Genomic DNA, 72,089 nt, shown 5'->3' with positions numbered 1-72,089 from the left:
AATTTGTCTCCCTTGGAAGGCCACATGCTTTTGCTATTGACCTAGCTTCTTGGAGGACCTTTTGGGGCATCTTTGACCACTGTTGACTTTCTGGTTAGGGCTGCATTGATTGGTGATTTGGCAAGACTGTTTTGGGCATGAAATTCTAATATTTGTTCTCTCCCTCTCTCTACTGAACTATTGAAGAATAATAAGAAGATTTGATCAAAGGGTTCCCAACATTGGGGTTTGTCCTTGGCATCCACCACAGCTTGTGTTCTCTTGTCTTGGCTTGTCTTTTGCACATGTTTTTATGTTCTATCTACATTTACTATTAATGTGTTAAGTTAATGTGATTGCTACTAGGTATAATTGGAAATTTCCATTGGGATGATAAGGAACATTGAAGTAAATTGTACTAAAGCATAGATCATACCATTTTTATCTTAAATTAACATGGTATTAGATTTTAGGTGAAGACAAATCCAAAGCAAGAGTGAAGCAAAGCAATCACTAAGGGAGGTTGTTGGACAAGGACTTGGAACTACTCCCAATTACGACTACATTTTTCTTCAAATTTGAGGACAAGCTCATGGAAAAATCTGACTATCATAAATGGAAGATGACTCTAGATTTGACATTGGAATAAAATGATGCCATGGACTATGTTAAAGGATGAATAGTAGAGCCTCCTTCAAATGCATTCGTTGCTGCACAAACCAAGTACAAGAAAGGTGAGGTTAAAACTAAGAATATTATAGTTGATTCTATTCATAAGCCTTTGGTTGCCTATATTTCTGATTTGGAAACATCTAAGGGTATGTATGACAAGCTAGTTGGGATGTTTAAATTAAATAATAAAAATCAAGTTCTATTTCACAAGAACAAGTTTAAAGACATAAAGATGGATAGAGGAGAATCCATCCAATCCTACTTCATGAGGATTATCGAGATCAAGAATGATCTTCTATCTATTGGAGAAGTCATTGGTGACATGGAGCTTACTCTTATTTCTCTTGGTGGCCTTATAAGAGAATGGGATGTGTTTAACACTACCATCCTCAACAGTGACAAGATTCAGGGATTTGATGAACTATTGGCCAGATGCACTCAAGAAGAAATAATGATGATGGAAAGAGACAAGCCCTCAAATGGAAATGATCCTACCACCTTCTCCACTCATTCTGAGAGAAGGAACAATGTTGGTCCAAGGAATCAAGGAAAATGGTTCAAGATGAGATTCAAAGAAGGAAGAAAAGGAAGATGCTTCAATTGTAACAGGTTTGGCCACTTTGCTAGAGATTATCCTCACAAGAAGTGTACTCCAAGAGATGCTGACAACAATAACAATAACTTGAAGGGCAATGGAAATCAAAGGAACAACAAGCTCAATAAAAAAGGAAAGAGGAATTCTCCCGATGCTCGAAATTGAAACGGTCATCCTCCCAAGAAGTAGAGAAATTCCAGGTATGAATAAGTTAATGTTGCAAAGCAAGAATAATTCTATCTTATTTTTTCCCTCTCCACGACCTCTCCACTGGATACATTGGACCATTGGTTGATTGATAGTGGTGCCTCAAGGCACTTTACATGATACAAGGAGGCCCTCTCAAAATTGATCTAAAATAAGAAATATGGAGATTATAGTTGGGGATAATGCCACTTATCTCGTGAAAGGAATTGTGTTAAGATTAGGTATGTTCTATGCTAGAGCAATTTATTTAAAATTTCATAGTTAGCAATCACATCAGCATTATGATAAACTGCAGATAGAACATAAATATAAAACGCAGAAGACAAGCCAAGATAAGAGGACACAAGATATGGCGCGAGCCAGGGACAAACCCCACAATGTGTGGGGAAACCCTTTGGTCAAATCTTCTTTTATCTTCAAAGTTCAGCAGAGAAGGAGAGAGAGAGAGAGTACATTTACAACAGAAGTCAATACTTTGACTTTGAATATCAGCAGAGATCAATTGAAGACATATTGCTTCAACTGATTCTCTAAGGTGACTCCTTCACCTATCATAGTGCTGCATCTCGTCCATTTGTTGCATCTTACCGTGAGGTACCATCATGCTGCATCATGCATCATCACTATGCTGCCCATAGATCATGCTGCCCCATTCTCGTATCATCATGCTAGCCTTGCTAATGTGCCCATCATGCAGTTGTCCTTCTATTGCTTCATCATGCTGCAACATAGTCCTTCTATTGTTTCATTATACAACCATATGCATATCAGCCTTAGCTGCTTGCTATGGCTTGCAGCCTAGCAAAGCAGCTAGGCTATAGTTCCAGAATCTATAGAATCCTTCTTTAGTCATGTTGTCACCTACAACAATTCCAATTCATACATTGTCTAGGGTATCTCCTCAATGTTGTCTTGAGACAAAGAGATTTGCTTACTAGAATGGATTGCTCGAACAACCTGAAGATGACATTGATTTTCTCTTCAAGGTATTCTTCTGCCTTGCTTGCTGGGAGCTATCCAATGATTGAGTTCATTAGGCCTAGAACCAGCCCTATTTCAGATCTGCACCTTAGGACTCTTCTAGCCCTCATAAACCCTCGATACAATGGTTAACCTTCTTCACATGAGTATGCCTTTTAACGAAAACCAAGACTAGGCATTTTCTATGATAAAGAGGACAGACAAAGTGATGCCCTGACATAATGTAGATCTGCTTCTTATACTAGCGGATCCCTGCACCCATCTGAGTTATGTTCCTTGTGTAAGCCTATACATGTTTCCATTGAATAGCGTAATGAACAGCGTATCTATATATTCATTGACCAGCGTATTAATATTACAGCGGCCGAGGTTTCAATACAATATAACATTGCTTGAAACCCTCGTCACTGCTTCTTGTACCCAGACTTCTAGTAATTCATTAATCTGAGTTCTCCTCACTGTGACTGCGTTCAAACCCTTTACTGCGGCATGCGGAGATGACTGCAGCTCCTTCATGACAGCGGTTCTCTGCGGCTAACTGTGGTGCGTATAAGAGTCTTCATTAGCTACGTATAGACTGCATTTAGATGTCTACATGGAAAGTGTCTTCATGACAGTGTACAAGGCCATGCTGTGTGTATATATTGTTGCATATTCCACGAATGTATTGAGTCTTCATGACTGCGTATAAACTACATTTAGATGTCTTCATGACTGCATGGAAAGTGTACAAGGTCTCCATGTTATGCGTATATATTGCTGTGTATTCCATCAACGTATTGAGTCTTCATGACTGCGTACTGCGTTTAGATGTATTCATTACAACGTAAGAATTCCTTCCCTTACTGCAGTTAGGTGTCTTCATTACAGCATATAAGCTAAGGCATCATACACTTGGCCCAACGTATCTTCTTGTGTGTCTCTCCTTCACCAAAAACCCAAGACTTGGAGAAGAGGAGATCACATGAAGAGTGTGTTGTACTAATGACTCCAAATCCTCATCTATTTATACCACAACGAGCATGATGAATAGACACGTCGGTTGGGCTTCTAGAGCCTACATAAGAGCTGGTCGGCTTGATAATGATTACATAAACAAAATAAATTCATATTTCCATAAATACTTTTCAAAATCGGATGATATTTGGATCAATCCTACACCTCTCGACGAGAGGGATCCAATAAAAATAGCAGCTGCCAAAAATAAGCTAACCCACATGGAGTTTGGCCCTAGTTGCCAATTTAACACTCCCTCTCAACTAGGGAGAACTCCATCCGTTGATCCATATGAACGACTGTACTATCTCTACCATTAGTGCCTTGCACTACTCTGCCTAGCTCTACTGGCTCTACTCAGCTCTTCTGGCTTTGCTCTGCTCTGCTCAGCTCTGCTGGCTCGGCTCTGCTCTGCTCAGCGCTGCTGGCTCTGCTCTTCTCTGCTCATCTCCGCTAAACTATGAAGAAGAAGAATTGATGGAGAATGAGTCATATCATTCTCCACTGACCTGAAGTCAGTCTCAGAGTGCATACCACTAGTCTCAGACCAGTCTCAACTAACCCGAAGTCAGCTTCATAGTAAGTACCACTCCTACCACTGGTCCCAGACCAGTATCGCAGTCTCAAAGAGTGTACCACTGGTCCCAGACCAGTCTCAACCGACCCGAAGTTAGCGTCATAGTATGTACCACTCTCACTGGTCCCAGACCAGTACTGCACTGACACGTAGTCAGTCTCGGAGTATGTACCACTGGTCCCAGACCAGGCTCAGCCGACCCGAAGTCAGCGTCATAGCATGTACAACTCCTACCACTAGTCCCAGACCAGTATCATTGATCCCAGATCAATGGAGGTCATCCTAGCGTAGGGAGTAGGGTAGATACAACGATGCGTCCATTGGTACTACTATGGTCCCTAACTTCATTTCCCTGCTCATTGATCAGATGAGAGGTACTTCCCATGAGTCCCAGACTGCATGGGTAGGATGCCTCGACAGGAGAACTTAATCAATCCTGTCCTCACAGGAGAACACATCAATCCTGCTACAATCTCCATGGAGAACACATCAATCCAGGCCTCACAGGAGAACACATCAATCCTGCTACAATCACCATGGAGAACACATCAATCCAGGCCTCACAGGAGAACACATCAATCCTGCTACAATCGCCATGGAGAACACATCAATCCAGGCCTCACAGGAGAACACATCAATCATGCTACAATCGCCATGGAGAACAAATCAATCCAGGCCTCAAAGGAGAACTAATCATCCTGCTACACAAGAGAGCGAATCATCTTGTCCCACAAGAGAGCGAATCATCTTGTTTCATTGCACACCACCAGGGGAGGGTGAGTCACCATGTGGTCGTATGTTGCTCAAATAGAACTGCAAGTCCCCCAAAGCTCCTAGAGCTCAATGTATGTAGTATGCAGGACCCTTTTACAAAGGTCTCTCAACGACTCCGAGTCGTTCGGGAAAATCACAAATTTGATCTTTCCTCAGGGCTCTGTCCTGTACATCATCTCAGTGTGATGGAGCCTCCTTGATCATCGACTTACCATATCCCAGATAAGGCAGTAATTGATGTCTATCTACTGGAGCAATTGTCAAATACGGGATTTTTCAATAATCGAATCCCATCTCTGGTTGTCACAGAGATTCACAGTGGTATTCATCATGTGTACAAACAGCTCACTGAAGAGCTTCAGCAACCAGACTGCCTCACAGAAGGCCATACTATCAGCAATGTATGCTGCCTTGGTGGTGCTCAGAGTCACCGACTTCTGCTTCCTGCTCATCCAAACAGCACTGAGAAGTGCTCTAGTGATCCTCCATACTTCCTGCCCACTCATCATTCGAATAATCATGTGGTTTCATATTTCCGGCAGTGTATCTCAGTTCATGAGAGATTTTGCCTTGAAGATATCTTAGAAGATTATTGGCACCAATCTAGTGAGGCTCAACCAAATATGATCTCACCATGCTAACTGAAACACAGATGTCCGGACGGAGGTTCTCCAAGAACATCAACGTGAATGAGTTTATGAAACTCAGAGGCATTTCCCAAATCTGGTCCGATATCATTACCATATAATTTCTGAAAGTTAAGATCCTCGAGGCAGTCACAAGCTTTCATCTTATCTTCCCACATTCAGAATCCAACTCCCTCTGTCTCCTATCAATGAGAGGGTCTGCACCTGTCAGACATAGGTGCCGGTACGAGAGGTTTATCATCCACAACCTTCGAGTAATGGTTTGGATCGGTTTCACTCCTAGTGAATCTCAACTGCATTACCTCTCATATTATGCCTGAGGTGTTTTTCTTCAAGCCATTGAGGGCTTTCTTCCACCTGTATACATGAGATTCCTTGATCATGATTCTCAAACTCCTCGGGTTGTTCCAAACCTGTGAACGTGCTGCATGAGAGGAATGGTACCCTTATAATATTTTCTTTTGGTACATTTCAGACATGTACCTTCATGATTCCTTTTGAATTCAGGCATCCTAGTCACCATTTGACTCACAGACCTCTAGAGCTAAGTCAATGGACATGGTCCCCAGTGGACTTCCTGCAACTTGATACAATCCTGAACTCAAAAACATCTTTAAAAGATCTGTTTTCAAACACGTACCTTTCTATTGATAAGTTCCACCCTGCAACCTTTGACTTCCATTTCCGAGATGGACAATAGGTTCGATCAGGTACATAAAAGAGATTTGGGGTTCCTTGCTTTCGTGGAAGAGTCGACCATTTCCTTACTAGTCATTCTTTTGATCATGAGGATGCCCCAGGAATGATTCTTATCTTCATCAAGAGATGTGTCTCTGCCATTCGGACACTCCTTCGCATGACGGCCGAACTTATTTCAACAAGGCATCCGCCTTTCCTTCCACCCTTAGATCCGAACTTCCCAATGAAGTGATCTTAAGATGGACCATCAAAATCTTCCACTGCGCCATTCTGATAACATTCTTTGCTTTGAATTCACCCTCGGTGAATTATGAGGAACCCATTGATCCTTCTGTCTTGTCCCAACTGTCTTCGGTGATTGCTATTTCACTCTTGCTTGGGCATTGTCTTCACCTCAGCTCTGATACCATGTTAAGATTAGGTATGTTCTATGCTAGAGCAATTTATTTAAATTTTCACAGTTAGCAAATACATCAGCATTATGATAAACTGCAGATAGAACATAAATATAAAACGCAGAAGACAAGCCAAGACAAGAGGACATAAGATATGGCGCGAGCCAGGGACAAACCCCACAATGTGTGGGGAAACCCTTTGGTCAAATCTTCTTTAATCTTCAAAGTTCAGCAGAGAAGGAGAGAGAGAGAGAGAGTACATTTACAACAGAAGTCAATACTTTGACTTTGAATATCAGCAAAGATCAATTGCTTCAACTGATTCTCTAAGGTGACTCTTTCACCTATCATAGTGCTGCATCTCGTCCATTTGTTGCATCTTACCGTGAGGTACCATCATGTTGCATCATGCATCATCACTATGCTGCCCATAGATCATGCTGCCCCATTATCGTATCATCATGCTAGCCTTGCTAATGTGCCCATCATGCAGCTGTCCTTCTATTGCTTCATCATGCTGCAACATAGTCCTTCTATTGTTTCATTATACAACCATATGCATATCAACCTTAGCTGCTTGCTATGGCTTGCAGCCTAGCAAAGCAGCTAGGCTATAGTTCCAAAATCTATAGAATCCTTCTTTAGTCATGTTGTCACCTACAACAATCCCAATTCATACATTCTCTAGGGTATCTCCTCAACGCTGTCTTGAGACAAATAGATTTGCTTACTAGAATGGACTTCTCGGACAACCTGAAGATGACATTGATTTTCTCTTCAAGGTATTCTTCTGCCTTGCTTGCTGGGAGCTATCCAATGATTGAGTTCCTTAGGCCTAGAAACAACCCTATTTCAGATCTGCACCTTAGGACTCTTCTAGCCCTCATAAACCCTCGATACAATGGTTAACCTTCTTCACATGAGTATGCCTTTTAACGAAAACCAAGACCAGGCATTTTCTATGATAAAGAGGACAGACAAAGTGATGCCCTGACATAATGTAGATCTGCTTCTTATACTAGCGGATCCCTGCACCCATCTTATTTATGTTCCTTGTGTAAGCGTATACATGTTTCCATTGAATAGCGTAATGAACAGCGTATCTATATATTCATTGACCAGCGTATTAATATTACAGCAACCAAGGTTTCAATACAATATAACATTGCTTGAAACCCTCATCACTGCTTCTTGTACCCAGACTTCTAGTAATTCATTAATCTGAGTTCTCCTCACTGTGACTACGTTCAAACCCTTTACTGCGGCATGCAGAGATGACTGCAGCTCATTCATGACAGCGGTTCTCTGCGGCTAACTGTGGTGCGTATAAGAGTCTTCATTAGCTGCATATAGACTGCGTTTAGATGTCTACATGGAAAGTGTCTTCATGACAGTGTACAAGGCCATGTTGTGTGTATATATTGCTGCATATTCCACGAATGTATTGAGTCTTCATGACATCGTATAAACTACATTTAGATGTCTTCATGACTGCGTGGAAAGTGTACAAGGTCTCCATGCTATGCGTATATATTGTTGTGTATTCCATCAACGTATTGAGTCTTCATGACTGCGTACTGCGTTTAGATGTCTTCATTACAACGTAAGAATTCCTTCCCTTACTGCGGTTAGGTGTCTTCATTATAGCATATAAGCTAGGGCATCATACACTTGGCCCAACACATCTTCTTGTGTGTCTCTCCTTCACCAAAAACCCAAGACGTGGAGAAGAGGAGATCACATGAAGAGTGTGTTGTACTAATGACTCCAAATCCTCATCTATTTATACCACAATGAGCATGATGAATAGACACATCGGTTGGACTTCTAGAGCCTACATAAGAGCTGGTCGGCTTGATAATAATTACATAAACAAAATAGATTCATATCTCCATAAATACTTATCGGAATCGGATGATCTTTGGATCAATCCTACACCTCTCGATGAGAGGGATCCAATAAAAATATCAACTGCCAGAAATAAGCTAACCCACATTGAGTTTGGCCCTAGTTGCCAATTTAACAAATTGGGACTATTACTTTTCACTTAAGTCAAGGTGAAACCATCCACTTACAAGAAATGCTATGTGTGCCTAATTTGAAAAAGAACTTGTTTTCTATTTCTGCTATGTAAGATAAAGGTTTCAAGGTGAAATTCATTGATGGGAAGGTTCGTGTTTGGAAAAGGAACCCAAGAGATGAATTCACTCTTGGATTCATGGTTGAAGGCCTCTATCAGGTCAGAGGAAGTTCATTGGTAGCAATGACTTGTGATACTCCTCTTCAATCTGAATTATGGCACTAGAGATTTGTTCACCTTCATTTTAATTTCTTACCTGATGTAAGGAAGATGGTCACATGGATGCTCGAATTAAAATTGAACCAATAAAGTGTTTGTTAGGGATGTGAAGCTAGAAAACATACAAGGGGACCATTCCCATCAAGTGAGACCCAAACCACTGATATTCTTCAATTGGTCCATTCTGAGTTATAAGGTATGTTTCCTGTGACATCTTTGGGTGGATATTTATACTATGTTATTTTTTTGGATGACTTCTCTCGCAAAAAATGGATCTATTTCTTAAAGAATAAGGATGGAGTATTCAAGTGGTTCCGCTCTTTCAAAGCCTTGGTTGAAATCAAATAGGGAAGAAGATCAAAATATTGAGGATCAATAATGGGACCAAATATGAATCAAATGAGTTCAAAGAATATTGTAGAGAAGTTGGCATTAAGAGGGAGACGACCACTACATATACTCCTGAAAAAAATGGTGTTTCTAAAAGGAAGAATCGTAATATCATAGAAGCCACTTGTTCCATGCTATATGATTAAGGTCTTTAGAACTTCCTACGGGGAGAAGATACCAACACCGTTGTGTATGTCCAAACCCAATGCCCACATCAAGCTTTGGACTTCAAGGCACTCTAAGAATTTTTCACCAGTAAGAAACCTGATGTTTCTCATTTTAGAATTTTTTGTTGTCCCATATGTTTTCATGTTTCGAAAGAGAAAAGAAACAAACTAGATGCATATGGGAAGAAAGGAATGTTTGTGGGCTATAACGAAACTTTGAAGGCATATTTAATCTATGTTCCTGGTCAAAGGGAAGTGAAATTAAGTCACGATGTCACTTTCAATGAAGATTCTTCTCTTAGAAAGATCTGAGATCTTCCTATTCCTAGGAAGGACAATGATGATGATGATGCCGAATGTTGAAAGTCTGATGGATCCCATTGATCCACCTCTTAGTGAGCCCTCTTCTTCAAGAAAAAGGCCTTTGTGGCTCAAAGATACTCTTGAAGATGCTGAGAAACATATTGCATCAAGGGGGACATTTTCTGAAAGTAAGAAGCCAAATAGGTACCAAGGGTACTTAGCTCCCATAAGTACCATTGTACAATATGAGCCTTGCACATTCAAATAATCCATGAAGTAACAAGTTTGAAAGGATCCGATGAATGAGGAGTATGAGTCAATCATGAATAATGATGTCTAGGAAGTGGTTCCTAGACTCAAGGACAAGTCAGTGGTCACTTCGAAATGGCTTTACAATATCAAACATGGAGCTCATGGGAGTGCCGAGAAATTCAATGCAAGATTTGTATCTCGAGGCTTCTCGCAAAAGGAGGGAGTAGCCTATGATGATATATTTGCACCGGTCTCCTGATATATCACAATTTGTTCGATCATATCCCTTGTTGCCTCACAAGGATGGAGCCTACACCAGATAGATGTCAAAACTACCTTCTTGCATGGTTCACTTAAATAGGAAGTCTATGTGGAATAACCTGAGGAGTTCTAGGTTCAAGACCATGAGACACATGATACAAGTTGAAGAAATCCCTCTATGGGTTGAAGAAAGCCTCTAGGGCTTGGTATGAGAGGATCGATAGCTGTTATAGACATTTTTGTGCCCTACAACTCCAAGCATAAAATGTCCATAAACCAAGGGCTCCTAAGTCCCTAAAAGTGTTGTTCTAACCCCTAAAGGAACAAGGTCAATAGATTACAGCTTCTCCCAGAAGTTCTCCACCAGAAACTGCTCAGAATTGGTCAAAACAGGATCATTGCAGCTGCTCCATTGGCTAAGTGCATTGCATCTCACCTAAATACACTGTGAGGGTGCGTTGCATTTCAAAAGTCCCTTCTGTGGGGTGCGATGGGCGAGAAATGACAAATGGCAGTGTCATTCTGCGAGGTGGAGAGGCAATGGAAGCTTCCAGAATCTTCTCCTGTGACACTTGCCTCACTGAATTCGACCAAGGATGAGTAAGAGACCCTCGGTCTCCAAGTGGAAGCAAGAACTGACAGAGAGAAGACACTAATCAAATCACAAGCTGACTCATCCCCCTTACAGATATCTATATATGGATCCCTCATCCCAGAGATCTGGAGGCTGGAATTTTGCATATTGTAAGGAATTGTTGTTGGTTTCTAGAGACAAACATCAGATTGTTCAGTGATTTATGCTTTGTTTGAGGTGAAGAGGGGCTTCTTTGCTGGGAGGTTGATGCTGGGTCGGAACCACTGGTTGTAACTCCTCCTGGATCTTTTCTTGTTTATCAATAAAAACTATTGGAGTTCTCCTCCATGCTTTTGTATCATTGATGCTTGTTACATTTGTATGGTTAACTTAAATCTAATCCTAAGTTGTTTATGAATATAGATCCATGTCTTTGTATAGTGTTCCTCTTCTGTGATCTTACAGGTACTTTGTGAAGCTGGGCATGCAAGGGAGCAGGTAGCTGGAGACTATCAAAGAAGAGAGAGATTGGATCAAAGGATTAGCGTAAGACACGGGTTGGTTCTTTCTATTCCTCTCTATCTATAATTCATAAAGGAAATACAAAACTAGTTTTTCTCTGTTTTTTTCTAAGGCAGCTGTCACACCTTAGTGGGATAGAGCAGTTCTAAATAGACACTTTTCCCTGTAACAAAATGGCGACTCCGCTGGGGCTGTCTAATTAGTTTGTTTGTGTATCATTCTTTATTGTTTGTTTCATAAACTTATAAGTAGCTTTCGAACTGCATTTGCCATAACAAATGCAAAGTAGATAACTGCTGCTTCAATCCATTCACTGGATCTATTTATGATTTAAACAGCTGATTCACAAACTATCTGATTGCCCTTGTGATAGCTATTAGATCCTCCTTAGATCTACCCCTGATTGTTGCATTACTGATTGCTTTTTACTCGGAAAAAAACCAAGGACTGAACTGCAAACTGTGACCCAGAACCCAAAAAAAGTCTCGTTTTTGGCCCAGCGCAGGTACTGTTCAGAGACCCTGAATTTCAGCGCACTTCCCGAAGGGGCAACCTGCGCTGCATTTCAGATTCTCTGTGTTACAGGTGCGCTGATCAGACTAGCTTTGTGCAGCTGTGGTTCCTGTGCTTCATTCTTTCCAGTTCTATCCCTGAATTTTGCTGCCTGTGATCAGTATATGTCTGTTTGAAACTCCTTTTCCTTGCTATTATTCTGCCTCCTTTGTACAAAAGGACTATAGATGTTTTTGTGTGTTTGTTGAGTTGTTTACAGTTTTCCTTTGCAAAAGTAGCATAGTCGTACTGTCGTCCTTTGATTTGAATCTGTCGCAAGTGTCGATTTTGATCATAGGAGAAAGTTTGATTGCTGTTGATGGTCGATTATCCTATTACTATTGCCTTTGGTCTGAATTTGTAATTTTTTAGTGTCAAGAACGTGTTCATTTCAAAATCGTAAGGTGTCGCAATCATCTTTGTTTTTGATTTCGAAAAAGAGCTTGTTTATATTTGTCGCTTGAAAAGAAATTCAGATTTGTACATCAACTTTCTTTTTAGCATCAATACTAAGAAAGTCGAAAACAAATACATGCATGTGCATTTGCATATAGGCAGTCTGTTTGGCTTGATTTAGGAAGGTGCATTTACAGTGTGCTCTTTGCTCTTTGTGAAAATATTCTGTCTTTCTTTTCCCCTAGTAGCTAGGATTTTCATTGCACAAAAGAGATAAAAGTTTGTTTATCATCTTTAGATTGCATTTTAGGAATTACATCTACATCTCGTGGTGAACCCGAAAGGAAAACTTCATAAACAAGATCAACTTAAAATAAATTCAATGAATCTAACAACGCTTTGGAACTTAACGCACAACATTTAGAGGTCTAGGCTAGAGACGTATTCCAGCGTCGTAAAGCCTGGTAACTGTTGTCCTCACTGATGGTTGGGTGATTCCTCCACTTTGAGACGATAAGTGCCAGTACGGACTTGTGCTCCCACGTACCGTCGAGTATATTTTGGGAGACCCCTATAGGCTTAAATCCTTTATCCATAGGAAGTTGCTTCTGCCGCCCTATCAATCGCAATGCACTGAACACAGCATTCAGGAAGATTGACTGCCGTACCATAAAAATTATTCTGCAGTTTTGCGATTGGTTTGGTACTCCCTCTACCTAGATCTCCAGAGTAGTCCCTTTCATTCCTTTTCAGACTCCTTAACGGAAAAGGTCCATCTGAGCACTTGTCACTTCAGGCTCATTAAAAATTGAAGGCGACTAGAGTCATCTTTTGTTTTTTCTCGACTCTTAAAAACTGAAAAAACAAGTTGTGTCAAAGCGTCTAAAAATTTATTTTAAACGAAATATTCATTACCCCTTTCCTACGTTGATCTTGGGTTGAGAAAATGGAGTCCACCAACCAAGGAATTCCCCTTGGAGGAAATCCTAGTCCCTTCTCCTCTTGGGGAGATGTTGGTGCACCCCATATGGCCACATTGTCACTTCCAGGACTGACAATTGGTTTTCCCGTATGGCTCTTCTCAACCTCTGTCGTTCAGAACACCACTATTCCTAAACAATCAAATCAGCAATTAGACGAGTCCAGAGTTACCCACCAACCTTCTAATTCCTCTAATTCTTCCTCTCCTCCTTCCTCTTCGCTTGATGGGGCTAGTAAAGCCAAAAGTTAAGTTCCTAAGGAGAAGAAGGAAAAGAATAAGAAAGAGAAGAAGAAGAAGGAGTCGAAAGCGAATGGGGGCAAACAAGTGTCATCTAACGAAAATCCACACACTGCACCGACCAGGCCTAAATTGCCATGTGTCATTTGCAAACGAGACCACTTTCACAGAGATTGTCCTTGCATCCCTCGGATCTTAAGGGACTGGTCTCCTCGTTTGCACAACCCGGTGTCGTCAACCTCTGATGATCATGTTGAAAACACACCGTCAACTAGTGAAACTGAAGCCCCAGGACAAAAAGGAAAATATAGATTTCCTTGTAAACTGTGCGAAGGCGATCATGCCGTCCACCGTTGTCCCTTCTTAGACGAAGCTAAAAGAGTTTTGGATGATCGTCCGATTTCACCGTTACGACTTCATCCTGGATATAAAAAACTCTTGTCGAGTTCGTCGCTAGTTGAAAATCCGGCTGGCCCGCTGAGGTGGTCGGCCGAAGCATCTATCATTGAAGATAAACCATCTGAATCCATACCAGACGAAAGTCAAAAGGTCGAGGCGGCAGTTGACCCGATCTTGCCTTCAGAGGTTCCATCTTCAGATGATACACTCACTGAAGAGAACAAGGATGACACCATCCAAATTCTCTTCATAAGCACAGACTCCAACGAACATGGGGGCAATTTACCTGTTCATTTACCGCAGGAAGGAAGTTCGTCAGAGTCATACCCAGCCGTCTATTCGGTCCCACCTCCAAGAAATCTAGTTGTCTCCTTCGACTGGAATCAACTAGGCAGACCCCGTTTACCAGCTAGTATACCATTCCGAATTATTGTTCAAATATATAGAATGGTTATGGCTGGTACCATCATAGATGAGGGGGCTTCTGTGAGTATCCTTTCCTCAACTGCTTGGAAAGCGCTTGGTTCGCCATCGCTTTTGCCTGACATGAGAAATCTGACAGGCTTTGATAAAGGAACCAGTCGACCGTTAGGGATCCTTCCCAATGTGCCCATAACATTGAGAGGGAAAACCGTTCACATGAACGTGATGGTAGTTCAAGGACCCCTAGATTACAATCTACTCCTTGGATGAGACTATATTTATTGCATGAGAGCCATTGTCTCATCACTCTTTAGAGTGATGTGTTTTCCGCACGAAGGAAGAGTGGTCAAGCTTGTGGACCAGCTTTCATTTCCCGGATCACGCGTAAAGAAAGGATGTGGGGCAAATCTCTAAAAATTGTCATTTTATATGAGACATTCTTATCACACGACTGGATTAGTCGAGCAGTTTTAGCACATAGTTCAAGCTCGTTAAAAAATAAACATAAGACATGAGCAAATGTTTCCACCCGCGTTTAATCTCGTTAAAAAATGAACTATTCCCCGGTAAATAACCATCGTGAATGTAGTACTTCAGCCATTAAAGCCTTGGTCGTGTTTGCACCGTCACCTCCACTTTTTCATTGGCCGATCATTCACCTCCATTTGATTGTTTACGCATTTTGAGGAACAGCTGCGAAGAGTGATTTCACTAGCCATCCTTGTGACATTTTCGTGATTGGAAAATTCCAAACCTTACCTGGAATCAACTGCTACCCGTTTCATCACTCGTTCCTCAAAAGACGAGTCTCCTTTAAGCTCTTTTCAACTGACTCATAAAATATGAAAAGATTTCCGAGCCATTGGCCTCTCCAGCTCGTTAAAGGGACAGGAAGTGCTATCCCTCCTCTAGATTTTAATCTTTTTGGACCTGAGGGATTATTACACAAAAAGATCGAGAGCTTGTTTTGTTCGGCTCGTTAAAACTATCGAAAATTCATCCCTTCTGTATTGTTTTATACTTTTTCGGACTTAAGGGATTAGATGACGAAAAATGAATTTTGGAGTTACCTTTACGTTCCTTTTCAGACTCTCTAAAATTGAAAAGGACCGAGTTATCTTTGTCGTTAAACTCGTTAAAAAGATTAATAGCGACAAACTTGTCTTTAGACGAGAACGAGTTTCACTATCGCTAGGCTTGTTAAAACATAGCGATGGGTTTGCCCGAAGGGAAAATTATAGAACAAGCATATGTTATCCTCCTCAAGCTTGACAAAAATAAAGAGGTACTGGTCAGCAATGACTGGGGAAAAATTGGGAAGAAAACTCAAAGAAACTTTGTTGGTAGCAAGTCGCTCTTGAACATGACACTTCCACTCCGTGTCCGAGTCGGGTTGGGTTGTTTCATTCATCGGTCACATCACCATGGTCACGCCATACCATCCACATTTGGGGTTAATGCTACCAATCCATCACATCAGTGTCGCCGATATGTTCAAGAGAAGTCATCCAGAGAAGTCACCTGTGTCTCACCCACTACCATACATTATACTCCATTCTTTCATGACCGCCACCCTGAACCTTATATCACTAGATCGTTTTCACCTCCATCAAAATCATTTTCTCCGTTCCGTGTCATTGATGTGGGATTCATTAAGGCCCTCCTGTGATAGATCACTTCTTGTCGACATCAGCTCATTATCCAAGAAGTTGGTCTAGGAACACCCCATTCAGTACTTTGAAGCTTGCATGCCTCAATGGCAAGTTTCTCACTTCCGGCGACAGGTATACATCAATGGCCTTCGACTGAAAAATTTTGCGTGGTGTTGGATGCCAAGTCCTTTATTCACACCACGTGAATTGTACTGCAGTACCTTGAGGGTCATTATCATTATCGGTGATTCCTCTCGCGCTTGTTAACAGTTTACATCATTGACTGGTAATCAAGGGACGTCCTTCCATGTTTGACTTCAGAACATTTCTCACATGGATCGACTTGTACTTCGAGTGAAGATTGGACGAGATTGAAGACCTCGGACATCCTTGATAGCTTGGAGAAACAAGATTGTAACAAATGTTTTTCAATTCACCCAAAAGTTCAGTCTCTTCTGGGGTGTGCTGGACAGGATGGGTTAATCTCTCAGGAAAAGGAGGTGGATTTCCTTGAGGGACACTTTCTTCCTTTTCCTCTTCACACTCCTCAGGTGGAGATGGAGATTGATTATTCAGAGGCAATCTTCCAAACCTGAGGTTAATTTCTTGAATTTCCACAACATAGGCAGGGTAGAAAGCTTCTCTATTGTAGACCTATTTTCATGTCTGTTGTTCGGGTTTGGGTTTGATTGAGCATGCATTTGAGGTTTCTTAGTGGAGTAGGTATAGGTGTTGTGGTTGAGAGGGAGTTGGAGGAAGTAAAGCTGGAGCTTGGTTGTATGGGGGCCTCCACCCCTGGGATGGTGCATTCCACTGAGGCTTTGGAGGGGAATATGGATGAAATGGTTGGTTGTCAGGTTGGGAATGGTATTGAGGTGCAAAAGACCAGGGAGAAGGTGTAGACCATGAAGGATGAGAAGGAGGGCACTAAGGGGGAATGGATGTATTATCGTTAGGGTTCTAATATGAATAAGATGCCCCTTGCATGCCTTGTTGGTATGGTTGAGGTCCTTGAGGCCTCCTTTGGTTGATGTAGAAGAGTTTTTAAGTCACTCTTTCAGTTCCCTAATACATAACTTTTTATCCAGGCAGAGAAGGGAAATTTTCTATGGAGTGTTTTTCCTCACAGACTGAGAAGATTTCCATAAGATTTAATGGAAATTTATTCCTAAGGTGCCTCCTGGTGCATCTAGGACAGCATACAAATAAGGCTCTCTCTGCTTCCTCACGCTTCCTCTTAATTTGCATGGTGTCAATTTTCAAAGCAAGGGTATGCAACATTTAACTATTAAAGTCTTCCAACATGTTCCCAGTTTCACTTTTTATATATGTGTTGGAGGAGGATGAACTAGCCAAAGATTGACTAGCCCTACCCTTCTTTATAGCTGCCTGTTGAAGCCCCGAAAAGCGGGTCTACAACAAGGGGGATACCCACCTGGTCCGGACCTTGGTTAGCAGCTCCTTTTCTGTTTGGTATAGTGGGTCCGACTAGGGATATGGGACCAGTTTCTCAATTTATGTGTGTGTGTATTGAAATTTGATATTTCCTTTCTAAAAGTTCCTAAGTGAAATGCTTTTACTTTAATTCTAAACTAATAACATGCAATTGTATTCTAATAAATAGAAATATCTAATTCTACACTAACCCAGGGTGTAATCTTTCCGTTATGTGATCTAAAATGATTTCAAATAACAATTGGTAATAAAGATCATTCAACTGTTATGAGAAAAGAATTCAATAGAGATAAACCACTTCGTATAAAAAGATAGAGAAAACAGTTATGAAAAACATATCACATAATAAGCTACTCATACACCAAGCATAAATAAATAGATATCACCGTACAGAAGTGCCAAATTATAACTCAAGCATTCACACATCAATATATAAACAACTGAACATAAATATCACTTTAACACAAAGGAAGAAAGGGTTAAAAGATAGAAGTACCATTTATAACTAGTTCTACTCATGAGCTTCAAGCGATAATGATTTATTTATTCTTAATCCAACATCCACTAAGAGTACAGAAGTGCAACATCAGTAGTAGATATTAAATGCAGATACCAATAAATCCTGTTCCATTCATTCATAAAAACCTCCTCGGAGGGTGCAAAAGTGCATGTTCTAAGGACAAGTTTTGACAAATTTCAGGACCCTTCTCTAAATGCATGAGAAGGGTTTAAATACTATTAACTAAATCTAAAAATAACTTATTACAAAAATGTAGGATACGGTTTAAATCACCGTCCTCATTTCAGGAAAAAAATAAAGCAAAATTAATACTAACATTAAATCTAAAATTAAAACTAACAACTAACTATTTCTGTATCTATTCTTTGAAATTGTAAGCGTTCAACATTTGTTTGAGAAGAGTCGGTTGGCCAACTTCCGACTTTAACTATCCTGCGAAAAAAACATCGGCAAGAACTGGCACCATCTTCTCAGCAGAATTGATGATACATTTGAGATCATGCACTGGCTGTGTGGTTTTACCAAATGTGCCCAATAAGAATCCCAATTCAACTTAGTTAATCTTTTGATCGATTCTACCTTTTCTTGAGCTTTCCGTCTCCAACCTATCTATAGTTGTTGTGCTTTTGGTAGATATCTTGGAGTGGATTCTGACAAATACCACTGGTTTTAGGACTCAAGTTTTACTTTTTACCTCTAGCGTTGCTTTCTTACAAATTTCTGGGCTTGCAGGTGACTTGGCAATTAGAGATTTTCTCTTTAATGGCGCATCGGAAACTGCCTCCATTTCTTGATCTGGGCTTCCCTGGTACGATTTTTTTCCTCTTGCGTGCTTTATGTTAGTGGATATAAAGCTTAAATTTTGTGAAAATAATGATTCCATAAGTTGCTAACACTGAGTCTTAAATTGTCTGTTTTTTATGTCGGTGTTGTCCAATACCCATTTAACCATGTCCGTGTATGGAAGAATTTTGGGCCTCACCGCTATTCGGTGTAAGAATGAGCAAGCTAGCTTTGTAATAGATGCCTCAGAAGACCCGTGTGAGCCTACAGTAATTGTAATCTCCATTATTTTGGGATTTTCTTCCTCAAGTAGACCATACATGCCTTCCCAAGTAGTAATACCAGCGTCTCTATTACAGGGAGTGTCTGTATACAAGGGTGTCATTTCTTGGTCTTCAAAACTCAGAGCTTTGCCTTTCTTTCCCATAGTATCCTGAATACTGCTTTGTATAATTCTTTGTTCTTTGTTCCTGCAGTTTACAAATAAGGTGAGAATCATGATAAGGAAAAGGTGGCAGGAAAGCTTTATATCCCAAAGACATATAAAATATACCACCTTACATGAAATGGCTCTTCGATAAGCACGAAACCCTATTTCATTAATGATTGGAAACTAACTCATTAATTAGCATTAAAGTGCATAACCAGGTCTCGATTTATGGAAAATACTTTTTTTTGAACAACGAGCCCAAAATATTTGCGATGAAGCATTTTTGCGATTTTCTTCGCAATATCGCAGATCGCAACATCGCAATATCGCTTTATCACTTTATCACTCTATCGCAATGTCGCAATGTCACAGATCACTTTATCACTCTATCGCAATATCGCAATATCGCAGGAGCGTAGCATATGACAATCATCCGTTAATATGTTTTCTGCGAAATGCGATTTACGATACGCACCATCGCATATCGGCAGTTTGAGGTTTTTCAGCGTAAGTGATATTTGATGCATGCAATGTGATGAAGTTTCGCATCGTGATCTCACAACCTTAGAATTGTGTTTGTAAGGAGGTATCCATTATCCTTTTTGCGATGCGATATTTCTTAAGGAGTGATTTTATCCTACCTCATCATGAAACTTAAGCTTTTTATATTTTTCAAGGGTATTCTCCTAAGTTTAGGATGGTAAGTTTTATTGAAAAAGGAAATTCAAGCACTGATTGATTTTAAAAAAATTTAACTAAGGGTCCCCACTTATTTAGTATTAGTAATAACACTAAATAAGAAGGGGGGTTGTTGCTGGCCACAACAATTGGCGATTCACTTGGAAGAACCAGTTATCTCTGCTTTTCTTTTGAATTTTCTAAACTTCCAAAACAGAAAATTTTCCAGAAAATCAAACTTAATTATAGAAAGACAAAATACATTATGCTTTTACCTATCAATGATATTTCGTTTCTTCTATTTTTAATTTTGATTATTTACTCCCTACAGCTAGTCCTTGTATCTATATCAGCCACTACTTGGTTTATAAAGATAAAAACAAAGCCTTCTCTGTAAATCAGTTTTAAATATGCTCATTTGTCATAGGTCGAGCCTCTGCTGCCAGTAGGCATTTATAGCCTCGACAGGGTTACCTGTTACCCAGCAATGATCATGTATCTCACTTAGAGAAATAAACAATTTTCAAAGAGAAATCCATATTCACACTTATTGCTTTCATTTTTCTTTTTTAACCTTAAAGAACAATGTCTTGGTTTGGTAGCAAATTTATGACAGTGTCATTCACTTGATTTATAACTTTGCTGAAGAAGTTGGCTCATGGTGAGACCCCTTGTCTTCTGATTGCAACAATCTTTAAGTCATTGCCCTGTTGTGGTATGCAGTATTGGCAAAGCCAGCAATAATATCTATGATCATGATAAGTCAGCTCGTGATGAGACCTCTTACTCTTTAAGTTAAAGTGTATCATTGGATTATTCCTTGAACGTTGTAATTTCCTAGGTGGGGAGGAAGTCATTGTTTCCTTAAGATAGCTCTGGATGACAATGGTAGAGTTTTTTGGAAAGAGCTTTTCTACATAGAATCTTCATTTTGTTATTGATACCTTTCGTTGGACTGATATAAAAAAAAATTCCACTAAAGGTTGCTTTTCATCAAAATTTACAATATTGAAACTAGTATCATTTCTAGGCCTAAAGCCTTTAACTGTATCTTTCAGTGATAACAATCAATTTTCTAAAAGAATTCTATTTATACAAGTGAGAAAAACAAAATCTAACAAAGAATTTGTGTCTTTTCGTGAATTCCGAATGTAACCATTTACAATTGTTTTTATTATGAAAATAAAAAATAAACTAATCTATGAGATAGAAGGATGATCTCCTATGGAATATATTTTTTGAGGATCTTTCCATTAACAGGTAGAGATTCTCTTTTTCCTGTTAAATCCTGTAACATAAAAGTAGATGGACCTATGACTTCTGCGATTTGAGAAGGGCCAAGCCACATTCGTTGAAATTTCGTATGTTTCCCTTTTTCCTCATGAGCCTTGTCCCATTTTAGAACTAGATCTCCCATCTGAAAGTCCTTTCTGGATATTATGTTTGAATCCAAAGAAGCTTTTACTAATGCTTGGTGATGAGCATGAGTTATTCTGGCCTCTTCTCATTTTTCTTCTAACTTAATTATTTCCAGTTTCCTTAGTTGTAAGGAAGAAGTTGGTGCTTCATAAATATATTGAACTAAGGCCAAAGAGGGAATTACTAAATGAGTTGGAAGAACCACTTCTTTCCCATAAACTAAATTAAAGGGAGAAGTGCCAATGGAGGCTTTCTGTGTTATTCGATCTGCCCATAAAGCATATATTAAGGACTTGTGCCAATTTTTTTGATTTTGATCAATGGTTCGCTTAATGATTCTGATTAAGTTTTTATTTGTAGATTCAACTAACCCATTCCCTTGTGGGTAATAATTGGCAGAGTATTTAAGCTTGAAACCCCTTTTGAGTGCAAATTCAGTCATCGCATTACCAGAAAAATATGATGCATTATCAAACATTAAAGCATAAGGCAACCCAAACTTGGTGATTATGAACTGATCTATGAACTCGATGATGTGTTCGGCATTAGCCGTCTTGAGAGGAACTGCTTCTACCCATTTAGTAAAGTAATCTGTTGCTATAAGGATATATCTATGTTGTTTAGAGGAGTGAGGAACGATCTCACCTATTATGTCCAATCCCCATTGATCAAAAGGCTGCTCAATGTTGACCAGTTGCAGCGGCAATGATGGTTTCTTTTGTCTCTCAGTAGTGGTTTGACAAACTTGAAATTTCCTTGCGTAGTTATGTGAGTCTTTGAATAATGTGGGCCAGTAATAGCCTGCACGTAAGATTTTATGTGCAGTAGCGTCTCCAGCATAGTGTCCGCCTGCTGGCCCATCATGGAGTTTCTGCAAGACTTTTTCAGCTTCAAATTTCTCAAGACATCCAAGGAGAACAGAATCATAATTTATTCTAAAAAGAACATCGTTCACGAGCTGATATTGTTTAGCCTTCAACCTTAGAACTCTTTTCTTGGTATGATCGAGGTTTGAAGGAGCATATCCATTCTTTAGATAAAATATGATATCAGCGTATAATGATTCAATGTCGTTTAGGCTTACCTCATACATTTGTATCTCTGTAGATGGCATTTCGGAAATAAGCGATGCTCCAACCAACATTTTGCAAAATCCTTGACCTTTTACAATAATTGCTTGTTTGATTTCTACGTCATATTCCTGTAGGGCAGTAACCCAATTGGCTCTTTTCTCACCCACATCTTTCTGTACTAAGAGATTTCTTACCGCTGGAAACAGTACTATGATTTTTGTATGGGTTTTAAGTATAAAGGGTCTGAATTGCTTTGAAAACAGCATAAGCTTGTTTCTCTAAATCTGAATAATTTAACTCAGCCCCCTGCAAATTTGAACTGAAGAAAGCAATTGGAGCTTTTGCCTTGTCTTGATTTGCTTGAGTGAGTATCACAGCATATGATCTATCGGAGGCGAAAGTATACAAAATAAAAGGAATAGAAAAATTTGGAGTTGCTAAAGATGGAGCATTAACAATTGCTTGTTTGATTATATTGAATGCCTCATATTCGTCTTGGCCCCATTTTAAGTTTGAGTTATTTTTAATCATTGCTTGTAAAGGAGACACGATTCTTGAAAAATCTGGAACAAATCTCTTTACAAAATTAATCTAGCCAAGGAAATATTGCATAGCTTTCTTTTTGTGAGGTAGGGGTATTTCGGAAATCTCCTTGATTCTGTCAAGATCAATATGAATTCCAGATTTTGACGCTATGAATCCAAGAAGTTTTCCTTCACTTAATGCGAAAAAGGATTTTTTTGGCTTAAGTGAAATTCCATACCTTTGACAAAGTTGGAAGATTTGTTTCAAATGTCTAAGATGATTGCCTCATTTCTTGGAATATACAGTTATATCATCCAAGTAGATTACCACTGATTTTTTAACTAATCCCTTGAATGCGATGTCCATGGCTTGCTGAAATGTGGCACCAGCATTGATTAGACCAAAGGGCATCTTTTGATATGCGTAAGTGCACCATTTGGTTCTGAATGTGGTTTTTAATTGATCATCGGGATGAACCAACACTTGGTTGTATCTTGAGAATCCATCCAAGAAGGACATTAATTCTGATCCTGCGACTGCCTCCAGTATTTGCTCCATGGGAGGTAAAGGAAAATTATCCTTTTGACAGGCTTTGTTAAGGTTTCGAAAGTCAATGCAAACTCTAATGTCCCCGTTTTTCTTTCTAACGGGAGCCATATTGGAAACCCATTTGGAATGTCAAACGGGAAAAATGATTTTGGCTTTCAATAACTTATTGAGTTCAGATTTGATCTGGTTTTCTAGATTGGATGGATCTTTCTCAGCTTTTGCTGGACAGGTTTTTCATCATTTAGCATTGGGATAGTATGTTGGATGATAGAAGTGTCATAAGTTTTGAGTTCATCATAGTTCTAAGCAAAGACACTTTTGTATTGTCTAAAGAGATGAATATAAGCTAATTTTTCTTCAGGAGCTAGGCCAAGGCCTAGGTTGATATTCTGTGGTTTGGCATCAATTCCTATATTTACTAATTCATAGTTCAAAGTTGAACTTTGCATTTTTGAATTGGTAGATCTTTTGAATCGATCTTTCAAATCATAAAGGTCTTCTAACTTGACTACTGATTTCGCCATAGCATTATTAGTGCTATCTTGTTGCAATTGTCTGTCATGTTGGTCCTCATAAATTATCTGATTAGTGTAAGATCCTTCAGATGTGAGAAAGCTCACAATATCAGGATCGTCGTTAAAAATCCTCCAATTGGTAATGTTATCGGGAAATGACGGTCTAAAGATTAATTTGATTGAAAATCGATCAGGGCTATAGTCTTCTGAAGGAATGAGCTTGGAAGGTACGTTAGCTAGGAGGTCTGCACTAGCATTCTGGAGTCTAGCATTTGATGAAATATTAAATGCTATAAAGTGTTCAGTTAGATCTTGAACTAAAGATTGGTAATGCTTTAGATGACCTGATAAAAAATGTATAGTATTACGTACCTATCTGATTACAATTTCAGAATCTCCAAAAACTTGAAGATATTTGATGTCTAATCTGATTGCTTTGTATAATCCTTGGACTAGAGCCTCATATTCTACGGTATTATTAGTGCAATCAAATTCGAGTCTACAAGTTAGCATAGTTTTGTTTCCCTCTGGACTCATTAACATGCATCCTGCTCCTACTCCTTCATTAGATTTAGAACCGTCAAAAAATAACTTCCAAAATAAAGATTTATCTACAGGACTATCTATAAAATTAATACATTTAGAACTATCTATTTGAGAGAAATTTTCTACTTGAGATAAAAAAGAATGTTGTAATTAAGGTGAAGTATGAGCATTAAAATTTCCTAAGAAAGAGTCTACTAAGTAGTTGCCAATGATGTTATTGTTGTATGCTACTGGTTCATTCTTTCCTTCCAGTTCTATTACTATGTATTTCTGATGTCTTTCTCGCTCAACTTATATTTGATTTGGTTTACCGTTGTTAGGGAGCCACATGTGCGACTAATCAGTTGCAAAGTATCCATGAGATTTTTTTGACCAATCTCTGCTAAGAATTAAGCCATAAAATTCCAGAATATCAGCAACTAAAATGTCGATAGCTTGACATACCTTTGGATTGGATGACAGCCTTATGGTAACCTGATTTAATTCGCCGATCACTTCAACTTGCAATCGATCTAGCTGAACTATGCGCACAACAAATTTTTGCGGTTGAACGTTCAACTTTGCACATATTGATTTTGGTATAATATTAGATGAAGCTCCAGAATCCACTAAGCAATTATGCAAATTTTTATTGAAAATTTCACAAGTAAGAAGAAATAGGGGAGTATGAGATCTCGACCTTCCTCCAATTAAAGTGATGTCATTTGGATCAACTTTATTAATCACATTAGTTGGAGGTCTTCCCATTTCATGGGAATCTTGAGAGATTACAGCAGCGAGCAAAGGTGCAACTGGTACAGCATGTAATTCTTTCAAAAGTACCTTTTGTTGCTGTTTTAACTTGCTCAATTTGTAAAAAGTGATGTTAGCCCTAGTCTTTTTCATGTATTCTATGATATTATACTCCATTTCATCTTAAACGATCAATGATTTTGATGGAGTTGATGAATCTGTTTGGACTGGGCTGGTTTGAGTCACTTTAGGTGTCGTTTTCTTGGTTGCGACTTTATCCTTAGTCATTGAGCTTGCACTCTTTGGCTTGGGAGTAGGTTGAGGAGGATCAAGTTGATTTCTACTTCGAGTACTAATCGGGGATGCCCCTTGATCCTCTTCATCTGGGAGGATGAAGTCCCACATACCTTGTACCTCTACAACTTCTTCTTCATCGATATGTTCTTCGGTAACAATTTCCTCTTCTTCTTCTTCTAATTCAGCACTTGTGATAGCATTTTGTGGCTTTGAATCGGTTGAAGGGTTTCTTCTATAAGGTTTGTACAACTTTTTAGAACAAGTTTTTGCCACTTGTTTCTTAATGTCAGCCATTTCGTTAGACATGGTTTTCAAAACTTTTTGTAATCATTCTAAATCAAACGGATCTTTCGATTGTTTTTTCTTGGGGTCTTCCTTGAAAGTAACCTTCTTGTATTTTCGTTCTTCTATCGCGTTTTTCTTTTCTAGAGCTATGATATGTTTCTCTACCACTATTTCTTCTTTCATATTGTCGGCTAAAGTTGTTTTGTTAGCCCTATCAATGAAGATTGCTATGTTTGATGGTAAAGCAGAGATGTACCACTCACTTCGCACTTCTTCGCTAGGCTTGGAAGCAGTAGGAATTTTATTTAATAGTTTATTGAAACGTGAATTAAAATCTTTGATAGGTTCCTTTGACTCGGCCCTAAGGTTAGACAGGTCGTTGATCAATGTCGCCGTAGACTTGTCATCACCGAACTTAGTCAAGAATTGTTCTTGGAAGATATCCCAACTAGTGATAGATCCAGACGGTAATGAGAAATACCATGATCCGGCTGCTCCTTGCAGAGTATAAGGGAAAAGTCGAACGACAGCATCTTCGTTGGTAACTCCATTGAGATTTATGGATAACATAAAGTTATTTATATGTTCTTCCACTAGCATGCCTACTTCAAGATTAAACTTAGGCAGCCATTTTTCAGGATGGGCTGGTAACTGACTGAAGGGTGCAGGAATTAAGACTGCCCCTAGGTTATTCCATGGAGATTGGGCCATTGCTGAACTACTAACAGAGGAAAGTGCAGAAGATGATCCCTACGATTGAGAAGATAAGGATATTACGACTCCAGATGATTGAGAAAAAGGTGTGGAAGTTCCTGTGGACTGGTGGACAATAATTTGAAGTGGAGGAGTGGATGGTTGACCTCACGGTGGAGAGGTGGAGATGGATGATGATGATGAAAGAGTCTCGCTATCAGACCCTTTAGGCGATTTCCTTGCTCTCTTTCTTGTAGGTAGAGGTAACTCAGTTGGATAAAAACCAAACTTTTCACTCTTTAATCTGGTAAGAGGATGAGCAGGGTTATATTGCGAAGTCACGTTGCCTTGATATTTATCAGATCTCTGAGGTGATATAGAAAATCGTTGAAGTTTATGGATCAATGATTCAACTTCAGGAGGTTCAATAGTAGATTGTTCTAAAATGTTAGGGTTTGTAGCAGCGGTTGTTGTTCTTTCGACTTCTGGCTCTAGATTTAAGATTGTAAGTGCGATGGAGAAGTCGGGGGAGATGGTGAGGGTGATTTACTCTTAGAATGGTATTTAGATTTAGACTTAATTGCCATTCACAGTTCGAGGCCCTCCTTCTAGCGCCAGATATGTTAAAGCCCCGAAAATCGGGTCTACAACAAGGAGGATACCCACCCGGTCTGGACCTTGGTTAGCAGCTCCTTTTCTGTTTGGTACAGTGGGTCCGACTGGGGATATGGGACCAGTTTCCCAATTTATGTGTGTGTGTGTTGAAATTTGATATTTCCTTTCTAAAAGTTCCTAAGTGAAATGCTTTTAGTTTAACTCTAATCTAATAACATGCAATTGTATTCTAATAAACAGAAATATCTAATTCTACACTAACCCGGGGTGTAATCTTTCTGTTATAATATCTAATTGGTAATAAAGATCATTCAACTGTTATGAGAAAAGAATTCAGTAGAGATAAACCACTTCGTATAAAAAGTTAGACGAAACAGTTATGAAAAACATATCGCATAATAAGCTACTCATACATCAATCATAAATAAATAGCTATCACCGTACAGAAGTGCCAAATGATAACTCAAGAATTCACGCATCAATATATAAACAATTGAACATAAATATCACTTTAACACAAAGGCAAAAAGAGTTAAGAGATAGAATTACCATTTATAACTAGTTCTACTCATGAGCTTCAAGCGATACTGATTTATTTCTTCTTAATCCAACATCCACTAAGAGTAAAGAAGTGCAACATCAGTAGTAGATATTAAATGCAGATATCAATAAATCTTGTTCCATTCATTCATCAAAACCTCCTCTAAGGGTGCAAAAGTGCATGTTCTGAGGACAAGTTTTTGACAAATTTCAGGAACCTTCTCTAAATGCATGAGAGGGGTTTAAATACTACTAACTAAATCTAAAAATAACTTTTTACAAAAATGTCGGATACGGTTTAAATGACCGTCCTCATTTCAGGCAAAAATAAAGAAAAATTAATACTAACATTGAATCTAAAATTAAAACTAACAACTAACTATTTCTGTATCTGTTCCTTGAAATCGCAAGCGTTCAGCATTTGTTTGAGAAGAGTTGGCTAGCCGACTTCCGACTTTAACTATCCTGCGAAAATGGCATCGGCAAGAGCTGGCACCATCTTCTCGGCAGAACTGATGATACATTTGAGAGTCATGCACTGGCTGTGTGGTTTTACCAAATGTGCCCAGTAAGAATCCCAATTCAACTTAGTTAATCCTTTGATCGATTCTACCTTTTCTCGAGCTTTCTGTCTCTAGCTTGTCTGCAGTTGCTGTGCTTTTGGTAGATACCCTAGAGTGGTTTCTGACAAATACCACTGGTTTTAGGACTCAAGTTTTACTTTTTACCTCTAGCGTTTCTTTCTTACAAATTTTTGCGCTTGTAGGTGACTTGGAAATTAGAGGTTTTCCCTTTGAAGAGGTTTTTCTCAGCGATGCTAATCGCGCATCAGAAACTGCCTCCGTTTCTTGATCCGGGCTTCCGTGGTGTGATTTTTTGCCTCTTGCATGCTTTTTGTTAGCGGATATAAAGCTTAAATTTTGTGAAAATAATGTTTTTGTAAGTTGCTGACACTGAGTCTTAAATTTTCTGTTTTTTATGTCGGCGTTGTCCAGTACCCATTTAACCATGTCCGTGTATTGAAGAATTTTGGGCCTCACCGCTATTCGGTGTAAGAATGAGCAAGCTAGCTCTGTAATAGATGCCTCAGAAGACCCGTGTTAGCCTGCAGTAGCTGTAACCTCCATTATTTTGAGATTTTATTCCTCAAGTAGACTATACATGCCTTCCCAAGTAGTAATACCAGCGTCTCTGGTACAGGCTGTGTCTGTATACAAGGGCGTCATTTCTTGGTCTTCAGAACTCGGAGCTTTTCCTTTCTTTCCCATAGTATCCTGAATACTGCTTTGTATAATTCTTTGTTCTTTGTTCCTACAGTTTACAAATAAGGTAAGAATCATGATAAGGAAAAGGTGACGGGAAATCTTTAAATGCCGAAGACATATAAAATATACCACCTTACATGAAATGGCTCTTCGATAAGCATGAAACCCTATTTCATTAATGATTGGCGACTAACTCATTAATTAGCATTAAAGTGCATAACCAGGTCTCGGTTTATGGAAAATACTTTTTTTTGAACAACGAGCCCGAAAGATTTGTGATGAAGCGATTTTTCATTTGCTTCGCAATATCGCAGATCACAACATCGTAATATTGCTTTATCACTTTATCGCTCTATCACAATGTCGCTTATCGCTTCATCTCTCTATCGCAATATCGCAGGAGCGTAGCATATGACAATCATCTGTTAATATGTTTTCCGCGAAATGCGATTTGTGATATGCACCATTGCATATCGGCATATTGGGGTTTTTCAACGTAAGTGGTATTTGATGCATGTGATGCGATGAAGTTTCGCATCGCGATCTCGCAACCTTAGAATTGTGTTTGTAAGGAGGTATCCATTATCCTTTTTGCGATGCGATATTTCTTAAGGAGTGATTTTATCCTACCTCATCATGAAACTTAAGCTTTTTAGATTTTTCAAGGGTATTCTCCTAAGTTTATGATGGTAAGTTTTATTGAAAAAGGAAATTCAAGCACTAATTGATTTTTAAATTTTTTGACTAAGGGTCCCCACTTATTTAGTATTAGTAATAACGTTAAATAAGAAGGGGGGTTGTTGCTGGCCACAACGCTGCCCTAGAATGATTTTTGAAAACTGTCTTGATATCATCATAGGGTAACTGATAGATGTCCCCTCTTGATAGTAGGTTTAGGGTTGTTAAGAGATCTTCTATGATCCCTCTAAGAAGGACTAGCTTAAGAGATTTAGGATCAAGGGTTCAGCTAGCGCTTTTGTAGCTGAGTTGGAATATTTCCTCATAATCTTCTAAAGATTCATCATGTCCCGAGGTCATTCTAAAAATTTCCACTTTGGTATCTTCGGCCCTGCAGTAGGCCTTATACTTATTGTTGAAGGCTTGTTGCATCTGAGCCCAGGTGGTGATACTATACCCAGGTAAACCCATGAACCAATGCAAGGCTGCATCTTTGAGAGTGGATGGGAAAATTTCAACTCTGGTCATCATAGGTGTAATCATAAGTTATACATATGACAAAAAACTCAAAAAAAAGGTATATGGGTCTTCTAAGGTCAGGCCATGAAAGTGAGGAAGAGCAAAGGGACTTATGTTTTTCATCTTAGCATCCCCATTAGTTTCTCTGATGGGAAAATTACCCTCAACTCTATTCTCATCTCCTTCTCTATCTCCAATCCTATTTCTATTTAAAGCCATGGTGTAAGTTGGTGGAATTATCTCTTCTTCTTCCCTGATAGGCTCTTCAAAAATCTTTGGTTGTTTGCCTAATGGGTCCTCTAGCTCACTGCCATCAAAGAAGAGGGAAGGTTGGTTGTTTGATGTGGTGGGGGTATTTGGCAAAAATTTCCCTAAGTTGTATATACTCCTACAAGGCATTAAAGGAGTTTGTTTTTTTTCTTTTTAGGGTTTTTTTTTTTTTTAGAACTACTGGCAGAATGGAAAGAAATAAAAACCAAATTGAAACTACTTGCTGAATGGAACTACTTGCAGAATTGGAAAGAAAGAAAAAGATTGCAACTATTTTCTGAATGGAACTATTTGTAGAATTAGAAAGAAATAAGGAAAGAAAGAAAGAAGAAATCACATGTACTTAGACACCTCCTGGAAACGGTACCAAAAAGTGATGAGTGTCAGTGTTGCAACAAGAATACTACAACTCCTGGGGCTACCATCTTTACTTCATCAACCCGGGGTTCGTACAAACTTGGAGGTGACAGTGATTTATACACAGTAGATGTAATCGTCTACTTTTGTCACTTTTCAACTGTGGAAATAGACAACTAGAGTTTCTCAAACCAGTATTCTATTGACTAGAAGAAGTCTAACTACCAAATGGAGAAGGGAAAATTATCTAGGATGAAAGGAAAGCAATGATGCCTGCTTTAAGGAATGAAAGACTTAATTGGAGGATGCTACAAAATGACATGAAATCGTCTATCTACACATTTACACATTTTGCTTGCAAAAGAAACCTAGCTTAACCTTGTTTATAACATGTGATGATCTAGACTAACTGAGCATGGAATCTAATCTAAGAAGTATTATGACTGTTGCATGCATGTGCTAATTTAGGAATTGTAGAAAAAGCCCTTTTTTGATGGTTTAATTTTATGAATGCAAATGCTAACTTTCACTTGTTCTTTCGTAGGGGAGACATGTATGGAGGGAAAGGTATGGATTAGTCTCGAGGGTATAGAAGTAAAGTGGGGGCCTAATGTAAGCTCAGATGACACTTCTTTCTAATTTTGGGCTTAAAACAGGCTGCTATAGGGTTTCATGTAGTACTACTATAGGATGTCCTAGTTCTACTATAGGATGCCATGTCTTACTACAAGAAATAGGCCAAAATCATATGATATGGTAGGAAAGGTAGAATGAAGTGTCGGAAATGTATCCGATGGAGAAATAGTTGATGGAGGGGGTGAACACTATCCAAGGCTCAGTCAGATGTTCTAAGATGGTTGGATTTGCTCAATGGAAATGGAAATTTTTCTTACAAAACAAGAATTCAGATTTAGGGTTTAGTGGACTTTGGCAGCATGAGTGGATAGGACTTGGATCAGGCAAATGAGATGAGGTCTCCCTGCAAATTAGAGGCTCCTGCAACAACATACACTCTGGTCCTCATTTAGCCACAAATTCATCTATACATTGAACAGATTCATTGAGTGGAGGAAAACATAGTTATTATTAGCTAATGGCTCAGTTCACGAATGGAAGTGCTTTGAAAACATACAAAAACTTAAGAGATAAAAATTACAATTGAAAATAATCCTAAGAAACTCAAAGACAGTGACCTACTCATCAAGAAACCCTAAATCATGTAGTAAAACAAGAAATCTGTTTTTGGGCTATGCAAATGGAACCCTCAAGTGATGATCCTATAAGGGAGATGAGGTGAAAGCCACTATCATAAGATTTTATAGAGTGTTCACTGTCACTAAGATACCACTGATCTGACTATCCAAAAATGGAAGCAAACTAATTAATCATTTAAATACTTGCAGGTTAACAAAACCAAAATCACTTCAACAACTAACTATGAATGTAATCTAAGCATACATGTACAAGAAAATGAACCTTTACTACTATGGTCAGGCCCTAACCCAAGAGCTTTAGCCCTCTAATTCAAATCAATTCAGAATCAAGAGAATGCTTCTCATTTTCATTAAAATATCAAAAATACATCAGATTTATCAATCACAATGTCTTAGCTCGAAAATGCCTCTTGGCTACAAAAAAAAAAGTCGAATCCTAACGAAGCTCTAGGCCTTCTTATTTATACAATTGAAGCTACCAACTTCCTTAAATTTCTGGAGGCTTGGCTCCCAAACTCGAGATCAACTGGTCTTTAACTATCACTGACTTGGCTGCCAATGATCTTAATGGCTCAGTTGCTTGTAACTCTGAGCTGATGAGATCTAGCAGAGGAATCTTCGAGTGAGTGAGGAGTTAAGGAGGGAGATCCAATCTCCTAAAATCCCTCTTTCTTGTCTACTTCGAGTTCCTGCACTTTAATTAACCAAAATTTGCTCCAAAGCCTGCAATCAATGCACATTAGACCACAAGACATGAAATCTCATCTTTACCCTTCTCATTAAGAAAAATATAACAAAACATGTAAAGAAATGTGAGAAAAGTTGATTTTAATAAGCTCGAGAGTGGCATTAAGGTCCATATAATTTACCCATTGATGAGCGTCATCACTATGATTAAGATTAACTTTAAAATTCACATTATGTTTTCTTTACTTGTCATGACCATATCATTTTGTTCTTTAATTTAGTCTTTGTTGCTTGCCTTGAATGGTTTGTACATCTCTGTTTGGATGCTTTGAGTGGTTTGTGTGTTTATGTGTTTGGATTTGGATGATAATGTTTTTGAATGTTACAATTGTTGTGTTATATTTTTATGTGTATGTAATTGTTTATTAGTAATTAGTTGCTAATGAAGAAGGGAGAAAATCTTGTCAATAGTTTGTAGGAGGATTGATATTTCACATTATTGTAGGGAAAAACCAACAACCCCCATTATTGAATTATTGAATCAAATAATGAGGACCATTTCTATAAATTTTTGGCTAAGCATCTTTTATAATTTTCATTCAAGTTAATCATCATACAAATTTTTCATTTTTTTCATTTTTCATCGGATTTCCATTGAAATTGTTTCATTGAATCTGAATTTTCACAAGATTTCCATCGATACTTGTTTCGACTCATTTGGTCAACCGGTTTGTAAATGACACTCCTTTGAAGTTTGATTGTTTTCTCGCCTGGACTAAAAATATAAATAAATGTATAAAATTCTGATTTTTCATAGCTAATTAAGTTCAATAGTCATTCATTGTAAATATTAACTCTTATTTAGTTTTTACTAATATTTTTTCATTTTTCACTAACTGTCCTACAAAATGACCCAACTAAGTTGTACAATGGATGAAAACGCGTTTCGGGATCTTGGTAATTTACTCCAATTTATTATTATAAAACAAATTGCCAAGCTCAGAACCCCAAAATTGCAAAAAGGTTGAAGTCCAATTTGTAGGACCATTAATTCATGTGGGCCCCACTTTACCTCCCTTCTCCTCCTCCTAAATAAATTTGTGATAAAAAATTGCGATTGCGAAATAGCAATATCGCAATTTCGCATATCGCAATATCACCAAGCACCTCGATTAATCAATTTGTGATTTTGCGATTGGGTTTTATGTGATATGCGATGGTTAAAAAACTTTTTAATATAAGTTTTGGTTCACTCCTTATACCTCCACCTCACTCACCCTCACGTCACCCCACCTCACACTCCACTCACCTCCATCACCTTATCCCTCCATAAACTCACGTGAGCCTCCTTATAACTCCATGCCTCACCTCTCCTCACCTCCATTATCACTTATATATAATGGTTGATTTCAATGGTTTGTTAAATGAATATTGGTTGATTCTAATGGTTTGTTAAATATATAATGATTGATTTCAATGGTTTGTTTAAAATATTAAAATATAATATTATATATTATAATATAATTATATTATATAATTATAATTCATATTATAATTTTAATATAATTCAGATTATAATATAAGTATTATATAATAATATTTTAATTATTAATTTTTGTTTAATCTTGTTTAATTAAAATTATAATAAATTAATAACGTAATTACAATTAATTAGTATTAATTAATTAATATTAACATTCTAAGTTAGGATTAGAATTTAATTTAAAATTCTGATTTTTAGCCCACGCAACAGAAATTCCAGAATTCTCGCAATTTTAATATACCAACTTCAGAAGCTCCTAAATGGAGATTTACTTAGCCAAATGAGGCCCAAGACTGTTCATTGGAAAGATAAAATTGTGGAGAATATTTTTGAAGTGGTTTAATTTCTAGATTTGATAATTTATTAGGTATAAAATCCAACAGAAGACCAAGCTCCAAATTTTAAACAAAATCAATTTTCTGAGTTTTATTTTCTGCGTTCTTATTTGCCCATGACTTCTTCTGAGTGCAGACTCATTCGTCAATAATCTCCTTGGATAATTAAATCATCATAGACATCAATATAAAGCTCATATTTCCTTTTTAATTATTTATTTAATTGAATTTGATTGGATTTCTTTTAATTATAGATTTAGCATTTTGATTTTATTTTTGTATTTTAATTTTGCTTTGATTTGTTTTGTAGGAAAACAGCTGAAGAGATAAAGAGAAAAGAATCTCAATCAATGAGAAGGCCCCAACAATACAAGAATGCAATTTTGAGCCAATGAAAATTGATTAAATAGATTTCTTCTTCAACAAAATTTCCTATTTTACATTTCTTTGTAAATATTATAAATAACGTATTGGAGAATGTAATAAGGGTGTCTCTCCTCTGCAATTATGGAATTCTAAAAGCACTTCTGTAATAGGGATTTAGAGTTGAAGGTGGGAGGAGTAAAAATATCAGATTTGGGGATTATTGATGGTTTTTCTTTTGCATTCAAAATTATGTATGAAGGGCAGAGTTTGCACTATTGTGGCTCTTGTTTTGAAAGCAAAAGTTCAAGTATTGTAAAGGACTATTTGAGACCGGAGATGGAAAAATGGATTCAATAAATTGGTATTTATAATACTATTATTTTAAATGTTGGTTTCATTTTATGATGACAGGAATGTGTCAATTTACTTTCATATTTGTGCACTTTTGTTGGTATGGGTAATTTGCCTCTATTTTATGTTATTATTTATCTTTGCTCTTAAGGGTTGAATTTTGATTTCTAAGTAACTATTTACTCAGAAATTTGTCTTTTAATACTTGTTTAATAAATAGTGATATGTTGTGAACTTTTTCTGCATATTATTGTTTAATTATGCAAGTTACTAATTAAATGATCAAAATCATTCTGCGAACTTCTTCCTGAGTGTTGTTGGCTGATTGTTTAGTTAAGAGGTTCCTAAATAGTATGTGTTTGGTATTCATAATGTCAGTTAATTGAACTACTTCATTAGCTTGATATTCATTATAATCCAGACATATTTAAATCCCAATACTTTAAATATCTTTCTCTCAGTTGGGTTAGATCTATATCTGCCTAATTGAGATATGATTAGGATTTAGTTTCTTTTGCTTGCATTATATAATAAGTTTGCATTTATATTAATTTCTACATTCTTTTAAGTCCTCTTCCCAAAGAGGCAAACTTTAGTTATGGCTTGGCTGAGCCCCAAATCAGCTTAAGGATCACTTTCTCACCTGATCAACAAGAGGGTTGATCTGATGTCTCTTCTCCATTGGTAAATGAAAGGAATATTTTAAAACCATTTGAGATTGAGAGAAGGTAACTAGACCTAGTTGAACAAGTCGGAACCACCACTCCAAATGGAAAAGGAGCTGCTTTAAGGTCCGAACCGGGTGGTCATACCCCATGTTGTTGCAGCGAATTTCGAGGCTTCAACACTTTCATTTAATTTTAGGCATCATGACTTTTGACAACTAATTATTTCTCAATTGTATCCCTTCAGGTACTACTAAATATACCTTGAAGAGTAGTTTTAATAATATATTGTGTCAAGATTACTCTCGACTCAGTCCAAAGTTTTATATAAGGCGCGTCGTTGTTTACCGAACCCAACGATATTTATAGGCTACAACATATAATATTTGAGGTCCGGCTTGGGTGATTGACTCTGGTTTTCCTATGTATTTCTTTGTTTTCCAAATTTTCCGAAATTATAGTGGGATCGGGTTTTAGTGTAAAGGGCAAGCTTGTGGACTCCCGATAATGCAATTACGCATCAGGGCGGTGGAAGGCATGGGTCCTGTGACCTAAGAGGGGTACAATACCTGATTACGATGAGAAGAAGCCCTCGGAAACTGTACCAAGCCTACGATTTGAGCAGGAAATTGTATGTTAATGGTGTTTTATGCATAGATCCTTTTCACACTTGTTCCCACAGTTATAAAAGTTAATGGAAGCAACGTTTGTGTTTCATGTGAATATCTTTGTTATATCGCTCACAATTATGAAGCTAATGATAGATATCTCTGCAGGTGAGAGCTAAAGGACACAAGAGGGAATACGAAGAGCCATGGATGCAGAAACGCTGCGTTTAAGGGTCTGGCTGCAAGCGTTCCGGGTTAGGAGCCCACGCGTTTCCTATGCATTCTATAAGCAAAGCTATCCTAGTATTCATTATGGGGAGGCAACACATAGTCACCCTTTTTGCCAACATCTGTTCTCCTCCTCAGGAAAGGAATCGACCCAGCCATTATTCCTTCTACGTGTCAGCAGTCACACTAATGATACTATCTCTATGTACTCGATTGGCATATCTAAAACAGTGGGAGGATGAAGAGGGAGGGTGACCTCAGCTTGTCAGCAATTTCACTAACTTGTCGCATATGTACACACCAATCTGTGTAACGAGAAGAGGCAGGGAAAGGTCAAGGAAGGCCGAGGGTCATTCAGGGCCACATAAGTATTACCTCCAAAGAGGAGAAGGGGATTTTGATTTTCAAGAAGAAAAATGTTGCTTTATTGTAAATGAGGAGAACTGTTTTTGAGGGAAGAAGGAGCCTTTAGTTTCAGACTCATTGTATTGTTTTGGATCAGAGTGTTGTTACTGGCATGAATGTAAATGTGATTTATATTTATGCATATTGATGACTTACTTTTCACTATTAGACTTGGTAAATTGAATGTGATTCAGTTTCATGGTTAACTTGTGAATGGTCTCTGCTTTGAAACTAAATTAAACATCAGTTGCAGTTTTAATTCCATAGAAGAATGTGGATTCCTATATGAGTGATTGGATTGTAATTTAGCTTTACTACAATCTTGTCCAGCTGTGAATTCAGTGATTGATTCATTTGGACTTGAATCTATGCATGATGTTTAACCTTTTTTTTGTCATGCTCCTGCTGAACATATATGTGATGTTTAAACCTCTGTATCATTCTCTTGCAGGATAGATTAGAGTAGTTATAAGTAGTATAGATAAGATTTAATACATAGAGGTTAGTTGTTTTATCTTTGTTGATCTAATTGAATTCTTCCTCCCCAAAGCAACCTTTCGACATGTCCAAATAGTTTACGGGGTCCCTTAAACCCCATCGAAGCTAGCCATCCCAAACAAAAGCAGGTCCAATTAGGGCTCACTATCAGGTTAGTTCCCCTTGTTGGCATTGTGCAATTCTCCATGTCAACAAATTGGCGCTAGAAGGAGGGCCTGAACCACCTTGTCTAGCTTTTCAAAGATTTCATCTATAAGTGCCACGCATGGATTCAAAAGGATTAATGTATGGATCGTAAATGTTGGAGAGATCCTACCACACATTTGAAAGAGCCTCATTTTGAAGAAACAAAGACCCCTCTAAGTCCTGTTTCCGGGTCACCCAAGGAAGAGAGACTATGGGAATATCATATCAGTCAAGAACAGCCTGTCAGAGCACTTACTCGGTCTTACACTCATTACCTCTCTCAACTTCCCATCTTTCACTCCTTACCTCCGACAACTAAGAGAAATCCAAGGATATTTAACCTGAGCGAGGATACATCAGCAGCCACTTCTCTCAAAGGCATTGTGCTAGAATCCTTGCAAAGTATCAACACCCCTTGGGATGAAATTCCTGAGGATTCCCCTTTTAAAGATAACTCCTCGATTGATTTTGAGAATCCTAACAGAAAAGCCTCCAACCAAAATTTCCTCCTATAGGTGGGAACCAGCCTCCACCTCCTCTTTTGGGTGGGAATCAACCCCTACCTCCTCTGGGAGCACTCCCTCCCTGGCTTGCATAGGATGTTGTAGCGGTACCTGGGCAACATCATCCCTTACCCAAAAATACAGAAAGAGTGTTAACTAATTTCTACCCTGAGTGGGGAGATACCACTAATAACCATATTCGCTCTTTCTTCCTAGCCTTGCGGAGGTTGGGGGTTGTCGATGAAGATGTGGTATGCTACATATTCTCTTTTACTTTGACCGGTGCAGCCTCCACATGGTATTTCAGTTTGAGAATAGGGTCGATTACCTCTTGGGATGCTTTTCAGTAGGCCTTTTTGGACAATTTTGGTGATGACAAAACACCTGCGGCCCTATTTTTAGAATTATCCCATCTAAAAATAGAAACCAAGGAAAAGGTTAAGGATTTTAATATCCAATTCAATACGTTATTCAATAGAATCCCAGCCACCGCTAGACCTACTGAGGAAGTGCTCATGGAGTTCTATGTCTCTGCTCTCCCTGTCCCTACAACGATGTGGGTTAAAAGGAGTAATGTGCAAACCTTACAAGGTGCTATAGATGAAGCAGTAAAGGTCGAGAATGAAATGCTCAGTCTTACAACATGCCTCCCTACAACTAGAGAAAAGAAAGCCTCTCAGACATCCAAGAAGAATAATGGAAATGATAACAAAGGGGTTGAAACTAAAGAAAAGGACACCACGGGTGTGGAAGGGTTGCATCGGATCATTAAGAAACTCTCGATGTTTCAAACCCCAAAGGGGGTCCATCATCAGGACTAAATTTGATAGAATATGAATGATAATTCTTTGAGAGAAGAGTCTTTCGACCTGAGTATAAATAAACCTAGATCCTTAAATTTTTATAAAGAAGTCGACCCTTATATATATATATGAATTCTTTTTTATTTTTATTTTTATTTTTATTTTTATTTCAATTTATTATAATAATTTTATCTTAGTTTAGTTTAAGTATTAATTATTTTAATTCAGATTATTTCGCTTTAATTATTCCAATTGTTTTACTTAGTTGATTAATTGTAAGTTTGTTTGTTTGTTTGTTTTTTTTTTTTTCTTTTTTTTTTTCTTTTTTTTTAATGTAATGAAATTTTATTAGTTTTATTTTATTTTATTAAAATTAATTTTATTTTTATTTTTCTTATTTTTATTTAACCTAAGAATCTAAAAATATTTTAATTGATATACTTAATTCATAAATTAGTTTAATTAATTAATTAATTTATCAATTAAAATATTTTTAGATTCTTAGCTTAAATAAAAATAAGAAAAATAAAAATAAAATTAATTTTAATAAAATAAAATAAAACTAATAAAATTTCATTACATTATAAAAAAATAAAAAATATAACTTACAATTAATCAACTAAGTAAAACAATTGGAATAATTAAAGCTAAATACTCTGAATTAAAATAATTAATAATTAAAATAAACTAAAATAAAATTATTATAATAAATTGAAATAAAAATAAAAAAGAATTCATATATATATAACGGTCGGCTTCTTTATAAAAATTTAAGGATATAGGTTTATTTATACTCAGGTCGAAAGACTCTTCTCTCAAAGAACTATCATTCATATTCTATCAAATTTAGTCCTGATGATGGACCCCCTTTGGGGTTTGAAACGTCGACAGAATGAACACAATACTATGGATAATCTGGATCATTTTACTCCAAAACACTACCACAGAAGCTTAAAATCTAACATTAAGAAACTAACGAACATAGTCATTGATATGAAAAGGAATCATGGAGAGAGTACTAGTGGTAATGGAGGAGACTATAACAATAGAAATCCCTTCAAGCCTTTTTATCATAAGAATATAGAAGGTGGTCATGGTCAACTTGCATTGCTTGCTCCACCTAATGAAGGGGCTTTAAACACGGAAGAATTGGCTTTGATTGGATCGCTCCTCAACAAAGAAGAACCTATACTGGAGCTCGAACCAAAACAAGGAGACGAAGAGGAATACCAAGTAGAAGAACCCTCAGATGAGGAAACCCAAATTAATGTGCTGTGGGATTTCCATAATGATGAGAATGATGATGAGGGAGATGACATTGCAGAAATTAACACTAACAAAATCCACACGTGCAATAAAGGGTCGCTTCCAGGTGCAACAAATCCCTTAGACCAAACGAAGCAAGATGTCCACCCTGTGAAAGCATCCGCCCCTAGAGTTCCTATCGAGAAGAGTGGGCCTATCAGTCAATCCAAGAATACCCCTGTTGCAAGTCACCCAGAGAAAGAAAATTCATCTCCCACTCCAACGAAGGCTACTCAACATGGTAAAATCCCGCTTAAAAATGGCAAAACAGGTATGTTTGCTCTACCCTATCCTATCTATAATATTGATTATAATATTGTGGATGATCTTAAGAAGTCTAGGGCCAATATCACATATTTTAACTTGTTAAAATTAACGTAGCAAAGAGATTTGTTGCTAAAAGATATGAATGAGCGGAACTGCAAAAAACCCACCACCTCAAGCACCCAAACCAAGAAGCCAATGTCCAAACCTATTAGTACCACTAGCGTAGCCTAAATACCATCAGCTATGGAGGCCATGTTATCCAAAATGAACCGAAAACCCCAGGATGTCAACACAACCATGATAGGGAGGAAATCTAAATCTATGACTCCACTGTTCCTTATCACATTCGAAATCTTCAACATGAGTGTGCATAATTGCTTCGTAGACTCTGGCACCTCATCCACTGTTATGCCTCACGCTGTTGCTAAGAGACTTCAGGCCATACTTGATAAAACTAAAACTCAAATTATGTAGTTGGAAGAAACGAATGTGAGAGTTATTGGGGAGCTGAAAGATGTGCTGATTCAGATGGCTGCCAAGCCTCAATACACTCAAGTCATTGGTATAGTGGTAGTGGATATACCTGAGGCTTATGGGATGCTGCTTAGTAGGGACTAGTCATCAAATATAAATGGATATTTCTCAACTGATTTGTCCCATATTTTGTTACCTCAGAGGGAAAAAAGTGAAATGCTGAGAGTGGACTGGGAAAGATACATGAAGTACGTGGTAACGGAACCAAACAGCCCCAATGAACCTGTAATGTTCTATAACTCTATCCTTGGGAATTACAGTTCCGATGTTTATGCCATGGAAACCTGTTTTGGGGAGTGCCATGCAGAAACAGTCAAGGAGGCTTTGACAAACACACAATTGGAAGAAATAGTTAAACACCCCCATAATCCAACTGATGAATTACCTTGTATTATAGTATATGATAGGGCTAATTTTATAGGAATTAGTTCTTTTAGTGTAACATTAGAGTTTATTTTCGGGACACTTCACTTTGATGACTCTAACTGTCTTGAAAGTGTAGGCGTCGGGAGCATTTTCATTGACCTAATAGTGAAACAACGTCTAATGGCCAGTCGGTTGGAATGCACGTGCACCAGTAACACAACAGAACATAAAGGCTTGTTGAACGGCCTAAGAAGAGCCACTGAAAGGAATGTAAAAAATCTCAGAGCTTATGATAACCCATAGATAATGATGGACCAGGTAAAGACAAAGATACACTGTAGTTCGCCACACCTGGTGAGGTACCAACACGAGGTATGGAGATTAATTGACAATTTTGATTCCTTCAATGTCACATATATACCTCGAAAATATAATCACGACGTCGATCTGATGACTGCTATGGTTGTGAAACTTTTGCCTAATCTTAGATTAAACAAGAATAAACTTTATGTTGAATTGATTTTCGGATCATCCATAACTAATAACATATCAAATTGGCAGGTGTTTGAAGGAGATAACCAAATCCTTGAGTTCCTGCATTGCGAAAGAACACTCAGAAATGAAGCCATTAACAAAAGGGAGCATGACTTAAACAGAAGTGAAAATGATGTGATATCTTTCACTCAGAAATTTATTTACTTTTCATCTCTCATGAGTGAGCCAACAGGTAAGCACAAAAAATTACAACACCCATGGCTGAGCCCATTCCAAGCTGTTACACTAAAATTTGTCACCATGACTATTTGCAGTTAGTATGGCTCTATCAACTGTCATACTATCCTCCTTGGCAAGTCTCATACCTCTGCTCCTCATGTCAAACTCCAAGAAAGAGAGTAAGTCCTTAAAAAGTCATATAACTCTGGGTACGCAGTTTCTCTTAGCCTTACCTGCGTGTACGCACCTCAAGTTCACAATACCTGCGTACTTTTACGCTCTGTCTGTAAAGGGGTGGGTGCGTACTCCTGTAAAGGTCAAAAGGCGCAAGTTTCACTTCGAAAAAGTTACTTGTTGTCATTTCTAGAGCATTCTAGAAGCTTGTTTGACGTGTATTGAGCGCCTCCAGATGGTTCATGTATCCCTATGAAAGAGGAACTTATCCCATCAAGAGGGGAGCTATCCCATTCAAAGAGGGGCTTATCCCATTGATGGTGGACCTGATTAACTTCCTCTAAAGCACTATAAATACAGGCATTGGGCCAGAGGGAGGGGAGGTTGAAAGCCGAACATTCCTAAGGGTAGATGTTGCTGGAATTAGGACTCCCTTATAGAGCTTGAGAGGAGAGATTCCCATCCTTTCCTAGCCTTATTTGGAAGTGGGTGAGCTGATCAAAGTAAAGGAAAACTCTTGCTGGACCCTAGGAGGGACCTGCACAACACCAAGGCTCAGGTTGTAATGGTTTCTTTTGTTTCCACTTAATACAATTAAGCTCACTTTTCTCAACAGATTGTAATACATGATTTGTTTCATATACTCCTTGGTCTGTATGATGAATATATTTTATTTTATAAGTTTTTTAGGTGCTATGTAATCTTTTGGCTTGTTAGTGAATGCAGGTTTCGAAGAGAAGGAGGAGCTCATCCGGATCGGCGAGGCTGGACTACTACAAAGCGTTGGACTAAAGGTATGTTATAAACACCTGATTACTTGTATTCTAAATGCATATTTAGAGAAAGGTAGTGTTTACTTGTCTTGTTTGTCACTAGAAAGCCTTAGCTTCTAGGGAGGTCGGTTTTGTCCGCAAAATTGACTCTTTCCGCATGACAAAATGGCGACTCCACTGGGGAACTCCATTGATGTGAATGATTTTTCCTTTGTGTGAAACTTTGATTTGAGAAAAGTCATTTCTTTTCTAGTTTTTGGCTGTTTGACTGTGCATTTGGGTGGGATAGCTTAGGGTTAAGTTAGTTTTTATTTTTCTTGGTTTTGCTAGCAGTACCCACCCTCTGCGTTAAGCATAGTGCATACCTGTACGCACTTTTGCTGTGTACACAGAGCGTGGCCGCACCTGTGCAAACAGGCTGCCTGCGTACCCCTGTCAAAAGCCTAGAAAATTTCTATTTCTTCTTTTTTATCCTTTAGATTTTGTTTATAGCTTGTTTTTGCTGCCCAGATCCACTGTTCACCTGTCAGAAGTTTTCATCTTGGCTAATTTCATTGGCATTCCTGCTTTAAGCTTTTATCAATTGGGTGTTTTGAGTCTCTTTTTTGTGAAATTCTAAATTTGATTTCCTTTGGTCATTACTTGGAGGTTTGTCTCAGTCTTTTCACAATTTTGCATATTTTTGCTCTTGTTTTTGCAAAAAAAATTCCCCCTCATTCGCCGAGGGGGGCTAAATTGTGTATGAGTGTTAATTGCCTTTGAGTGTTTTTATTTTTTGATCTTTGGAAATCTCACCCAATTTTCTCAACTTGCACTTGATTGGTTCTTAGATCACATTAGAATCGTCTTGTGTTTGAGAATTCTCTTGCATAGATCACATTTGTATAATTAGAATTCTCATTTTCAGAATATGAATGAAGAATGTGCATAGATTACATTTGCATACTTTTCAAGTGAATTGTGCATAGATTACAATTGCATAGTTTACATTCTGAAAAATCAATCGTAGATTTAGATCAGTTTTCTTTGATTTGAATTTACACAAAATAAAAATAAAAAAATGGTTTGGAATTGATTTGCATTAGTTTTTCTTGATGAAATTAGTGCATTAGAAAATTTGTTATATTTTCTCTTAGTGATCAATTTTTTGCATTGTTGGAAGTGAATGGAAACTCTCTCCTTACTTTAGTTTGGATTCATCGAATTGAAAGGATTACATTATCATATTCGATTTCATTCAGTTGAGTCGGGTCATAACACCATTGGTTTCATATCCATTTACCCATTTGAGTAATAACAGCCTTAATAACACAGCGCTTAATTAAAATTCATCTAGTAATATTTTTATTTTCTAAGGCTCTGAAACACCAATATAGATCAGGCTAGTGTCTTGGAGTAGGAGAGTAATTAACTCTCCAAGACAGCAAAACCAAACAAGTAGCTTATCTTGCGGTAGGATAAATCCAACTGTTACATTTATACTCTGGGAAAGCTCCTCTTAAAGGAGAAGCACGAGATCGTGTCCGAACCAGTGAGGGGATCAATCCTCCTTCATTGGGAACGATGCCAGATACGCATGTACTACAAACGGTAAACCTCGGATTAACCATTGTCGAGGAGCCTGGGGTCACTTGTCGGTAAACCTTGGATTATTGTCAAGGAGCCGGCAAGGGGATTGAGCTTGTTACTCTGCCCTTGCGTGCTATCGGATCGTAGACTGCTCCCCCAGGTATATTTGTTGCTGTTGGTGACCTTAGTGACCATTATCTTTAGGGTTCTACCCAAGGTGACGGTGGAGGGAAGATCCCACTGTACCTGGAGCAGACGTCGGCTAGACTCACTTGGATTTTCTGGGGGGTTCACTTCACTCGAGACGGTTAAAGTGGAGGAACTTGGTCTAGTCTATTCATTAAGAAGGTTGTCGGGGTAACTGTTCCACCCGCCACTTCTGTACTGAATTCTGCGATGTTGGATTTCATCACCAACTAGTGTTTTCGGTCCGGAAGGTTATTTTTTGTGTGTGGTTTGACTCCTAGATTTGATAGTGCGTGTTAATTTGTTTGTTTTTACTTTTAGAGACCATAGGTGTGAATTGTGAATTTTAATTGTTAGGTGTGAATTGTGAATTGTTAATTTTAGTTTTAAATTGTTAATAAAATTCACTGAAGTTGAATATAATGGCAAATGTTCCGGAATTTACCAACCTAGGAACCCCTCCTAACGAAGATCCTAGTACTTTTCCTTTCTTTGGAAATGTTGGTCCTCCTTATATGGCTACTTTGTCATTACCTGGATTTACAATAGGATTACCGATATGGTTACTTTCAACTTCGTTGGCCCAAAGTACTCCAATTGTTCCACCTCAACCGAATGCTTCACCTCAACAGAGTTCACCATCTCAACATCACCAACCTTCTGTTGACCCTTTACCTTCTTCGCCTAATTTTTCTTCCTTCATTTCTTCCTCTTCGCCTAGTAAAAGCCTTGATGCTAGTAACCAGGAGGCTAAGAAGAAGAAGAAAGGGAAGAAGAGGAAGAAGAAGAAGAAGCAAGATAAACAAGAAGTCAACCAACCAACCATGGTTGTAAGTGTTAGTTGTGTTGAGGAAAATTCCGACATGCACCGTAAACCCAAATACCCTTGCAGGCTTTGTAAGGGTGACCACTTCCTTGTCAATTGTCCTGGTATTCCAAAGGTCTTGGAAGTATGGTCAGAAAAATCTCATCAACTTTCCATTGATCCATCAACCAGTGATAGTCAAGTTCCTGTGAAAAAGGGTAAAGTTAGGTTTCCTTGTAAGTTATGCAAAGGGAGTCATCAAACTCACATTTTCCCTCACATGGATGAAGCCTCAAAATTGTTGGAAAACCTTACTGTTCCATAGCAAGAATTCCCAACTGGTTACTGTAAACTTTCTCCCAACCTACCGTCAACTGACGGAGTGATTGATCTAATTTCAAGTACAGTCGATCACACTCTTCCATTGGAGAGTGAAACTCATGTCACTCAGGTTGATGATCCATTAGTTGATCAAGTGGTCGATTCAATTTCACATTCGGTCGATCCCACTTTCCCTTTAGAGAGTGAACTTCATACCGCTCATGTTCTTCTTGTTACATCAGATTCTTCTATGCCGGGGGGCATTTCACCTGTTTCCACAGAACCCCCTCCAAGTACTGAGGTCTTTTCCTTTGATTGGAATAGACTGACAGAACCTCGTCTTCCTTCCTCCATCCCTTTCCAAATCATTATCAAGGCTGGTGGTAGGGACATACATCGTACTCAGGTAGATGAAGGTGCTTTTGTTAGTATTTTATCCTCAACTGTTTGGAAAGCTTTGGGTTCCCCTCAGCTTGCGCCTATTACGCAGAATCTGAAAGCTTTTAACAGAACCATTAGTGAACCTTTAGGGATCCTTCCTAAATTTTCTATTACCTTGGAAGGTAAAACTGTCTGTATCGATCTTATGGTAGTTCGAGGTCCCTTGGATTTCAATTTACTCCTTGGGCGAGACTATGTTTATGCAATGAAAGCTGTCGTATCGACACTCTTTCGCGTGATGTCTTTCCCTCACAATGGCAGTATTGTGACTGTGGACCAGCTTTTGTTCCCTAGTCCTGTCTCAACTACCAATAATATGACACCCCTAAATGTTCCTAATTCTAAAGTGGTATCTACCCTGCCACGGGTTAATTATGTGGCAACTGGTCCCATGTTTTCAGTTACTGATGTAAGTGAGCCTCTCACTGTTTGCTCATCTTCCTTTGATTTAGATCCGGTAATTGACATCGAAAACTCTATGGGATTACTTGAACACGATGTTCTTATCCCTTTTGAGTACCTTGACATGTATTCCTTCCAGAGAAGTATTCTTCCTTCTGATGAAGACCTCTTGGAAGCCATGATCAAGGTGTGTCCATTGACATGTCTTTCTTCTAGTTGGAAGCCATGATCAATGTAGTGAGGAAAGTTCCTTTTACTGTGTCAACCTCGTTAAAAAATGAATCAGTGTGTGTGAGGAAAGTTCCTTTTACTTTGTCGACCTCGTTAAAAAATGAATCAGTGAGTACGAGGAAAGTTCCTTTTACTGTGTCAACCTCGTTAAAAAATGAATCAGTTGTTCGAGAAAAGTTTCTTTTACTGAGTCAACCTCATTAAAAAATGAATCAGTGTGTACGAGGATAGTTTTTTCCTGTATCAACCTCGTTAAAAAATGAAACAGGCTAGCATGAGGATAGTTCTTTTACTGAGTCAACCTCATTAAAAAATGAATCAGCTAGATTTTAGGATATGTAAGTTTTTGTTAGGTAGGATTTTGAGGATAGTTCCTGTTACTGAGTCAACCTCGTTTAAAAATGAATCAGGTATGAGGATAGTTCCTGTTACTGATTCAACCTCGTTAAAAAATGAATCAGGTATGAGGATAGTTCTTTTCTTGTGTCAACCTCCTTAAAAATGAAACAACTCCCTTTTCAAGTTAAATATTGAAAGTAAACCTTCATTCCATCCATCTGGTTGAATGCAATGAAGCCCGGGGGGCATGTACCTCGCTTTGCATCATTATACTGGGGGCATGCGAACTTCTTGAGCATAGTTCCTTGTCTTGTGTCAAGCTCATTAAAAAATGAAACAAAGAGTCTTGAGCATAGTTCCTTGTCTTGTGTCAAGCTCGTTAAAAAATGAAACAAGGGTAGGTTAAGTAGGTAGATTGTAGAGAGTAGTCATGAGCATAGTTCCTTGTCTTGTGTCAAGCTCATTAAAAAATGAATCAAGGATTTTAGAGCACAGTTCCTTGTCTTGTTTCAAGCTCGTTAAAAAATGAATCAAGGTTTTTTAGGTATAGTTCTTTGTTAGGTAGATTGTAGAGTAGTTACGAGCATAGTTCCTTATTTTGTGTCAAGCTCGTTTAAAAAATGAAACAAGGGTTTTGAGGATAGTTCTTTTCCTGTGTCAACCTCACTAAAAAATGAAACATCTCCCACAAGTCTTTCCAAGATCTTGAAAGTAAAGCTTCATTCCATCCACCTCATTGAATGCAATGAAGCTTGGGGGGTGTTACACAGTAATTTGTCACTGTCTCCCTGTCAGTCACCCTACTGTGTCAAGAATTCACAATAATCAAGTTCATGCCTTCTGAACTGGCCCAAAACCCACTTTTCCAAAGTTTTCCTCATCAGCGCGTCTGTTTCTAAAATATCCGCGCTGACCGGCGGCTCTTAGTGTATTCAGTGCGCTGCCAGCGCGGAAGCACATCACTTTTCCGCGCTGGTCGCATTTTATAAGCCAGCGCATCTCTCCTTTGTATTGGGTCGCGCTGACGTGACTTTCCCAATTATTGAGGCGCGACGTCAGCGCGTCAGTTGCCTTATAATCTGTGCTGATCCTGTTTGGGCGAATTTGTTCCAACAGCCAGCCTTCCAGATCACTCCAGGTTTGGTTGTTGGCTTTGTGAGTATCGACTCCCTTCTATGGCATGTCTGTTCGACTCTTTGCAACCACTTCCCTCAAGGATAAGCTCATCCTTCCACCTTTTGAGGAGGCTCCTTCTCCTATATAAACTTCCACCATTACCATGAGTAGCTAGTTTTGGAATAGCTTGGATTGTATAGAGCTTATAGTGCTCAGAGTGTTGCTATAGGTATTTGGTGTGCTAGGTGTGGAAGTGATTGATAGCTTAGGGAAGGATGTTTTGTGTTGCTTGTGTGAGAGAGAGTTTCTTGTCTTGGGAGAATCATTTCCAAAGGTGAATGCTTGACACGCTTGCTGACTGGCCCCTCCTGAGAAGGATACCGACGTCAGAACATTTGGTTGTACTCTTCTCTGTCTTGATTAATAATAGATGACTGCTACTATTGTTCCATTCTCATTTGAACATGCAATGGTTAAATGTGAATTACATCTTTTCTGACTGATGTATGGTTGCTTTTATTAGATTTCACGCTTGCGTTTGTTTCCTCTCCGTGTGTGCAGGTATCTATTCGCGGGTATCGCAGAGGATTGTGACCAGCCAAAGCGGAGGAGCGAAGGCAGCATCTCTTCGTCAAACGACAGCGCTGGAATCCAAGTAGGTGCTCTTTACCTCTTGTTTAATTGTAATTAGGAACATGCATAGCAGCATTGTGTGATTGTTGCTAGACCCTTGCTGGGCTAGTAGGGATCGCCTCTATCCGTAGAGGGGATTTACCTCTCCAACAATTTGGCGACTCCGCTGGGGATCAGCCTTTTTGTCTCTTGAGTCCACTTTTGTGTTTGATTTTGATTGTTCTCTCTTTTCAAGATTTTGGGATTGTTTCTCTGTTTATAAACTTTCTGGGTGCATCTGGGAAGTGTTTTAACCGTTAAAAGGTCTTTACCTTTGGTTTGGGAAGTTTTCGCTTTGGTTTTATTGGCTTTTTACCCTCAGCGCGCTTTAATTCAAAACAGACGTGCTGGCGTCGCATCCCCTCTTTTGTGTTGTCCTTGTCATCGCGCCTGTACCATCAATAGTCACGCTGACCTCGTTTTCAGAGACAGCGCGCTTTATCCGTGTGCTTCCGCGCTGACGTCGCACACTTGCTTCTTTGTCCTCCCCGTCATCGCGTCTGTGTGATTAATAGTCGCGCTGACCTCGTTTTTCTGAGACAGCGTGCTTTACCAGTGTATTTCCACGCTGACGTCGCAAAGTTGCTACGGGACACCTCCTGTCAGCGCCGAGTTGCTGAAGGCCACCCGCGCTGATCCTGTAAAACATGATTTTGTCCAGATTAGCCTCCTGAACTTGTTGCTTTAGCTTTCCCCTCTTCTCTCCACTTGGTTTATGACTTGTTTTTCATTATCTGAACTCTGAGCTGCTTGCTTGCGAAGTCTTGTTCCACAGGGTTTCGTTTTGCTCATTTTTTCGATTTTACAAACACCTTCCTCTTTGCTTTCGCTGCTTGGTTTGTGTTTCTGCCATCACTTTTACAGTTGCTGGATTGTGTCGAGTCTCTAATTGACTGGTTGTAACTCTCATCCTTCGGGTGTTTGCTTTTCTCCATTGATTTTGCACTCTAGCCCTAGGGCATCTAGTGGCCGTGTGTGTGTCAAGCCTTCCGTCGGGATCTTGTTTTCTAGTTGAACCAGCCAACTTCAGATTTGTTGTTGCACTTGTTCAGTGATTGTTGGAGTGTCTTGGGTTGTGTTTCCGAGTGGTTTTCGCTTCCTACTTGCTTGCAATCCTTGCTTGTCTTGCCGAGCTTAGATCACATAGCTCGTGCACAACTTAGTTTTCCTTTTGATTTGGAAGCCTTTGTTGGATGTTTTGGGAACTTTGTGTGCTTTCATTAAGTGATTTGCTTGGTGTTCTGGTTCCTCCAAATTCATTTAGATGCTTTATGCCATTGAAAGAAAATCAAACTAGTAGCTTTGCTTTTGAAAATTGAAAAGGAAAAGAACATTTCGTTGATTTGCATTTTCAAAAGAAAAAGTTTCCTTTCCTCGCTTTTAGCTGCATTAGGTTGTTGGTTTGCTTGTATTCGTTTTGTTTGATCAAAAATTCTTTACCCTCTCATAGCTAGAATTCATCGAACAAAATGAAATTCTTTGGCATGTAGTTTGCATCTAGGTAATTGTGAGAGAACATACGATAGAGCCTGAAATCGAAACTTAATTTCAAGATCAACTATAAAATGAACCGAATGAATCTAAAAATGCATTGGAACTAAACGCAAACATCTAGAGGTCTAGGTTAGAGACGTGTTCCGGCGTCTTTAAACATACTCACTGTTGTTTCACATTAGGTTGGGTGATTCCTCCTTCCGTGACTCGATAGTGGTCTAACACGGACTGCGCTCCCACGTACCGTCGCGTATATAGGGAGACCCCACTAGGCTTTTATCCTTTATCCATAGGAAGCCGAGTCTGCCGCCTTGTGAACCGTAACGCACCGAACACAGCATTTGGGAATATTGACTGCAGTACGGAAAGTCCTTGGCTCTCATACGATTGCTGAGGTGTATAAGCAGTTTTACGGATTGCTTGGTAAACCTTATACCTAGAGTCTCCAGAGCAGTCACTTTTGATCCTTTTCGGACTCCCTAAATGAAAAGGTGCCTGTGAGCGTCTTGTCACTTCGTGCTCATTAAACATTCGAAGGAGACTGGAGTCATCTTTTCGTCCTTTTCTCGACTCTTGAAACATGAAAAGGTCAAGTTTGGTTCTTGTGTCTTAAAATTTATTCGGCCACGATAACATCACCTGGTTAGATCTTGTGTGCGTTAGCTTGAGTAGGTTTCGTTTTCGTTTGCTATGGCAACTTTTCCGGGATTCACTAACCCAGGTTCCCCCTCTGATGGGAATCCAGGACAATTCCCTCCTCTTGGGAATGTTGGTGCTCCGTATATGGCGACGTTGTCCCTACCAGGGTTAACTGTCGGGTTGCCTGTGTGGTTGTTTTCAACCTCTTTGGTCCCTACCGTATCGGCTGTTAGTCCATCAGTCCCTCCACCTGAACAACATCATGTTGATCCTAAGGTGGATCTCTCCCCTTCGACGCCTACTTCTACGTCGTCCTCTTATACTTCGCCTGGTGAAAGTCTCGATTTGCATAATCAGGTGGCTAAGAAGAAGAAGAAGAAGACCAAGAAGAAGAAGGCTCATAAGGGAGAGCTTACACACACAGTCCCCCCCTCAAGTCCAGCTATCCACTCCAGTATACCTGAAGTCGGGTCACCTTCTGCTCCTCCGCGGAAGGTCAAGTTTCCTTGTCAATTATGCAAGGAGGACCATCTGCTTCGTGATTGCCCTGGCATTCCCAGGGTATTAGAAGTTTGGTCTCACGATCCGGCCCGCCCTTCATCGTCCACTGATGATCATGGCAATGCTACCTCATCAGTTGGGAATAGTAAGGAGAAAGGGAAGCTTCGAATTCCCTGTCGACTTTGTGAAGGCAAACATCCCCTTCACCTTTGTCCACTCATGGATAAAGCCTCTGCTGTGTTGGAAAGTCTTGCTGCTCCTCCGAATCCATTTCCCGCTGGTTATCAACGTCTTTCTACAGCTGTAGGTCGCGCCCCTGTTGACAAAGAGATCGCTTCAGATTCCCCTTTTGTCCAGGCCTCTCTTCCTGAACCTGGCTGTTCCCAGCCTGTTCCAGACCCGTCATTGGTCGGAAAGGGTGTTGATTCGAGTTCACCTCCTCTCAAGCACCCTGTTTCGGAAGAGCAAAATTCTCATGTTCTTCTCGTCTCGTCAAATTCTCCGGAGCCTGATAATGGTGTTCCTATCCCAATCTCTCCAGAGGATTCAGAGTCGGTTCTTTCCGAGCAGGGGGGCAACCATATGGTTCCCCCACCAAGTAGTTCGGTCATTTCCTTCGATTGGAGTCGTTTGACTACCCCTCCCCTTCCATCCCATGTGCCTTTCTGGGTCACCGCCTATGCCTGCAATAAGGCGCTGCCTAGCACTGTGTTAGATGAAGGAGCATCGGTTAGTCTTATGCCCGTTACTACTTGGCAGGCTTTAGGTTCCCCATCGCTTGTACCTGTCGCACCGAATCTCACCGCTTTTGACGGAGGAACGAGTCAGCCATTAGGGATCCTTCCACAGTTTCCTATTACTTTGGGAGGCAAGACCGTCTATATAGACGTCTCGGTTACCCAAGGTTCTTTAGACTTCAGTCTTCTCCTTGGTCGTGATTATGTGTATGCCATGGGGGCTCTTGTTTCTTCACTTTTCCGTGTGGTTTGTTTTCCACACGATGGAAGAATCGTGACGTTCGATCAATTATCGTTCGTTCGTCCACAAGCCCCTCCGGCGCACTCATCCTTCCCTCCTGGCTTTCATCCACAAGTTGCATCTGCCTCACCGCAAATCAACTACGTGGCCACCTACCCCATGCCCGTACCCAGTGATGACACCATCGTGCATAGTGTCCTGGGGGCATTAGGTCCTGATTTCCAAGATGTCGGCCTTCCCTCCGGAACCACTTTCTTGGGGGCCTCCACTTCCCATTCATTATGATGAAGTTCGGTCGGAGCATAGTTCCTTTCCGGTGTCAAGCTCCTTAAAAAATGAAACTAGGCTTAGTCCGAGGATAGTTCCTGATCTTGTGGCGACCTCGTTAAAAAACGAAACAAGGTGGTCGAGCATAGTTCCTGATCTTGTGTCAAGCTCGTTAAAATCATGAAACAAGGGTTATGAGGATAGTTCTTTTACTGTGTCAACCTCATTAAAAAATGAAACAACCCCCTTTCCAAATCGAGTCTTTTGATTACGATCTCATCAAATACAAGTCGAGTCTTTCCTAGATCTCGAAAGTGAACCTTCATTCCATCCACTTTGTTGAATGCAATGAAGCTTGGGGGGCATATACCTCGATTTGAGTCATTATGCTGGGGGCATACGAACTTATAACAACCATAGTTTTTCGTTTCAAGCTTGTGTAAACATGAAACCGAGTCCAAGCAAAGTTCTCCATGGTTCAAGCTTGTGTAAAAATGAACCCATACCCATTTTACATCTCGTGATTGCTATCTTTATCTGCTAAATTCTGCTAGATGAGCCTTGGTTGTTTCATTCCATTGCTACCATCTCTTTGGCCGATCATATGCTCTCACTTGGTTGTTTATCCTTTCCTGAGGAACCGCAGCGATGAGTGGTTTTATTAGCCTGCCTCTTGACCATTACATGTTTTGAGCAGTTCCACCATTGCCGGAACCAGTTGCTACCTTTTATACCACTCGTTCCTCTAGGACGAGTCACCTTTAAGCTCTTTTCTGACTCGTAAAATATGAAAAGATTGCCGAGTATTTTTCCCTTTTTGACTCGTTAAAGAGAATAAAAATGGAGGTCTGCTTTCAGCTCTTTTCTGACCGTTTAAAGATGAAAAGATTGCCGAGTCCCCCTCTCGACTCATTAACGGAACGAGAGGCGGTCACTTTTAAAGCTCTTTTTTTGACCGTTTAACTTAAAAAGATTGCCGGGTGTTTGTCGTTTCGCACTCGTTATTGGTTCCAAAACGACGTGCTTCTGACCGCTTTTTTACTTTTTCGGGTCGAAGTCACTATTTACGAAAACTACTCCTCGATCATTTTGGTCGGGCGGTTCTTTCGAGTATTGTTTTATACTTTTTCGGGCTCGAGAGACACAACTTTACGAAAAAGGACCCCCCTGGAGTTTTCTTTTCTGCTGTCTTTTCAGACTCTCTAAACAGGAAAAGACGCCGAGTTCTTCCTTTGTCAGGCTCGTTAAACACTTAATGACATCGGGTATCATCGAAACGACACTTTTTCAAGCATATGCTACCCCCGTCAAGCTTGTCATCCAAAAATAATCGGGGTACCTGCCAGAAATGGTGGGGAAAATGGAACTGTAATCATAGTCGTGTCGGCAGTATGTCGCTCTTGAACATGGCACTCCTCTGCTTCGTGTCTGGGTGGGACCATCTCATCTTGTTTTTCACTGGCCTCCGTGGGTTTGGGTTATCCTATTTGACCTCTCATCTGCTCATTACCTTGTCACCATGACCCCTGCTCATTTGATGTCAAATACTGCCAAGTCCGCTATCATGCCGCCGATATGTTCAAGAGAAGTTGACCTCTGCAGAGTTACAACCTACCCTTGATGCCTCACATACTTCTGATTCATCACACTAATCTTCCTTTGTCTCGTGTCGATGATGTGGGAAACATTATGGCCCACCTTCGATCAAGGTTACCTCCTGTCGACTTCAACTCATTATCCAGGACGGTTACTTAGAGACCCCTGCCAGGTACCTTAGAGCCTGCATGCCTCAATGGCAGGTTCTTTGTGTTCGACGCGAGGTTTTCATCATTGGCCTCCGATCGAATGACTCCGCGGGTGTTCGACGCCAGCTCATTGATTCGCATGCCGTGGATTGTACCTATAGTACCTTGAGGACCATTGTCATTATTGGTGGCCCCTCTCGCGTCTGTTAACAGTTTTCATCATTGACTGGTAATCAGACGATGTTCATGCATGTTCGACTTCAGCTCATGTCTTCACATGCTTGAACTTGTACTTTGTTCGGATTGGGATGGAGCGCAAGACCCTAGTTCTAGTCTCTTGTGGTCCCGGTTGCGATTTTGTGGATGATCATTACATGACTCATTGATGGATGGCTGTGCCCATACCTGAGTCCTCATGGATGGCTGCGACCATACCTTCTCATTATTCTGGTCTCTTTAGCTGGATGGCTGTGTCCATTCCACAGACCTTTTCGCATGTCTTTTGGATGGCTGCGCCCATGCCTAGACTGCATGTACTTGATTATCAGAGATATTCGGTCCTTCCTGGTGGTGTTCCAGTTCGGCAAAGCGTTGTAAAGCATTTCACCCCTCCCACTCTCTCGGTCTTCATGCTTTAGGGGGCATCTGTTACACAGTAATTTGTCACTGTCTCCCTGTCAGTCACCCTACTGTGTCAAGAATTCACAATAATCAAGTTCATGCCTTCTGAACTGGCCCAAAACCCACTTTTCCAAAGTTTTCCTCATCAGCGCGTCTGTTTCTAAAATATCCGCGCTGACCGGCGGCTCTTAGTGTATTCAGTGCGCTGCCAGCGCGGAAGCACATCACTTTTCCGCGCTGGTCGCATTTTATGAGCCAGCGCATCTCTCCTTTGTATTGGGTCGCGCTGACGTGACTTTCCCAATTATTGAGGCGCGACGTCAGCGCGTCAGTTGCCTTATAATCCGCGCTGATCCTGTTTGGGCTAATTTGTTCCAACAGCCAGCCTTCCAGATCACTCCAGGTTTGGTTGTTGGCTTTGTGAGTATCGACTCCCTTCTATGGCATGTCTGTTTGACTCTTTGCAACCACTTCCCTCAAGGATAAGCTCATCCTTCCACCTTTTGAGGAGGCTCCTTCTCCTATATAAACTTCCACCATTACCATGAGCAGCTAGTTTTGGAATAGCTTGGATTGTATAGAGCTTATAGTGCTCAGAGTACTGCTATAGGTATTTGGTGTGCTAGGTGTGGAAGTGATTGATAGCTTAGGGAAGGATGTTTTGTGTTGCTTGTGTGAGAGAGAGTTTCTTGTCTTGGGAGAATCATTTCCAAAGGTGAATGCTTGAGACGCTTGCTGACTGGCCCCTCCTGAGAAGGATACCGACGTCAAAACATTTGGTTGTACTCTTCTCTGTCTTGATTAATAATAGATGACTGCTACTATTGTTCCATGCTCATTTGTACATGCAATGGTTAAATGTGAATTACATCTTTTCTGACTGATGTATGGTTGCTTTTATTAGATTTCACGCTTGCGTTTGTTTCCTCTCCGTGTGTGCAGGTATCTATTCACGGGGATCGCGGAGGATTGTGACCAGCCAAAGCGGAGGAGCGAAGGCAGCATCTCTTCGTCAAACGACAGCGCTGGAATCCAAGTAGGTGCTCTTTACCTCTTGTTTAATTGTAATTAGGAACATGCATAGCAGCATTGTGTGATTGTTGCTAGACCCTTGCTGGGCTAGTAGGGATCGCCTCTATCCGTAGAGGGGATTTACCTCTCCAACAGGGGGCATGTACCTCATTTTTTTTCATTATGCTGGGGGCATGTGAACTTATAACAAGCATAGTTTTTCGTTTCAAGCTTGCGTAAACATGAAACCGAATCCAAGCATAGTTCTTCTCCTGTGTCAAGCTCGTTAAAAAATGAAACAAATCCTCCTCTAATTGAGTCGAGAGTTTGACTAGATCTCATAAATGTTAAGTTGTATATTTAGGTTAGTGATTTCAGTTTTTTGCATAATTTTCTTACAGTTTTAGGTCGAGTCTTTCAAATGATCTCGCACTTGAACCTTCATTTCATCCACAGTTACGCTTAGGGGGCATCAAGCATAGTTTTCTCTCTGTTTCAAGCTTGTGTAAAAAATGAAACTACTTTGAAGCATAGTTTTTCTTTGTTTCAAGCTTTTGTAAAAATGAAACCTATGTCGAGTCAATTTCAGTTATTTTCAAGACTCGTTAAACTCATGAAAATCCCGAGATTATTTTGCTATCTTTCATTCTCGTAAAACAAATGAAAATGTCGAGTTCTTTCCATCTTTTCCTGCTCGTAAATTAAATTGAAAGTCGGCCATATGAGTACATTTTTATCCCTTTTTCAAACTCATTAAAATTTACGAAAAAGTGAAAACCATGAGTACATTTTTATCCCTTTTTCGAACTCGTTAAAACTTACGAAAAAGTGAAACCTTAGAGTCATCTTTAAGCCCTTTTCTGACTCCTAAAACATGAAAAGATTGCTGAACGTTTCTTTTACACTCGTTAAAACGGAATTAAAAGACGGTCCTCTTATAGCCCTTTTCTGACCGTAAAAACATGAAAAGATTGCCAGATTTTTGTCGTTTCAAATTTGATACTGGAAATAAAACGACGTGTCCTTGATCGCTTTTTACTTTTCAGGTCAAAGACACTAATCATGAAAGTACTCCTTGGTCGTAAAAGATCAAGCGGTTCTCTCAAGTATTATTTTATACCTTTTCGGGCTTGGGAGACACAAATTTACGAAAAAGTTCAACCTTGGAGTCTTCTTAAGTTTTTCAGACTCTCTAAAATTGAAAAACACCGAGTTTCTCCTATACTGGACTCGTTAAAATTTCACAGTAAAGGACCTGTTCGATTACAAACAGGAACGGACCACTCCTCAAGCATATGTTATCCTCCTCAAGCTTGTAAAAAATAAAGAGGTACTTGCCAGAAATGGTGGGGGAAAAGAGAGAAAAATGAGCCTATTTGTTATCCTTTGTCTCAGAAGAAGCCTTATCACCACTCTTGAACACGACACTTTTCATTCACCTGGGTTGGGAAATCCTTTGCCTAACAGTTGATCAAACCACATTGAAAATCTTCAACCGGTTCCGGGTATTAACTATTGGGTCAATTGTCACCAAGCCATCTGTCGTGTCGTTATGTGTTCAAGAGGTCACTGCAAATAAACCATTCATCTGCAAAATACCTGTCATCCATTTTGACCATCCCTGAGTCAGTCCTTACAGCTACATTTCTTCAACTTGATCTATGATTTCGTGTTGTGGGCTTGCCTGCAACAGGTCGCTTTCTATCGACATCAGCACATTATCTAGAAACATGACCTAGAAATCGTCAGCACCTTGAAATCTGCATGCATCAATGGCAGGTTTCTCGCCTTTGATGACAGTTTACATCATTGACTTTCGATCGAAGGATTTCATGAAATGTTCGACATCAACTCATTCATTCACATCTCATGGATTGTACTGGGTACTTTGAGAACCATTGACATCACGGGTGGTCTCTCTCACACTTGTTAACAGTTTACATCATTGACTGGTAATCAAGTGGTTTCTACCATGCTCGACATCAACTCATTTATTCGCATGGATAGAATCGTACTATTTCGGGAAGTAGAAATGAAGACCCTGGATCTAGTTTCCACCATCCAGGCTGCGAGGAGTTTTGTATTCATTGTATAGTATACTAACTATAAACAGATGGTTGCGTCCATACTGTGTCTACACAAGTCTATGATTATGATGTACTACGAAATCATTCCTGTATCAGAGCAGTAGTTAGTTTGTTAGTTAAAGTTTTTGATCTGAGTATGGGAATGCCTACCTCAGCGATGATATGATCTTATATATGTATTTTGTGTTGAATATTTGTAGGTTCCGACTAGGCTCTCCACAAGATAATCCTTGAAATGATAAAGTACTTCACCCTTCCTAGATGATATGAAACCCTAATCTACTACAGGCTTCGCACTTTAGGGGGCAATCTGTTACACTAAAATTTGTCACCATGACTATTTGCAGTTAGTATGGCTCTATCAACTGTCATACTATCCTCCTTGGCAAGTCTCATACCTCTGCTCCTCATGTCAAACTCCAAGAAAGAGAGAAAGTCCTTAAAAAGTCATATAACTCTGGGTACGCAGTTTCTCTTAGCCTTACCTGCGTGTACGCACCTCAAGTTCACAATACCTGCGTACTTGTACGCTCTGTCTGTAAAGGGGTGGGTGCGTACTCCTGTAAAGGTCAAAAGGCGCAAGTTTCACTTCGAAAAAGTTACTTGTGGTCATTTCTAGAGCATTCTAGAAGCTTGTTTGACGTGTATTGAGCGCCTCCAGATGGTTCATGTATCCCTATGAAAGAGGAACTTATCCCATCAAGAGGGGAGCTATCCCATTCAAAGAGGGGCTTATCCCATTGATGGTGGACCTGATTAACTTCCTCTAAAGCACTATAAATACAGGCATTGGGCCAGAGGGAGGGGAGGTTGAAAGCTGAACATTCCTAAGGGTAGATGCTACTGGAATTAGGACTCCCTTATAGAGCTTGAGAGGAATGATTCCCATCCTTTCCTAGCCTTATTTTGAAGTGGGTGAGCTGATCAAAGTAAAGGAAAACTCTTGCTGGACCCTAGGAGGGACCTGCACAACACCAAGGCTCAGGTTGTAATGGTTTCTTTTGTTTCCACTTAATACAATTAAGCTCACTTTTCTCAACAGATTGTAATACATGATTTGTTTCATATACTCCTTGGTCTGTATGATGAATATGTTTTATTTTATAAGTTTTTCAGGTGCTATGTAATCTTTTGGCTTGTTAGTGAATGCAGGTTTCGAAGAGAAGGAGGAGCTCATCCGGATCGGCGAGACTAGACTACTACAAAGCGTTGGACTAAAGGTATGTTATAAACACCTGATTACTTGTATTCTAAATGCATATTTAGAGAAAGGTAGTGTTTACTTGTCTTGTTTGTCACTAGAAAGCCTTAGCTTCTAGGGAGGTCGGTTTTGTCTGCAAAATTGACTCTTTCCGCATGACACAAGTGTTGGCATTATGATTCAAGTGTTGTCCTTGATGGCAACTCACTCAGAGGATGGTACAAGTGCTCAGAGGTTGGTACAAGTGATGGCATCTTAATCAGAAGACAGATCTCAGTACAGCATGCCAAGGAAGCTCATACACGCCGTTTCGTTAAGCCCAAGTCGCGTGTACACGCTAGTTAGATTCATAAAAAGCGCGTGTATGTGGAAAGGTTCCTTTGGTCCATGGTGGTTAGTCCTTGGAAGTTGTGCCTATGATTTCGGACCATTGTGTCTCGACGGGCGTGTCGATCCCTAGTTTTGAAGTTGATGGTATTGTGTTACTATGGTTTTGGCTCTTGGTATTGAGCTAGGCCTAAGACTATATAAGGAGAAGAAGATCATTAGGCAAAATCATCTTTCGACAAGGCTTGAATATCTAAGAGTGAAAGAGATCTGATTTGCAGGTGCTGGGTTGCTTGATCTAAGCCAAGGAGAGATCACATTGGTTGATGGAAGACTAGATCTAAGGATAGATCGGGATCTAATGGTTTGAAATGCACTATCATGATATGGTTGATTATGCTTATTTCTAGATCTGCATATTGTCGCAATGCTATGTTCTGGGTCTAACTAATGTCTGGTACAGCTGCAAATTGAGAAAGTTTATTTTTAGATCTGTACGCAGGTTGGCTTCGGTAAAAGAGCGTGTATACGCGGGTTTGGCTCCTTGAAGTAGCGTATATATTTTGAAGCTTGTTTTTGGGTTTACAGTGGGGTCTGACAGTTATTGCAGAGTTCTGTAGTCTGCTCTGTGTTCTGATAACTGGTGATTGACAGGGTTCAGTGGTTCAGTGATTCAGAGTTTGGTTGTTTTATGCTTCAATGATCTGTTGTGGAAATTGAATGAATTGTGGTCTTCAGATTGTAATGTTGTGCTTCAGGAATATTCAAGTCTAAAAATGTATGAAAGGTGATACCTGAAGAAAAGAAGATTGTAGGTCAGCACCTACGTACTAGTATCTTGGCTAGTACAAGAACAAAGGGGGTTGGAGCTCCCTTCCAAGGAAGTTTGGAGAACGAGAGAAGGTTGTAGCCTTCTGCAGGTTGTAGCCTGCGTACTGGTATAAGGCTGCACCAGTACAAAAGATTGTAAACTGAAGTTTCTTAAAGAAAGATAGAGATAACTTGCAGCAGGTGGTTTTCACCCACATTGGGTTTCCACCTTATATCTTGGTGTTCATGTGTGTGACTCTTGATCCGTTCTGTTATACTGCATCTGCTTACTGTTAATGTGCTGAATAATGTCCTGATGAACTTAACTGAAGAATAAGCTAACTAAGTTATGAGTTTTCTGCTTATACGCTGTTTTATTTAGTCACAGTAGCGTGTACACGCTGTTTTACTTAACTGAAGTAGCGTATATGTTTCTGAGCATTGAAAAGGTTTGATTGATCTGATAATACTGATTCACCCCCCTCTCAGTATTATTTCCAACAATTGGTATCGGAGCAGGTCCTTCAGGGAAGCTTGATCGCTTGAAGGTAGATCATTCATCATGAGCAACTACGAGAAAGAAGCATCAATCAGGCCACCGGTTTTTGATGGAACAAATTTCAATTATTGGAAGGTAAGAGTTACTGCATATCTTCAATCTCTTGGTACAGAAGTTTGGAACATTGTAGAAACAGGCTATGCTTTTCCTTCAGTTACTCCTACAGATCCAGCTGAGAAAAAGACATATGAAACAAATGCAAAAGCAGTCAGTACTCTATTAGGAAGTATATCCCAAACAGAATTCATGAAGGTCATGCACTTCAAATCAGCAAAAGAGATATGGGACAAAATGATCACTAGCTATGAAGGAGATGAACAGGTAAAGGAAGCTAAACTTCAAACTCTCAGGATTCAATATGAGACTCTCAAGATGTATAATGATGAAAGTGTGGCAAATTATTTTCTTCGGGTAGACGAGATTGTTAATTGTATGAAAAATTTGGGTGAAGAAATAAAAGAGACTATAGTAGTTTCAAAGATTCTAAGATCATTATCCCCCAAGTTTGAATCTAAAGTATCTGCAATAGAAGAAAAGGAAAATCTCAAAGTTCTCACTATGTCTCAGTTACATGGAATTCTAACTGCTTATGAAATGAGAAAGGGAGGTCCATCAGACAGAAGGGAAGCTGCTTTTAAGGCATCAGGAAGAGAAGATTACTATGAAGCAAGCCATGTTCCAGAAGAAGAGGAAGAAGAATCAAATTTTGTTAGAAATCTTCAAAGGGGTGCTGGAAGGTTCAGAGGTAAGCTACCTTTCAAATGCTTTGCTTGTGGAAGAGTAGGTCATTATGCTGCAAAATGTCCTAATAAGGATAAAGGAAAAGAACCTGCTAGATGGAATAAGAAACAAAGTGCAAATAAGAAAAGCTACTACACCCATGAAGATAGTGATGGCTTATCAAACAGTGATGAAGATGAACAAGGTAATAAATATAAGCTATTAATGGCATTTGAAGATGATGATTATGAGGATGCTGTAGATGTGGATAATCTCTATAATGAAATTACTAGACTCAAGAGATGCATAGAAGAAAAGAGTGTGATCATTGATACTTTGCAATTTCAAATTGATGAAAAGGAAAAACATCTTGAAAAACTAGAAGGTGAAATTGTTGGTCTCAGAAAAGAAATTGAGAAAACAAAAGCTATTAATCTTAAGTTTGTCAAAGGATCTGAAACTTTGGATGAGATTATCAATGTGCAGCGGTCTCCTCTAAACAAGACAGGTTTGGGCTATAATGGAGAAACCTCTAAAGCATCCACCTCAAAAATTATCTTGATGCAGCAAGAAGAAATGAGCAGAAGAACAATGAAGATAATCAGGTAAAGCAGGGACGAATTACAAACAGAAACTATCAGGGACAATCCTTCTTAAGGGTGAACAAAAGCTACAACCAACCACAGGTAAAATCTTCTCAGTTTGGCACAAGAATAGATGAAAATAGAAATTACAATCAGTTGGCTGGTAGATTCAATAACCGCAGAAGCTTCTTCAATGGACAATGCTTTTCTTGCCATAACTTTGGTCACAAAGCAGCTCAATGTGTTGCATATAAAACAATCATGACTAGGGAAGCTCAAAAACAAAGAAGTATGACAGGGATTACAAAGAGGACCTATAACAACTTTTCGGTTCTTGAAAATGAAGTTGAATGTTCTATTTGCAATAATTTTGGTCATAAAGAATCTGAATGCAGGAGCAGGTTTCAGGAGAAAAAGGAACAAGCCACGAGCACCAAAAAATGGAGAATAAAAGAACCTCAGACAGAAAGATGTGGGATAGCGTTTTATGCAGAAGGACAGGAAAATCTATGGTACATTGACAGTGGATGTTCGAAACATATGACAGGTGATAAAGAAAAACTTGAATCTTATTCTACTTTAGAAAAGGGAAAGAAAGTTTCTTTTGGAAATGATACTCCTGCAACTATAAAAGGAAAAGGTATTGCTCCTTTGAAAGAAAAGGTCAAGGCTGGAAATGTTTTTTATGTTGATGGATTGAAGCATAATCTTCTAAGTGTCAGTCAGATGTGTGATCAAAAAACCGAGGTTATTTTCAGATCGAATGGATGTCTTGTTCGTGATCTTGATACAGGTAAAACAGTTCTCAAAGGCAAAAGAACTCCAAATAATCTGTACATATTTGAAGAAGGACAACAACAATGCTATCTTAGCAAGGATGAAGAGCACTGGTTATGGCATCGAAGGTTGGGACATCTAAGCTTCTCACAAATAAGAAAAGCATGCAAATATCAGGCAGTTCGCGATCTTCCAGATATCAAAATTCCAGACAACACTATATGCAAATCTTGTCAGTTTGGAAAGCAAACCAGAACTAACTTTCCAGAAAGGAAGGATCAGCTAGCTTGCCTCTTGAGCTAGTCCATACAGATGTATGTGGTCCATTTAGGAAAAGGACACCTCGAGGAGAAGAATATCTGATATTATTCATTGATGATTTCTCAAGGTTTGTTTGGTTAGGGCTTATGAAGCACAAAGATGAAGCATTCGAAAAATTCAAATCCTTCAAAGCATTGGCTGAAAATGAATCAGGACACAAAATTAAGTGCCTCAGATCTGACAGAGGTGGGGAGTTCACATCAAATGAATTTTTCGATTTCTGCGATGAACATGGGATAAGAAGAGAATTCTCTACAGCTAGAACTCCTCAGCAAAATGGGGTTGTGGAAAGAATGAACAGAACTATCCAACAAATGGCTCGTGCTATGCTCGATGAATCAGGTACTCCTGCAACCTTCTGGGGTGAAGCTGCACATGCTGCTGTTATCATTCTTAACAAAACAAATGTCCGAGTAAACAGCACTCAAACACCTCATGAGCTTTGGAGTGGTAAAACTCCTTCCGTGAAGCATTTCAAAATCTTTGGGAGCAAATGTTATATTAAGAATACTGATGAGCAACTTGGCAAACTTGAACCTAGAGCAGATGAGGGCATTCTTCTTGGTTATTCTCCACATAGCAAAGCATACAAGTGCTACAATAAAAGACTTGGCAGAATTGTTGACAGTATTGATATAGTGGTTGATGAGAAGGGATATATTCCTAGGCAAGTTCATCATGAAGACATTGAAGAAGATGAAGGTTACTCTCAAAGGCGAAATGATGAAGAAGAAGAATCTCAAGAAGAACCAGAGGAGCAGACAAGAATAGAAGAGAAGACTCCATCCAGATATGTCCAAAAGAATCATCCAGAAACTCAGATTGTGGGGCAGAAAGAAGCAGGAGTACAAACAAGAAGGACACTTGCAGAAGCTTCAAGCTACTTGGCTCTACTCTCCTCCATTGAACCACAAAATGTGAAAGAAGCATGCAAAGATGAATGTTGGGTCAAAGCAATGGATGAAGAACTTGAGCAAATCGAAAGGAACAACACTTGGGAATTAGTTCCTAGACCAAAAGATAAGAATGTAATAGGAACAAAATGGGTCTTCAAGAATAAGTTAAATGAAAATGGAGAAGTAATTAGAAACAAGGCCAGACTTGTTTGTAAAGGTATGCACAGCAAGAAGGAATAGATTTTGAAGAGACCTTTGCTCCTGTGGCAAGACTAGAGGCCATCCGAATGTTCCTTGCTCTCTCAAGCTTTCAAAACTTCAAGGTATTTCAAATGGACGTGAAATCAGCCTTCCTGAATGGAGACTTAGAAGAAGAAGTATATATTGAGCAGCCAGATGGGTTCATTCTTGGAAATGATCCAAACCTTGTATGCAGATTGAAAAAGGCACTCTATGGGCTCAAACAAGCTCCAAGGGCTTGGTACTATCGGTTGGACAAATATCTTCACCAACAAGGCTTTTCAAAAGGATCAGCAGATAGCAATCTCTATATAAAAGTTGAAAATAACAAATTGCTAATCCTTGTTGTTTATGTAGATGATATTATTTTTGGCAGCAATGAAGAGACCATGAGTCAAAACTTTGCCTTGGTTATGCAGAAAGAATTCGAAATGTCACTTCTTGGAGAATTGACATATTTTCTTGGATTGCAAATCCAACAAAATGAAGGAGGTATCTTCTTGTCTCAAACCAAATACCTCAAGCAGATCTTGAAGAAGTATGGCATGGAAGAGTCAAAGCCAGTATGTACACCCATGGTTACAGGATGCAGCCTCAGTGCAAATGATGAATCAGCAGCAGTTCACCAACCCACTTATAGATCCATGATTGGGAGTTTGCTTTATTTGACAGGTACTCGACCAGATATTACACATGCAGTAGGAATGGTTGGAAGATTTCAAGCCAACCCAAAGGAAACTCATCTTCAGGCAGTCAAAAGAATCTTCAAATATCTTCAAGGGACCCAAAACTATGGCTTATGGTATCCTAGAAATACTGATCTCACTCTTCATGCTTACACAGATGCAGATTGGGCTGGAAGTGTGGATGATAGGAAAAGCACAAGTGGAGGTGCTTTCTTCATGGGTTCCAGATTAGTATCTTGGTTCAGCAAGAAACAAAGTTCGATTGCCTTATCTACAGCTGAAGCAGAATATGTGGCTGCAGCATCTTGTTGCACACAACTTCTTTGGATGATGCAGACCTTGCAGGACTTTCAAATCACTTGCACTCCACCTGTCTCTATCTTATGTGATAATACAAGTGCAATCAGCATTTCAAAGAATCCTGTCATGCACTCAAAGACCAAGCACATACCAATCAAGTACCATTTTCTTCGGGAACAAGTGCTTGAGCAGAAGGTCAAGTTGGAGTATGTTCCTTCTAAGGAGCAAGTTGCTGATATTCTCACAAAACCACTGCCCAGGGAAACTTTTGAATATCTCAGACAAAAGCTGGGAGTAGTTGATGCTTCATCCTGTTGTTGAAGATTGTTTGTTCTACAGAAAAAATTGGTATACGCAGGTTACGGAAGGGATATGAGCGTATACACGCGGATTTATGATGGGTAAGTCGCGTGTATGCTGGACGCTTGTTGCAGAAAGAATATCCGCGTACATACGCTGTTTTATACAGGATAAAACGCGTATATGAAGTTCTGAACAGCAAGGGAAAACTCTGAAGTTCTGAACAGCAATAGGAATGTCAGAATTCTTCAGGCACAGTTTCAGGGAGTGCAACAGGCACAGGTTCAGGGGGAGCAGCTCAAAAGTCTCATAAAGCATTGTTGGCATTCAGATGTTTTGGTTGTTGGTTTCAGGAGAAGGAGCTCAGAAAGAAATTCTGGTTGCTGATCTAACAAGATGTTTCTCAGATGTTGCTGGTGTCTTTCCTAAGTCTTGGTCTAGATCTGTTGTCTCTATGTCATGTATCTCTCTTGTCATATCTCTTTTATGGTGTCAAGGTCATGTAACGGCCTATGTTGGTTTCCCCACTATGCCTGGGATGAATGCTGTAATATAATTGGTTGTTTCTGATATGTCCCCTCTTGGTAGGGAGTATGGATGTATGTATTGAGTCTTTTGGTGATAGGAAGGTCCCTTATGGTGTATAAATCTTGGCTCTTGTTGAAGAACATCTTTTTCAGATCTGGCCTACTGTCAGGGGGAGCACGAGTCAGCACAGCCAAGCAGAGGTATCAGCATGTCCTCAGGGGGAGCACAGCCCTTTGCTCTTGATGTCAAAGGGGGAGAGTGACTTGGTGTGGTGGTTGCCATCAAGTCCAAAGGGGGAGATTGTTGGCATTATGATTCAAGTGTTGTCCTTGATGGCAACTCACTCAGAGGATGGTACAAGTGCTCAGAGGTTGGTACAAGTGATGGCATCTTAATCAGAAGACAGATCTCAGTACAGCATGCCAAGGAAGCTCATACACGCCGTTTCGTTAAGCCCAAGTCGCGTGTACACGCTAGTTCGATTCATAAAAAGCGCGTGTATGTGGAAAGGTTCCTTTGGTCCATGGTGGTTAGTCCTTGGAAGTTGTGCCTATGATTTCGGACCATTGTGTCTCGACGGGCGTGTCGATCCCTAGTTTTGAAGTTGATGGTATTGTGTTACTATGGTTTTGGCTCTTGGTATTGAGCTAGGCCTAAGACTATATAAGGAGAAGAAGATCATTAGGCAAAATCATCTTTCGACAAGGGCTTGAATATCTAAGAGTGAAAGAGATCTGATTTGCAGGTGCTGGGTTGCTTGATCTAAGCCAAGGAGAGATCACATTGGTTGATGGAAGACTAGATCTAAGGATAGATCGGGATCTAATGGTTTGAAATGCACTATCATGATATGGTTGATTATGCTTATTTCTAGATCTGCATATTGTCGCAATGCTATGTTCTGGGTCTAACTAATGTCTGGTACAGCTGCAAATTGAGAAAGTTTATTTTTAGATCTGTACGCAGGTTGGCTTCGGTAAAAGAGCGTGTATACGCGGGTTTGGCTCCTTGAAGTAGCGTATATCTTTTGAAGCTTGTTTTTGGGTTTACAGTGGGGTCTGACAGTTATTGCAGAGTTCTGTAGTCTGCTCTGTGTTCTGATAACTGGTGATTGACAGGGTTCAGTGGTTCAGTGATTCAGAGTTTGGTTGTTTTATGCTTCAATGATCTGTTGTGGAAATTGAATGAATTGTGGTCTTCAGATTGTAATGTTGTGCTTCAGGAATATTCAAGTCTGAAAATGTATGAAAGGTGATACCTGAAGAAAAGAAGATTGTAGGTCAGCACCTACGTACTAGTATCTTGGCTAGTACAAGAACAAAGGGGGTTGGAGCTCCCTTCCAAGGAAGTTTGGAGAACGAGAGAAGGTTGTAGCCTTCTGCAGGTTGTAGCCTGCGTACTGGTATAAGGCTGCACCAGTACAAAAGATTGTAAACTGAAGTTTCTTAAAGAAAGATAGAGATAACTTGCAGCAGGTGGTTTTCACCCACATTGGGTTTCCACCTTATATCTTGGTGTTCATGTGTGTGACTCTTGATCCGTTCTGTTATACTGCATCTGCTTACTGTTAATGTGCTGAATAATGTCCTGATGAACTTAACTGAAGAATAAGCTAACTAAGTTATGAGTTTTCTGCTTATACGCTGTTTTATTTAGTCACAGTAGCGTGTACACGCTGTTTTACTTAACTGAAGTAGCGTATATGTTTCTGAGCATTGAAAAGGTTTGATTGATCTGATAATACTGATTCACCCCCCCTCTCAGTATTATTTCCAACAACAAGCTGTGGAAAAAGTTTGTCATGGAATTTACAAATTGAAAACCTTACAGGGAGAAACTGAAAAACTCCCTATTAATGGCCAACATTTGAAGAGATACTTCCAGTAGCCATCGCATTGGTGGTTGCCTCCTGAGTAGGGTAGAGTTCATCTCATTTTTTCTGTTAGTTCAGTTGTATTTATTTCCTTTCCTTTGTTTTCTGCCAAGTCTGTTCTCCTGTTGTTTTGAATTACATTCCTTTTTATCCAACTAATTGTAGTCCTCCGGTCTCGTTCTACCTTTCAGATTTGCCCTCATTCGCTACTCTCGGCCTTTCCCTACCTCATTAGCTTGCTGATGATTATGCTATTCCTAAATCCACCATTTCCCCACAAATCAAGCAAACCTTCTATCAGCCCATGAGCACTTGAGAATCAGTAGTAGAATGCAAATCGAAACCCATTATTGGCATCTATTGGGAACTGTGTGAGATCTATTGATAACTTGAACATCTGGAGTATGTAGGGGCATCTTTATAAAACAAAAAATGTGTAACTATAGTTGGACTAGCATGGAGGAATGTTGCATTTAAATAAATCCCACTCAGACCCAGCCTATACTTGCTTGTAAGGTTTACAGTCATTCTCCATTGGTCCCATCCACCACATTAAATAGTCCAATACCTATTACTCACAAATAAACCTCCCTTCATGGGCTAAGCTCACTATCTCATACCCTGTGGAAAATCTAATTGTGCTCTAGTCCTTGTGCCTGAAACTAGAAGGACATATCTAAAAAGAAATGAAATGTCAAGTCCTTGTGCCAATCGGGAAGGAAAGGTTGTTTGGGAAGCCAGTTAGAGTAAGGATTGTTGCTGGGCTCAAAGTACCGGTTAACACAACAAGCCCAACCTTGCTCAAGCGGTTTAAAAATATGGCATGATCCATGACTGCACTCCATTCAATCAATAAATATAGCACTGAATTCTCATATAAAGTGCAAGAAAAACATGTCTACATCAAGCTTGATGAGCAATAAAGAGCTGAGGTACACACCTAAATAAGTATGGACAGACCAATGATGGCCCCAAAGGGATTTTTGAAAGTGGGAAACAGGTAGAGGAAGGTCAGTAAACCCCATAATGCTGCCATTAAAGAATGCCTGTCAAAATCATATCAGTAAGTAGAAGCTATTTGTCTCTATCCCCTCTAAAGCAATAATATTTAAGTGGAACCCATGCTTGTCCATCCATATAGTTTGCATTTCAAGTTTATTTTAACATCCTGATGTTCTATTGGTCTGAAGGTTATTTGGAAAAAGAGATAACTAGTTCACCCAACGGTTCGCCATTTGTTGTGGCCACAACCACCACCCTATTAAAACTCACCCTAATGGCAATTTTCATGGGTCCCCCTAGAAGTTTGATTGTCCACCTCTCCGAATGATCCGTTTTATCCCAGAGACTTTAACTCTTTGCCAAGTCAAATCTTTAATTCGTAATGGTCAAGACCCTCCTTTTGATAAATCTTCATTGCATAGTTCATTCTTGGCCCAGCTCAGCCCTTCATTCATTCCCTCCATCAAAATTTTCAATTTTCATATGCATTCATGGCACTTCCATGCTCACTCACATAATCACCTCCACCCTCACTTCTATCGCACCTTATTTTGTTCTAACTCTTTATAACGAAAATCCCTCACAAAACATACATAAATCCCTTTTTGGGGCTTATCGCAATTAACATAATGCATGCCATAAGGCTCTGGACCCGATGGCATTATAAACCACAATATATACCTTTTCGAGTCCAAAAACCTGTCGCGTATCGCAATCGGCGCAAGTCTAAGGCATATGCGTACATGGCATGCCACTACCCTTTGGACCTTACGGCCTTATCAACCGAAATACATATATCTTCGGGTCTGGAGCATTTTTCATATCGCAATTGGCAGGGTCCCAAGGCTTAACCATAAGGTGCGCAGCGATGTGGCGAATCCGCCGATATTTTTAAGCATATCATGTGATATATCGGGTTCGGAGTTAATCACTTATCACTATCGAGAGGCGTAGGGCTTATATATATGGTGCACTACCATCTACTGGACCCGATGGTTTTATCAATCACGATATATATATATATATATATATATATATATATATATATATATATATATATATATATATATATATATATATATATATATATAGATATTGGTTCAGGAACATTTCACATATCACAATCGCCCAAGTCCAAAGTTTTATATAAGGCACGTCGTTGTTTACCGGACCTGGCGATATTTATAGGCTACAACATATAATATTTGAGGTCTAGCTTGGGCGATTGACTCAGGTTTTCCTATGTATTTCTTTATTTTCCAAATTTTCCGAAATTATAATGCGATCGGGTTTTAGTTTAAAGGGCAAGCCTGTGGATTCCCAATAGTGCAATTATGCATCGGGGCAGTGGAAGGTATGGGTCCTATGACCTAAGAGGGGGCCGATACCGATTGTGATGAGAGGAAGCCCTTGGAAACTATTCCAAGCCTATGCTTTGAGTAGGAAATTGTATGTTGACGGTGTTTTATGCATAGATCCCTTTCACACTTGTTCCACAATTATAAAAGTTAATGGAAGCAGTGTTTGTGTTTCATGTGAATATATCTGTTATATTGCTCACAATTATGAAGCTAATGATATCTATCTCTGCAGGTGAGAGGTAAAGGACGTAGGAGGGAATACAAAGAGCCATGGATGAAAAAACGTTGCATTTAAGGGTCTAGCTGGAAGCGTTTCGGGTCAGGATCCAACGCGTTTCCTGTGCATTCCATAAGTAGAGCTGTACCCGTCCTCATTATGGGGAGGCAACACACAGTCACCCTTTTTGCCAACATCTGTTCTCCTCCTCAGGAAAGGAATCGACTCGGCCATGTTATAGACATTTTTGTGCCTTACAGCATTGAGCATGAAATGTCCATAATCTAAGGGATCCAAAGTCCTTAAACATGTTGTTCCTACCCCTAGAGGAACAAGGCTAACAAACCACAGCAATTCACAGAAGTTCTCCACCTGAAACTGCTCAAAAACAAGTCAATTCAGGATCATTTCAGTGGCTACACTAGCTGTTTGCGCTGAATGTCAAATCCAACACTGGCTACCTGCGTTGAATGTCAACTGGAACAAAGGCTACCTGCGCTGAACGAGAGTGGACAAGTGGCAGGCTCATTTCTCAAGGTGTCAAAACCCAGGAAGCTTCCAAAATGACACTTGCCTCAGGGAATTCGACTGGTGATGAGTAAGAGGTTCCAAATCTCCAAGTGGAAGCAAGAACCTCCAAGTGGACTCAAGAACTGATAGAGGGAGAGGACACTAGTCAGATCTCAAGCTGACTCATCCTCTCTCCAAACATCTATATATGGATCTCTCCTCCATGAGATCTGGAGGCTGGAATTTTGTTAT

Source organism: Pinus tabuliformis, chromosome 6 (genome assembly GCF_031772625.1).
Source record: "Pinus tabuliformis cultivar Carrire ecotype Pingquan chromosome 6, CPIR1, whole genome shotgun sequence".
Classification (NCBI taxonomy): domain Eukaryota; kingdom Viridiplantae; phylum Streptophyta; class Pinopsida; order Pinales; family Pinaceae; genus Pinus; species Pinus tabuliformis.
Note: the sequence above shows the minus strand (reverse complement) of the source record.